Source organism: Zeus faber, assembly GCF_960531495.2.
Source record: "Zeus faber genome assembly, chromosome: 5".
Taxonomy (NCBI): domain Eukaryota; kingdom Metazoa; phylum Chordata; class Actinopteri; order Zeiformes; family Zeidae; genus Zeus; species Zeus faber.
In genome coordinates, this window is record NC_137192.1 from 18,044,060 (window position 1) to 18,116,148 (window position 72,089).

At 43.8% G+C, this 72,089-nt stretch overlaps 4 protein-coding genes across 4 annotated transcripts in view; 1 reads left to right on the forward strand and 3 right to left on the reverse strand.

Annotated features, from left to right (window-relative positions):
- Positions 1-1,232: 1,232 nt before the first annotated feature.
- Positions 1,233-5,475, reverse strand: sp7 (Sp7 transcription factor). The gene is made up of 2 exons (XM_080000225.1): positions 5,382-5,475; positions 1,233-3,853 (listed from the first exon to the last, which is right to left on the reverse strand). The coding sequence occupies exons 1-2, from the start codon at positions 5,415-5,417 to the stop codon at positions 2,507-2,509; spliced, it is 1,383 nt and encodes a 460-aa protein (XP_079856351.1). The 5' UTR covers positions 5,418-5,475; the 3' UTR covers positions 1,233-2,506.
- A 21,264-nt stretch (positions 5,476-26,739) lies between these two features.
- Positions 26,740-41,062, forward strand: igsf8 (immunoglobulin superfamily, member 8). The gene is made up of 8 exons (XM_080000547.1): positions 26,740-26,875; positions 27,075-27,237; positions 30,075-30,455; positions 31,767-32,231; positions 34,793-34,974; positions 35,625-35,877; positions 36,295-36,753; positions 38,660-41,062. Exons 2-8 carry the CDS (start codon positions 27,192-27,194, stop codon positions 38,785-38,787), a joined length of 1,914 nt encoding a protein of 637 aa, XP_079856673.1. The 5' UTR covers positions 26,740-26,875; positions 27,075-27,191; the 3' UTR covers positions 38,788-41,062.
- Positions 41,063-44,108: 3,046 nt separating this feature from the next.
- On the reverse strand, positions 44,109-58,274 carry soat2 (sterol O-acyltransferase 2; the record flags this gene model as incomplete). Its single annotated transcript, XM_080001019.1, has 15 exons — positions 44,109-44,165; positions 45,243-45,388; positions 45,974-46,109; positions 46,358-46,456; positions 47,923-48,020; positions 48,613-48,742; positions 49,098-49,143; positions 49,251-49,335; positions 49,712-49,787; positions 51,287-51,569; positions 53,874-53,981; positions 54,705-54,758; positions 55,323-55,459; positions 57,876-57,955; positions 58,196-58,274. 15 exons carry the CDS (start codon positions 58,272-58,274, stop codon positions 44,109-44,111), a joined length of 1,614 nt encoding a protein of 537 aa, XP_079857145.1.
- Positions 58,275-66,168: 7,894 nt separating this feature from the next.
- The window catches only part of kif5ab (kinesin family member 5A, b), a gene marked incomplete at both ends in the record, with an annotated part of 65,687 nt that continues 59,766 nt past the window's right edge, over positions 66,169-72,089 (reverse strand). Inside the window, 5 exons of the mRNA XM_080001020.1 lie at positions 66,169-66,268; positions 67,130-67,157; positions 69,854-69,915; positions 70,288-70,522; positions 71,088-71,304. Coding sequence (XP_079857146.1) covers positions 66,169-66,268; positions 67,130-67,157; positions 69,854-69,915; positions 70,288-70,522; positions 71,088-71,304 — 642 coding nt within the window. The remainder of the gene's footprint in view (positions 66,269-67,129; positions 67,158-69,853; positions 69,916-70,287; positions 70,523-71,087; positions 71,305-72,089) is intronic.

Below are 72,089 nucleotides of genomic sequence, written 5' to 3' on the forward strand. Positions count from 1 at the left end.
TTGTGGACTCAACCGCATGCCCACTTCAGACCACCATAAACATGTTGGGCCCTGATGACAGAGTCGGCCCCGGGACGTTTTATATAAATTGACCTCAACTACAGCTCATTAGAAGCCTTAAATTGGAACCATGCAGCCCGGGAAGTGTAAATGTTTCAGCAGGAGAGTCGGTAGCTACAGGGATGCACCGGCAGCGCAGGTCTCTCAGATAACTCTTGTCTCTACCTCTCCAAATGTGCTGTATTCTTATGTTTTTAGTCGGTATTCATTTCCTTTTTTCTTTTTTTCATGTTACAACATGATGAGTTTCCATGTCAACCAACATGTTTTTCAAGACATTTGGAGCTTTGACCTCTGAGGTTATCGCTGCACTATATAGTTATCAGACGATGCTTTTCCTGCAAAATCTTGCTTTTCATCTCCCTTGACTATGATATTGGATATTTCTAGTTCTATACTTTGACAATATAAAACCAATCCATTGCCCCCCCCCCCACTCATACAGTACTACATTGTTTTTTATTGAAAGGGCAGTCCGCCCACCTGAGTACTTTGATCAGTGTTTGCAAAAGTGAACTGTCGGCCAACTGGGCAGAAAACAGTCAAACTGCAAAGCACCTGTTGTGATTTCAACTCCAAAAAAATCGAACACAGGCGCATGGCTTTGAGCCGGCGCAAGGGAAGCCCCGTAGACAATGCCTGTGTTAAAATGTGAAGCACGCCCTGCGTTTCCTGCGCATTGGGACCTCCACATCATGTCTTCCGCGGTGGCCGTAATTGGGGACCTTTGTTTGACCACCTCCCTCAATAAACAATACAACCATGGCTCCTCTCTCCTAATCCCTCCTTTTCTCCTCCACTGACTGCTGGCACATTGCAAGCAGTAATTACCCCTCTCAAGCTGGAGAGCGGAGTAATTGTCTGCAGTGTAACTACAGTGGCTTCTCTGAAAGGGGGTCATTGTGTGGAGCCCAGGGTCCACCTCAGTGGATAGCTTTGTTTGTGCTGTAGAAGATAATGAAAGTATTTGGTTGGCCATAAGAGGTGAAAATATAGTGAGGTATGAAAAGAGAGAAAGAGTTAAAGGGGAAGGGATGGATTGTTTGGAAACGCACTTAGCTGTAAATCAACAAATGGTTTCTCAGGGCAAAAATTGCTCCATTGTACGCCGGACATTATTTTCTTTCAAGCCACCTTGAATATAAAACAGCACCAAGTGAAGAAGCCTCAGTTCAATTTTCTTTACTTTAAAAAGCACCAAAACAGCCACGACTGCACAGCATGACATTTAAAAGACTTACATCTTTGCTAAGTACATGCCTTATTGTTATTTACAGTATCTTATATACTCATGTCACATCCAAAAACCAAAAAGATCTAATATTCAGTTTGAATACAAATGAAACCAACATCAACAGGTGTCACCACATGTGATCTTTAAACCAAAGCGACACAGGCACTGCTTCTTTAAGGAAAGAAACTTCAAAAAATATATAGAAAATGCATAGAAAAATAACACCTGATAACACACTAAACATATCTATTGGTGGAAATGCATAGTTTGTAAAAATGAGGAAAAATTCTTAAAAATTTCCTTTACAATTACAAGGTTATACAGAAACAGTTTAAACACACCTACGTTCAGGATCTATAAATAAATCTTCAAAAACCAGCACCGACTTCTCATTAAAAGCAATAAATAGAACAAAAGTCTTAATTTAATGAAATATTTTTGGCCAGCTTTAACTTATTTTGCAATTCCCAGGTATTATATTTCTTGATGATGCACGATAAACTTCCATGTGTATAATTTAAGACATAAATTAGATTATTTTATGTAAATATGAAATTAAATTAGACAGTATGAAGCAAACAGGCATAAAAGAGAGATACATGTTTTTTTTTTTTTTTTACATCAAAATGTCTTTGGCAAGTAAGTCTTTCAGCTGATTGTTTCAAGAATAAGGAATATGTATCAAAATAAGGCTGTTTTTATTTCCTCTAGGCATGCAATGCTCTAACAATTCATTCACCACTCGCACCGTCATTTGCATTCTGAACCTTTTTTAATAACCCTGCAAATTATATTTCCCCAGTGGTTTCTCTTTTATAAAATTCCCGAAAACTGTGGCCCAATACATGTGCAAGGGCTAATTTGACTATTTTGTGTGTGTGTGTGTGTGCGTGTGTGTGTGTGTGTGTGTGTGTGGGTGTGTGTGTGTGCGTGCGTGCGTGAGCGTGCATGTATTTGTACACATATCTGAGTTTTCATGTGTGTGGTCCACAGAAACTGAGGTGTTTGCTACCTGTAACATGCTCAGTCGGCGATGTTTATTTTATTTAAAGTCGTTCCAAGCAACGTCCATCTTTCTCTCTACTGTAGCATGTGTGATTCCCTCAAAGCACAGGGGTTTTGTGTTACTTTTACAGGGTGAATTTATCACAGACACAAAAAAAATAAACCCACCGCGACTCAAAATGGCAATTCATGGAGTGATTCAGAAAGTCAGATCTCCAAGAGTCCGTTGCTGTTTTCCACCCCATTCGGAGTGCCAGTCTTCTCATCTCCATTGGTTATCGAATCAGGGGCAGAATTTGTGGGCACGGCACTGTTGTTAAGGTCTGTGGTCTCCTCGTTCCTGGGATCTGTGTCTCCCTCGCCAGCCACACCTTTACCCTGCAGAGCGGACTCTGCGTGGGTCTTCTGGTGTTTGGAGAGGTGGTCGCTGCGTGTGAAACGCTTGTTGCACAACAGGCAGGTGAACTTCTTCTCCCGCGTGTGTGTGCGCACGTGCCTCTCCAGTTCATCTGAACGGGTGAAACGCTTCCCACAGAACAGCCAGTTGCAGACGAAAGGCCTCTCGCCGGTGTGCCAGCGCAGGTGGGCTTTGAGGTGCGAGGCCTTGCCGTAGACCTTTCCGCAGCCTGGGATGTGGCAGCTGTGCACCGGCTTCTTCCTCAGGGAGGCGGCTGAGGCCCCGAGCCTCTCCAGCTCCTGGCAGTTGGGACAGTCACAGGAAGACCTGGTTGGTGTTCCTCCTCCGCTGTATCCGCCTGATCCCCTGGCAGGCTTCAAGCCCATTTGGCTCTCTATCAGCCCTGCACTGGGAACGGGCTTGGGCTTGTACATGTCCTGGGACAGCATGTGCTGTGAGGGCTGCAGAAGGTGTGAGGAGGATCCCAGGCCCACAGAGGGGTACGGGGCTGGGTTGAGGGGCGTGAAGTCGGTGTTGTAGCTGGGCAGCTGTGGGCTCAGGGAGGCCTGGGGCGCCACCGGCTGCAGAGAGGCCTGGAGACCCCCGTCGGCCTGGGGCTGCGTCGCTGACAGCCAGTTTGAGTTGGGGTGGACATCCCACCAGGAGGATGTGGCATTTGCGGGGGCAGCGGTGATCCCAGGGTGAATACCGGCCTTGTACCAAGAGCCGTAGGGGTGCGTCATATCCAGAGAGGTATAGACGCTGGTGAGACAGTCGGCCGTGGCATGGGCCTTTGACACGAGGAGAGACGGATCCTGGGAGACAGAGGTCTGGAAGGAGTGGGAGAATGGATTATACTCTGTGGTGTAGCCTCCTGCAGAAGGAGGGGGGCTTCCTGTCGGGGTGAGGAGCCCCCCTCCTCCTCCTCCGGTCGTGGTGAAGGAGCCAGTGTAGGAGTCCGTCAGGCCGCTGCCGTCTGCGGTGCGCCCGTTCTTAGCTGACTGGAGTTCAGAGGTCATCGCGTAGGGTTTCTTCACTGGAGTATTGCCACCAGGTTTACCGGGTGTAGCTGAATCCCTAATGGGGCTAGTGCTTCCAAATTTGTTACAGGTAGCAGTCAACATAGCCAGTGGACTGGAGCCATAGCGTGCTTCTTCCTAGGAAATAGGAGAGGATACATAGAAGATGAGACTGTTTGTCTACAGGAAATGGTTGCTTGCTGCTGCTTCTGTCAGTGTCAAGTCTAATAAAAAACTTATGGCGACTGCCACCGCTGATTTTTCCCGCTCCACATTCTCTAATTGGTTGGGGAATCTTAAACAGGACGTGTGTATTATCTTTCCATTTTGCTTCTTCTGCTGTTGTGTAATATAAACTACAGTCTAAAAGCTATTTTAGTTTAGAGGAAGTTTTCTTTAGAGCTATCGGACAGTCCTCCTACACCTACGTTGTTTGCAGGTATTGCACATAGAGACTCTGCACCGCAGTATTTATTGTGTCTCTGTTGACGCATAAAGCCCTTGCTGAGCATGTTTTGTTCCTAGTGATCACCATGGTATTAGAGATGATGTAGCATTCGAAGTTTATACCCACAATGGCACATTGTGTGACAGCGTATTTAACATGGTGCTGGTTTTTCCCCCTTGTCTGGTTTTTACAGATTCACCAGGACTTCTGTCAGTCACACGTGGGTCACATTATTACTTTTGTTGCTTCTGGTGAACATCAATTACACCATTCTTTTTATTCAAAAGCCCGGTAGTTTCCTTTTTCCCCAGTGTGAAAGATATCTCACAATTCCTTTTACCCCCAGAATATTAATACGCCATCTAGTGATCTTTGTCATTATTCGATATTTTGATGGACATCTTGTTCGGCTACTATTTATTGTTATTCCTGTTAATGCGTCCGGGGTGACCGTGATCTGTTATTCTGCTGTTGTCTACTTGTCTATTTAAGGAAAATAATAATGCTAAATAAAAAAAGAGTTTCCTAAGGTTAGGTTGTTGATTTGCACACACGTTTTTGTAATTGTACTGGTGCCATGATAAATAATCAACAGCACATCCCATTTGAACTAAACTACGCAATGTGAAGGTAACCAATGATAAAGTCTAATTAAACAGTATAGCTTTGGTCCAGTCAGACTCACGATAGCTCACGATTTCTTTTCATTTGTTTTTTTCTACCTTTTCTATCTATCATTTAACAGCATTAAGTATTGCTCTAGGTAATAGCCTTACGTTTGTCCATGTCACAAGTTTGCATTCAGAAATGTATACACTCCACACACTCTACTCTTGAATCTAAATATTATTTTACCCAACATAGTAACACCAGGAAGCTTGTGCACGGGTAGAAATATATACAGGCCTATGTTTGTTCGTTGTTTTGCAACCCGCATTCATTCAGGGACATCCCGTAGAGAACACATTCTTTTTTTTTTACAAAGGTGCCCTGAGCACAACACAACTCAAAGAAAATCAGACAAAAGAAAAGTTCACAAAATACATAGTGTACGATATGTTTTGGCACTAAGAAGCTGGATCAAATAGTCCTGTGAAGTAACGAAGCAAGTCACTGGTTTGATAGAAAACACACATTCATCTGAGGGGGGATTTAATAGGATAGATTTAAAAACATTACTATGTTCATAGAAGTATGAAGAAAAAAAAGATTACTTACAATTATATTCCCTACCTCCAGAATAGATGCGGCCATCCCTGAGAAACAAAACCCTGTGGAAGCTGAGGGGAGTGGGAGAGGCGCTGGTCGTGGTCCCGGGACAGTGTGGAGGAACTTGGGCAGGAGCATGGGGAAGTGTTTTGAGAGACATGGAACCCGCCCCCTAATTATAGGGTTTGGGCTCTTTGAAGATTTGCTAAGAAGCAATAAAAGCTGAGAGAGGGAGGAAAATGGAAGGAGATTGGTGGATAAGGGAGGACATCCCCCTTCCCAAATTGAGGGAGTCGAAAGATTTTTCTGAGACAAAAAAAAAAAGAAAAAAAAAATGCATGAATGGGTTGCTCATCAATCACCATGCAGACATTATTTTAATGTCATTAATTCCATTTGCGTCTTCCCGCTGGGATTATCTGCAGACATTAAGGACATTTAACATCACTCGCATACATCAAGATACTATAAGTAGTATAGTGTATATGTGGTTCTCAATATATATTCCCAACCTCCTCCAGGGGTCCTTCAAGAGGTTCCAAGGGGGCCCCAGCAAAAAGATTAATAGTTCGACTTCAACATGATTAAATTGAGAAGAAGTTAGCACCATTAAATAATGTGCAATAATGACTGTTTTCATCCTAGTTTCACTGTTATCTCCCTTATATAGTGTCGAGAGTTATGAAAGTTTGGACTAAGTTTGGACCCCGCAATATAAGGTCTGTGGTCTAATGCGTATCAAATTGCGGGTCCTTGATAGGAAAAACGGCTGGGAATCAACAACTTATATTACTGATATATTTCAGCATTGTCCTAAAAGTACCATAACAAACTTGGACGTGAAACATCAAGGGCTCTCATCTCTGTTCTACTCCTCGGGGGAGAAAAGGAAACAAAAGGACATTTACTCTCCACACAAATCACAAAATTAAGCTGACCAAGTCTGTGGTTTTCATTTGAGATTTTATTATTCTGGTTTCAGACCTCGTTCTGGTTTCAATATTCCTAAATGCAGTTAACTGCCTTTGTAGACATTAACTGATAGTTAAAAGGACGAGCGGCGGAGCGAAGTTAGGAATTAAGGGATAAAGTCATTCAATAAAATAAAGAAGAGATTATCACTGCACATAAAATGAATAGAACAGCATACAAACAAGGAAAGACTCTCAATATTTATTTATTCAGTGAACCATTGCCAAAAGAAAAATGAAAAGCCAAAAGAAAGAAGGAAAACAAACTAGAATCAAAGCAGATGGCAATTTGAAACAAACAAAAATACATGTATACATGTGTAAAAGTAAATGCATACACAAATACATTTATACATGTGTAAAAATAAATGTATACATAAATACATGTCATGCTTTAAATTCCTCTTTGCTAATATTCCAAAAACATACTTAAAATACCTTGGTCGTTATGTTGTTGTGCATTTTGTTTCATAAAATCCTGAAAAAAGTATTTTAGAAAAATAATATTATGGCTTCTCATCCCAATACATTCGTTTTTCCTATGCAGCCTGATCAGGAGTCAGCAGTCCTCAAAATACCTTTTTTTTTTTTTTTTTCCCCCTAAAATAACAAATCAAATTTAAATCATGGCCGAAGGAAAGCACTTTTACGCTGATTTTACAGCAATGAACTTCCTCAGCAAACATTCTCTTAAGAACAATTCCGTGATATATCTGAAAGAGTTGCAATTCGATAAATCTCCACGTAACCTGTTTATTCACTATAATAATAAAGCGCGTCAACCCACCTCCAATATTTTTTAAAGTTAATTCGATTAATAATTTGTTCCTCTAGTGTCAGAGAATGTCTCTTCTCTAATTTTAGTTACAGAATTGAAAGAAGACTCTGTAACTTTGAGTCTGCAGAGCGACGGATTCTCAGCGCCTCTCGTGGGCGTCTCTCCTTCTGAAGGACAGCACAGAAGATTAAAATTGTTGTCAAAAATAAACATATAATTTCTGTCCTTATTTTCTCCTCAATTACAGGGCACGGTCAGAGTTGGGCTTGTCGTTCGGGAGAGTCGGGCCCTCACATGAACACGGCGGCTATATTTGGCAGTCTGCTCTCCGAGTGACCTTCATGGCTTTATTTTCTTATTCCGAGGGGGTGAAAGTCGAAGCAAAGCAGCAGTGACATGGATGTAGTTTACACTCTTCTACACTGCTGCTGGATTAAATATTATTATTAATATGAAATATTGTTACTGATTGATTAAAGCCGTACTCATAAAAGTCACCTCCGAAAATCTGCAACGACAGCTTGTTTAGGGCTTGTTTAGGGCTTGAAAGCACAGCACGACATACAATCCATATCTGTCTATCTGTCTGTCTGTCTGTCTGTCTGTCTGTCTGTCTTTGTGTTTCATTCAAGACCTTCTATCTTCCATTCCCTATAAAAAGAGAAAACATAAAGAAAGAGAAAGAACAGGCCTGCAATGGAAGGAGGGAGAACAGCAGTGGAGGAGAAAGAGGGAAGTCATACGAGTGCTCAATATCCATCCATCCATCCACCCTTCCACCCTTCCATCCACCCACCCACCCACCCACCCATCCATCCATCCATCCATCCGGACACATGTGTATGTATCATACGTGGCATGCTTTTGACACATTCTGAGGCATTTCCTTCCCCTCTCATTTGGCACATGGCCGCTCATGGGCGTAAGCCTTTAAGTTAAGTCTTCCTTTTCTTCTTAAGGTTCATTAATGCTCGTGTTTTACATTAAAGTGAAATGAGAGGGGAGCTAAACGCCCTCATGCCAGTGTTAAGTGTTACTAAGTAGTCCGTATGGGCCACTTTTCCTCATTTTATAAGAGTTTTGGTGATCTAGAACTTTGGCGTGCTCCCATTTACAGTTCTCTTCAAAAGAGAGTGGGTGAGATCTATAATTAGAGATTGTGTTAAGTGCTTAAGGGCCGCCTCTAAAAAGGCTTTCTCTGCTCTATTTACTATTTTCTGCACTTTTGGGTTTAGATTTTCGGGTACGTACAGTAGGCGTTGGGGCGATGGGTGGGCACAATTAACTCCCTGAGCTGATTACAGGTTTTATATCTTGACGTTAGCCGTCCATATCAACAGTAACAATAAATATTTCAAGGTTTAGATGTTTGGCACAGTAAATAAATGGAACCAATTAGAAGCAACATATCTCGCAAATATCGTGCTTCTATTTAAACAGTGAGGAAAAACAACCTCAACAACAGCACTTATCTTACGGTTCCTCCCTACTGGGCCTCAGGTCTCTCTGTTTTACCGAAGCAGCTTCACTGGATTTTTGGAAGAGGAAGGGGTCATGGACTTTTAAGAAGAGGCTATGACGCCCATCTTTAACCTGATAGAGCGTAGATAGACGGGCTTTCCATCTTTCAACGGTAACTGTCATACAGAGCAGGTTTTTGTTGTCTTGTGCTGCAAAAAAAATGACCATATCAATTTAAAAAATCTCATGATAATGAATTAATGCTGCGACCCTGTGACCAGTATAATGATCATCAGTTCCTCCTGAATGTCCTCCTGGATTAATAAGGTGTCGTCCTATCCGGTCTGAAGAGTGCCTGCTCTGGTGCACAGTAGGTAATACACAGTGTATTATTCTCAGTGGACTGATAATGCAGAGGCATGGCATCAGCGCAGCAGACATTCCCAAATTCGGCCTTCAAAGCCGGTTACATCGGGCCATATGTTACGCGCTTCATTTTATATGCATCTTTCATTCGGAGGGTGAATGGCTCTCTGTTTTCTACATTGGTTTTAAATTGCTCTCTCGCCATCATTAGACCGCTGCTGCAGCCAAGTCGATGTGTATAATGGTGGATCAATGGAATATCTCTCCATAATGCATTTCCCTTCACATTCTTCTGGGCTGCAACCCTCAAAAAATTAACAATGTTAATAATACTGCGACAGAGGGGGAAAATTGAAATGATTAGATGTGTTTTGCTCCGCCGCTGATGGAAATGTGGTGAGAGGGAATCAGGGTCAGGGATAGACATGCCTTGCAGCATGACTCCGTGCTATTTTTCCAGGCTGTGTGGTCAAAGATTCAGAAAGCTTGTCAACGGAAAATGAGGGAGTGAGAAAAGTGGGGGAGAAGAGGGAGAGGCGGAGGGGGGGGGGGGGGGGGGGGCGGTGGGGGAGAAAGGGGGAGACAGAGCGGTGGCCTCGTACGGTGCGACACTAGGCGTCAAGGTAACGCCCGTCGCTGCAGATACCAGGGCTATCGGGGCAACGCGGCTCACTTAGATGTTTCTGAGTCGGGCGTAATGAGCGGCGGCGTGCTTTTAATAAAGTGACCTGCATGACTCGCGTGGGTCTGTCTTTACTTTGGGGCATGTCGGTGGTTTTGAGTAATCCAACCGCCAGCAGGCTGCATTTCAAACAGGGGGGGACAGAACACAGTCAGTCACCAGACATGATGCTAATCACACAGAGCAATGAGAAGAAAGTCATCTTTTCCTTAAATGCTGATTTTTTTCCCCTTCACTTCTGAAAATACACGGCGCGTCACCTTTTTTTATTTTATTTATTTATTTTTTTAACTACTACACAACAAAATGCTTCGCAAACTGCGTGCTACACAACGCGTAGAATGAGTTACGGCGTTTAGGGTTAGGGTCCATGTTTTATCTTCGCTTATTGTTCCTGTAGGCCAAGCGAAACGTGAGTCTGGCTACCTGTCATCAAGCTCCGCTCAGTGCTCAGTCTTGTTTATTTTCTTCCCGTTGTGACATTTCAAGTAGCCAGAAGCACAGCTTTAGACACAAAGATTTCCCACTCGTCTTTTTTTTTTTTTTTTATAAATCCGCACGGTATCGATCAGACAGGGTAGGGTTACTTTGACGACATTGCACGTTGCAAAACATTTTACATTTATGTTTTTTTATATATACAGGTTAGTAAATGTACGAGCATTACTCTCAGAAGTTTGTCCGCCCCCAAACAAAAACTGGTCTCCCCCGCCTTCTTGATGTATACAAGATGACAACCGGCCTGTAATCTGCCCGTCTGCCAGGGGAGCTGCGGCCACCTAATGGTCCGTGCAGGCGTCATGTGTGTAATTGCTCTGGAAGACGGAATGCCAATTTCATTGGACATTTTTTTATACATATTTTGTGAAATATGGCTGCCCTAATAGAAATGGCATCAAATATATTGATCATACAATGCAGACCCCTGTGGAAAAGTGTCAAAAAACAGTTCTGTTTCTTTTTTTTTTAATTATCAATTTGCATCACAGGTTTTAATTAAAGAAAATGGAGGATTTGCATCTGGAAAACAGCTCATATCAATTTGCATTTATAGTGCTATGTCTATCACTGAAAAAGAGAGTAAGTTAAATACATCAATAAGGCGATAACAAGTTTTGGAGGTGAATAGACCTTTGAACGTTGTTGACTGAATGGTTTCAGATTTCAGGTTATAGCATATCAGCTTGAAGTATAAAAATAAATGACAAACACCACATGCTGCACATAGGTCTTACTTGTATTTTGTAAACATGGTATACTATACAGTATATGATACTGTGCGCTATAAGTGAAAAAAGACACAGAAAATAGGACAATTTAAAAACACCTCATGCTCCGTAGTGATTTGATGTGTCTGTGTGTGTGTGTGTGTGTGTGTGTGTGTCTGCGTGCGTGCGTGTGTGTGCGCATTCATTCATGTAGACAGTCTGGGTTTTGAATACTTTTACACACACTTGCTAATAAAGCGCAGCAACATTTGAAATCATTATCGCTTATATCCCTTTGAACAATTAGCAGCCGCGTCGCGTTGGTAACTTCAGGGACAGCGAACCGGATTGTACACATTTAGCTCGTGCCCCCAGACCCCCACAGCTGGTGCTGAGGTTTGGGTGGGAGTTCATTACTCCCCCAGCCGAGCCCTGCCAAAAGGAGTGGAGGGCGGAGGGCTTTTTTTTTTTTTTTTTTTTTTTTTTTTTAAAGGAGTAAATTGAGGTTTTCTTTTTTTGGTTACTTTATTTGCTATGGTCAAATCCGACTCCATGCGCTGTGTGATCTGTTCCATGTGTTCCGCATGCCACCAACAGCCATCACAGGTCCCTTCACACTCTGAAAAAACTTCCGCTCGGGTTTGATTTAATGAACTCCCCCTCTAAGCATCACAGACCTGAATTATTTGACTATGTTTTTTTTCCGCTATTGTAAAATAAATGAATTGTGTTTCATTAAGTGTGATATTTCCATGGCCTGTAAAACTTTATAAGCGTGACATTGCTAGGAGTGCCTTGTTAGGTTTTTGCTATCGGCATCAGGGAGCGAGGAAACTATCTCTGCCAAAGCACTCCTGATGCTCGCTGCATTTATTGGTTAAATTGCGGATGTACTTGAGTAGAAAGAAACAGAAATCCTGCTCTTTTTTACGCAAAGCCGCAGATGTCTTGATTACTCATTAGAATAAAAGTGTTTATTTTTATATGTCTCACTCGGGGTTTTTACATAGTGTATCTGAGAGACAGAAAGAAAAATTCAAATTGCAAGGGCCTGCGCCACGGCTAGAACTGTGGTTCCGTCTGTCTGTATAGGATTTTTTTTTTTTTTTTTTTTCCCCTTAGACAAATTCCACTTCGGCTCGGCTCTGCGGTCTCCCACTCACAGGACAAAGCCTCCATCTCCCCAGCTCCTTTACTCCTGACAGAGGACCGTTCAAAGCTTTGCATCTGATGTCTTAGTGCCATAATGATGTGGTTTGGGGATTGGGACTATCGTTTATTTATGGAGAGCTTATGGCTTTGCAGGAGGGATAATATCTTCAAGCAGGTCAAAAGTGAGCGTTCACCTCTTCCCCCCCCCCCCCCCCTTCCATACATTGACCAGCAGTATCGCATACTGAGTGATTGTGTGGAAGAAGAGTGAATTCGAATTTGACTTGAATTTGACTGGAATCGACCGACGTAGGAGCCGGAGATAGCGATCAAGAAGGGAGAACCCATCAGATCAAGAAGAGTTTGAGAGGGAGAAAGAGAGAGATAATGCTCGATATCGATTGGGTAATGCAATAGTGCAGCAAGAAGAAATGGGGGAAAAAGACTCTTAAGTGCTCAAAGCGAGACTGAGTGACACAGATGGGTGGGTGGGGCGTGCTGTTCAGAAATAGAATGACATTATAGGTAGATAAAATAAGCACGTTGTACCTTAGGTTACTTTATTACTTTCAACCTAAAACCTCTAAAACAAAACAAAAAAGACCAAGCCGCACCATATGTGGAAAAGAGGAAACTAAAGTTTTTCTCTCCTCTGGACCACCCAATGCTTCACCCACACCCTCAGTCGCCCAAAAGTCAGCGAGACTGTATCAATGAAACTACCAAGCTTGACTTCTTGCACAGGATGTTGGAGCCAGTCTCCACACTAACACTTCATCTATTCTTTTATGATTGGATAGAGGTTCATACGGTTCACCGCAAGTTCATAATAAGTTACACTGCGACAAATGCACAAATCTACTGCAAAGCAACACGACATTTCTGAGATAAACCCTTTATCTGAAAAGGACTGAGTTTGTCAGAATGTGAATATAGAAATTCTCACAAAGCCAGTGGTGCTTTGACTGAAAATAAAGAGGAAAAACCTTCCACAGCATGTGGAAGCCACAGCATGTGGTCTACTCTGTTGCTGCTCTAAAAATGGCAGGCGGGCGGCCTCGGGAGAAGCCCAGAACAGCCTCCACCGTAATGGCCGTGTGGGTGTGGCCCCTCGTAGATGGCTTTTGAGGGGGCCCCTCCCGGACGCCCGCACCCCTTGCCAGCGCCCAAGGGCTCCAGCCTGCCTGACCAGAGACACCGCGGTGCGGCCCACGCTGAACCCAGGCCGAGCCCAGGCTAGAACGGGTTCAACACTTGCTCCGTGACAGGTTCCTGTGCTCCTGCCCCCTGCTGGGGTCATGCAGGACTGAGAGAAGGAGTGAACAGGCCCGTTTTGCAGGGTTCCCTTTGGCTTTTGTTAGAAAATCCTTTCTACACATACTGTACAATGAAAGTACAACTCGATTCCATAACGATTTGGCCCAATCGGGGAAAAAACTTTTTTGGAAATACGATCGTTTACAACAGCAAAATCCAAGACTAACATGGGATTCCTGTAGGTCAGACAGTAAATACACTCATTTGTTTTGGCGCCTGTTTCAGGCTTACGCCACCAAATGAAAGAAAGGAAGAAAAGATGACACTAAATGGGCCACTATTCTGCTGTTTTTAATGTGGTGAAGACAAGGCTTTAATCCTCGAAGGGATCTTTTACAGGTCAAACAAACACAGTTCACTTCCTTGGATGCAGCCTGTGGAACAGTGGCCTATCATTGAAAGGAGTATACCGTACAACGCTTTCCATCTCCCCCTATAATACAGTGCAGACACAAATGAAGGTTTTAAAGAACATACTGTTTACATTTCTCAGTGTAAATAATCTGAGCTCACCTCAAAATGCTTTTGGGAATTGCATCCCTTTATGATTTATAACTTTTGTATCACACCACTAATACTTTCAGAGTGTGTGTAGTACATCGTTGCCGGGCTGTCACAGTTCTGCGTGTACAAAGGGTGTATGACAACTTCTCATGTGACACTGATATGGCAGGAGTGTTTGATAGTAAGTGATAGGATGGAGCCGGCCCGTCACCTGGTTCAAATCAGCTGATGGCGTTGGGTGGGGTGGGTGAGGGGGCGCTTGGTAGGTTGGCTTTTTATTGCCGCTCCCCTCTGGTTTTCAACCGATCTGCCTGTTTGTGGAAGTGTGACTGGTGGTCGGCTCCCCGGCTGGCAAGGCTGTGGCGTTTAATTTCTCTTTGTTGTGGCAGGTTGGAGGCGTGGGAGGGGGGCTGTGGTCGCCAGTGCACAATGGTGCTTTGGTTTGCCAATACCCAGAGACACACACACACTATAACATGTGGAAACACACACACCCATAGTGAGAAATGCGGAAACACACAAAACTGGACAAACTCAGCTCGTCCGTAATAACGCACGCAATTGATGAAGGCCGTGAAATGTTCTCTGCTTCTTTCCATCCCATCAAGGATTGTCCTTCCTCAGGGGACCAGGAGCCATAGGCAGCTTACAGCGCCTGGTGACCAACTTCAGCATCCATCCCTGGTGAGATTATGTTTTCAGTGTTTTTTAGTTTTTTTTTTACAATGTTATATGGGAGATAACCCACCGGAGTGGTTTGCCAGGTGGGAATAGAAGCCTGGACGTTGCGGCAGCAGCGCAATGTGCCACCGAGCCACCGAGCAGTGGGCCGCCACCCACGTAGCGGCGCCCAGGGAGCAGTTGGGGGTTAAGTGTCCTGCCCAAGGACAGGCCAGAACGCTACCAGCCAGGAAGCGAACCGGCAATCTTCCGATCACTAAACAATCCGCTCTACCTCCTGAGCCACTGCCCCCCCACGTGCACACGTAGAAACATGCGCACAGACGCACACACACACACCCATAGCAACTGATGGGAACACACACAAACATAAACACACACGTCATCAAGGAGAAGAACGTTCAGACGCCGTGTTCGTGTTCTTGCAGCTTCGCAGGAAACAGATTTTACAGCTATAAAGCGAGACATGTACAAAATGACTGAGTGGTGTGACGATCTGGCTTTAGAACGAAAATAACAATGTTCCACGCCAGCCAGGGGAGAATAAATAGAAGCCGCTAGGTTTGTATATTCTCACTGTTCTATGATTAAGCGAGCATGTAATTATCACATTTGCAGCGAAGAGCTGGTAAATCATGGCGCATAAAGACTGTGATAATGTGTATCCTGCCTTCTCCTCCGTGTGTGTGCGTGCGTGCGTGCGTGCGTGCGTGCGTGCGTGTGTGTGTGCGTGTGTGTGTGTGTGTGTGTGCCTGTGTGTGTGTGTGTGTGTGTGCCTGTGTGTGCGTGTGTGTGTGTGTGCCTGTGTGTGTGTGTGCGTGAAAAGGACTCAATTGAGTGGAAAAGTAAACATGAAAAGCAAACGTGAAAGAGATGGATGGACGATTCGAGTTCCCTGGTTTATCGGTGATTTATTGTTGTTCCCTCGCAGATCTTTTATTTACTTTATACAGAATCGCGCTCAGACGATAAAGCTAATGTTAAAGAGAGGAGACGCTTCAAACTACTCTTTTTTTTTTTTGTACTTCCCGACTCTTCTCTCCGCTGCGATGCGTTTCTCGAAACCCACATTTTCTTTGCCTTGTTTACTTTGTCGGCGGCCCCTGCACGTGTGTTTATCCAAAACTTGAATATTCTTTTTTTCTGTTTCACCCGTCACAGTGGGTTTTTTGTTTTTTTTTGCTCCTTTGCGGCCAGTTTTGTGTATTCTAGTGTAATTTACTCCTACAATTGGAAGAAGGATATGCGCTTCTTTGCCGTAACCCCGTCTCGCGTCCGTCCCCCCGTCCCCCCCCCGCTCCCCACCCCCTGCATCTCTCCTGGGAGGCTCTTTTCCATTGATGCGCTGACTCTAAAGTGTTCCTTCTGCCTCCATTGTTGACCACATCAACTTGGCCGGTGGCTGCTGACTCATTATGCGCGCATACACAGAACAAAGCGCAAACGCAGTCACCGCCGAGACGCCGCGCGCGTTTACGCATGCGGCGCGGCCTCCGAAGCGGCTCCCTCCGACTCGCCGCTCTCCGCCGTGACTTCTCTTTTCGCCCGCAACCTCCTCCTCCTCCTCTCTCTGAAACTCTCTCTTTTCCTCTCTTTCCCTTTAGACGCGGCTAAGTTATGCGCACACTCGCACGCGCACGCACGCGGAGAAACGGCGTGGATGCGCAAAGAACGAGCAGAACTCTATACCACTGTAATTTTTGGAAATGAAAATGGAAACTGGCACCAATTAGGGAAACCAATAAAGTAGCCTCAGTGCTCGACGTCTGCCAAGTGGTCGGGGGGATTCAACACAGAGTATAAGATTACGACCATGTCTTAGGTTATCATCCAGATAACATCATAGCTGTTAAGCTGCCAGTGGTGTTATGTCTTCGCTATTACTCCACTCCCAGCCTCTGCGGAATGCGGACCACGTAAATGATGCGTTCTGGTCTTCCCATGCGTTTGCTCTATAAAAATGCAAATGAATTTTTGAGGGAACAAGGTAATGGCTTTTAGCTTTCCCCTGGGCGTCGGCGTCTTGTTATCTCAGACAGGACTCTATTTCTGGATAAGACAGACTAATTCACATGGCCCAAAAGCCTTTCATTAAGGCGAGTCAATGTTTACATCCTCTGGCAGCACAGATAATACCTTAAAAGTGGAGCGGCAAAGAGGGAGCTGTTTTGATTTAGTTAAACACTTACTAATTACACCCCTCACGGCTGCAGCGATTAATTGGTTCCTGCAGAAGACTAACACTGGAGGAAGGAGAGGAAAGGAGCTGCGCGGCGTGCTGAGTCGAACGGTGCCTCTGCCAGAGTAATGGGGTAATGATGTTGTGGGTCTCGGCTGCTGATGTGGTGGCGAAAAGATGTAAAGAGCGAATGTGCAGGATGGGGACAAAGGAAGAGGGGACAGAAAAGGAGAAAGACAGAGGGGGAGAGAGAGAGGGAGAGAGAGAGAGAGAGAGAGAGAGAGAGAGAGTGCAACAGAGAGAGAGAGGGAGAGAGAGAGAGAGAGCGAGAGAGAGAGAGAGTTAAATGGAGAGAGATAGAAAAAGTAAAATAATAATCAGGAGGACTTGGAGGGCAAAAAAGAGAGGGAGAAAAAGACAAAGAGAGAGACAGAAAGAACGAATGAAAGAAAGTGTGCGAGCACAGAAAGCACAAATCTTCAGGGGAACCACTAAATGCTGCCACATTCATCCAAGCACTGTGACGCCATGTGCCACACGCCAGTCACACGGTCTGCCAAACACACACACACACACATACACACACATACAAACAGACACACACACACACACACACACACACACACACACAGACACACACTGCTTTCCTGTGTCTTTCTCACGTGTGCATACACAAACAGACACAAAACAACACATACCAGACACACACACACACACACACACACACACGCGCACACACACACACAAATATATACAGAGATGGCGTCCTGCACACAGGAAAACATACAGAGACGCCTAAACATCCACAGCTTGACTGGGGCTGCGTGATGCGGATCAATCTCACAAACGCCTGCGTGCTCGCTTCTTCCTTCGCTCTGACTCATGCGTCCCCTCAAATGTTTTCATATTTTAAAAACAATTTCGTGCTGGGCAGCAGTTTTTGTTTTTTTTATATATTAAATTTTTTTTGTCGTGAGTAAAACACGGCCCAAGTGGGTTCTCTGAAGAGTGACCTAAAACTGCGAGGGAGTTTGTGCGCTCGTCTTCTCCTCCTCCTCCTCCTCCTCCTCCTCCTCCTCCTCCTCCTCCTCCGTCTGCTCCGTCACCTCTTGCCGCTTCTCCACTGAACTTATCCTCCTGCCCACAGTGTCTCCACTTCTGTTCTTTTGCTTCAGCCCCCCCCCCCACATGCGTACCCTCCTGCTACCCTCTCTCCATCTTTTCTCTCCTCTCTCCTTTCCACCTCTTTGGGTTTTCGGGTCCTCTCCCCGTCTCCCCCGCTCCTCTCTGGGAGTCATGTGGGACTGATTGAGCTGGAGGATCCAGCCCTCATCAAAGGCCAAGTGTGGTTGAGTGCAGGCAAGCCACTGGGGCTACAATCTTGCGCTGGTTAATGAGCCCCCAATCCCCCTTTCCTCCTCGTCCGCCTCCTCCCTCTCTTACTCCATCGAAACCCCTCCGCCGCCCCAATCCCGGACCGCGCCCCACTCACCGCCCCCCCCCCCCCCCGCCCCCAACAACAAACCCCCTACGACACGCCGAGCCTCCCCGATGCAGTCGTTCCTCAACTTCTGTTACGCTTTCCTTCCTCCTTCCCCTACTATGCATTTCAGCACTCTCATATAACTTCCCTCCTTCTTCGTGACGCCCTCTCTTCTCCACCGCCGTTCTCCTTCCTTCCCTTGCAGCCCCGTTCTTTCCTGTTCTTTTTTCTTTCCTTCCTTTTTTTAAATGGCAGCTTGAACAATAGGTGTGTAGCCTGGTGTCTTGAAACACATGGGTAGATAGATAGATAGATAGATAGATACTTGAATGGATGGATGGATGATAGATGGATGGATAGATAGATGATAGATAGATAGATGGATGGATGGATAGATGGATGGATAGATAGATGATAGATAGATAGATGGATGATAGATAGATGGATGGATGGATAGATGGTAGATAGATAGATAGATGGATGGATGGATGGATGGATGGATAGATAGATATATGATAGATAGATGGATGGATGGATGGATAGATGGATGGATGGATAGATAGATGATAGATAGATAGATAGATGGATGGATAGATGGATGGATGGATGGATGGATGGATGGATGGATAGATAGATAGATGATAAATAGATGGATGGATGGATGGATAGATAGATGATAGATAGATGGATAGATAGCTCTTTATTTCTGAACAAGCAACCTATTAACAACCTATAAAGAAGAGCTACTGCGTTGTTTACGTAGTTAATTGTTGATCATCAAATAAAGCAAAACCATAAATGTTTATCGTCGTGCCGACTGCAACTACATTGAACAATGCACAAGATGAAAATAGTGGAAACTATCCCCTAAAAGTTTCTCCTCAGACACGCGTCCTACATTTTAGCATCTTAGCAGAATTCTCTGCTCTGCTCCCAGTATGGCTCCATCCCCCCCACCATCCCAGCCCCTCCGCGCTCCGTCAGCCGCAGTCCCTCCACAGGCTCGGTTCCAAACCCAGGCTGGCGTCTGTCTCTCTATGCGTTGGATCTCCCCCGCCTCCCTCCCCTCCACCCTCCCCCACCACCACCACCGCACTGATGATACATATACTCGCTGTAGACTCAATCACTGCACGCATTCAGGGCACACTCCAGTCACACAATCGCTCATGCAGGCGCACACATACACACACAAACGCGCACACACACGTTGCACAAGCGACCGCTCTTCGCACACATGTGACATGCTTTACAATGTAACACATGCACACAAATACCCACAAGCACACACATGTAGATCATTATGCTTAAACGCACACACAGATAATGTGTCAATCATTACTTTAGTTTCAAAACCCCACATACGATGCACGTGGATCACTCACGTGACTGGGCGCTAAAATCCTCTTCATGGATATTTGTCAAATCAGGTCTGGTCAATTATCGATTAATAAGATATTTGCTTTCTGTCGATCATTGTTGGATGATAAAGTTACCATTCTTTGGAATGATCATTTATTTCACTTTGTTTACATAGACACATATACGTATACACCTATATGCACCGATCAGCCACAACATTAAAACCACCACTAATAACCACTTATATTGTGTAGCTCCCCCTTGCGCCGCCAAAACAGCCCTGACCCGTGGAGGCGTGGACTCCACAAGACCTCTGAAGGTGTCCTGTGGTATCTGGCACCAAGACGTTAGCAGCGGATCATTTATGGATCAGGCTTGTTGTTCCGGCACGTCCCACAGCCCTAACCCCGGCCATCCACATGATGTAGAAGAAAACATAATTCTTAAGACCAGGCCACCTTCTACCATTGCTCCATGGTCCAGTTCACTCACATGCCCATTGGAGGCGCTTTTCGACGGTGGACAGGGGTCAGCATGGGCACTCTGACCGGTCTGTGGCTGCGCAGCTCCATACGCAGCAAGTGATGCAGTGAGTGACACCTTTCTATCATAGCAGCATTAACTTTTTCAATTTAGCTTAACTAAATTTAGCAATTTGTGCTACAGTAGCACTTCTGTGGGACTGGACCAGACGGGCTAGACGTCGCTCCCCACGCGCATCGATGGGTGTCCATGACCCTGTCGCTGGTTCACCAGTTGTCCTTCCTTTTGGTAGGTACTAACCACTTCATACCGGGAACACCCCACAAGACCTGCCGTTTTGGAGATGCTCAATTTGGTCCTTGTCAAAGTGGCTCAGATCCTTACGCTTGCCCATCCTTTCTGCTTCCAACACATCGACTTCAAGAACTGACTGTTCACTTGCTGCCTAATATATCCCACCCCTTGACAGGTGCTATTGGAACGAGATGTGGCAAAATAAAATTTGTTTAGTTTTACAATTGAAACAATTCTTTTACGATTCTTTTCTTTTACTTTAAAGAACAAAAACAAAATGTAAGAAGGCAAATTGTATTGTGAAATAAAACACAATTCAAAATGGAGACACACACATTGCATATTTTCACAACATTTTCACACTAATGTTCTTTGAGAATTTGGTTTACACCACTACAACCTATAGAACAGCCCTCAAAAACAATTTTAGATTCAGAGTCACGTTTATATCCTTTTATATTAGTATAGTAAATAGAATGTATATATTATGGTAATATAACATATAGTTGTAGTATAGTTACATTCTTGATTGAAATAGATTTCAATACACATTGTATATATAGTATATAGGGTAGGCTTAGCACGTAAATGAAAAATAAAATCACCAACATTTTTTATTTTTTTTATTGTTAATCTCTGTCTTCGGACTCATTACAGCAGTCACATTATTTAGTGAAGTTTGCCAAATTGTGTCCGTAATGCCGACAGTTTAACCATGGTGCCACAAAACACTGCTCATGCATCATCACTTCAGCCTCAGCCTCACACCATCTCGGGCCCTCGCCCCTTGCCTTTGTTGTGTGCGGCTGTCTGAATGTTTGGTGGGATTAGAGGCTGATGTGGAGGGGAAAGACCAGCAGTCGGACCATTCCATGTGTTTCCAATTCTGCCCTGCAGACCTCTCCTCACTCCCCCCCCCCCCCCACCCCCACCCCCACCCCATCCTCTCCTCCTCCCCTCATCCCTTCTCCTATTTTATCTCCCTCTCTCGTGTCCTGTCTTTGGCCTCTTCGTTCAAATTCCCCCTCCTTGAAGTAGTTTTATTCCTCCTTGTGTTTCCTCTCCGTCGCCTTGTCCACCTAATTGCCCCTCCGACGTTCTATTTGTCCGTCTGTCGCTCGTTCTGTCTGTGGTGCGGTGGCCGGCTAAAGCTATCCTGCAGTCCAGACCAATTACACCATGGGAGACCACTTCTGACGGCCTGAACTGCTTGGCATCCAAAGTCTGACCAGGCCCTGACACAGGCACACACACGGACACACACACACACGCGCACCCACGCACGTGTGCACACACGCGCACACACACACACACACACGCACACGCGCACACACGCACACAGACACACACAGACACACACACTTTTTCTCTCTCTCTCTCTCTCTCTCTCTCTCTCTCTCTCTCTCCCTCTCTCTCACACACACAAACACGTGCACAAGACCATATACTTTTCTCGCAAAGACACCAACACACCTACATGCACAACTACACGAACACACAAACACAAAGGCAGATTAAGTGATGCTCGACATACAGGTGTGCACTATTGCTTCGCGCATTCAATTCAAAGCGCGGGCAGTCCCCGGGTTACAAACGCCCGTACTCACGTGCCGACCTCCGTAAAGCCTATTGTTTGAAAAAAATCGGGCTACACAGAATGGTTGGTACGAATGAACGGTCGGACTATTTTGCGCGATGCTCAGAACACCGCATGTTTTCAGTGGTTCGTGGGCCGGAGGGAGAACAATGGCACGCCGCCGTCGCTCTCTCTCTCTCTCTCTCTCTCGCTTTAAATACTGTACTGTACTGTACTGTGGTTAAATGTATTATTATTGTAATTATTATCATTACTGTATTATTATATTTGGGATGTTTTAGGTAAAATATATACAATATTTAACAAGACACACATTTTTTCTAATTGACACTAGATGTGAACCGCAGGTAACTGTTCCATCTTACATACAAATTAGACTTAAAGACTTAAAAACGGAACTCGCTCGTAACCTGGGGACTGCCTGTATTGAAAAACATTCTCATATATGTTTATAATATATTTGGTTGTGGTGGTATGTATATAACATATATATTCATAAACGTTTTTAACATATTCTGATACATTACAAGGAACATACAACGTTGCAGGCATAGGTTATACCTGCAACGCTGTATATTATTGGGGGGGGTGTACAACCCCCTTATGGGTTGTATTATGGATCACAAATATTATCTGTTCTATTCTGTTCTATTCCATTCAATCCAGTTCTATTCAATCCGATGCTATTATATTCTACTCTGTTCTGTTTTATATGATTGAAACATACTACATAGCGTTAAAAGCATTATGATCGGTAAAGGTGATAACGCTCCAGATACTGTCCAGTTCAAACTCTATATTTATTCGAACATATTACATGTGTCATGTGCATGACATGACATCTGGTTTTGTTCTTTCAGAGACTCAGATATATGATATGTGTGGTACATAAATTCTCAAAAGTTCCCTTTTTCTTTTCTTTCTTTTTTTCACATTGGTTTTAGAGAAAAAAAAGAAACAGAACCTCCCCCCCACTGTTCCAAGATGTTAACCGAGCCGCCTCACACGTATCCAACCCGAAACAGTGACCAATAGAAGTCAAATGATATGGTCAAATGCTTAGCTAAACACGGTCGACGCATAAGGCAATAGAACGAGGGAAACCTACAAAACCAAAAGCCCACCGAGCGAAACTTATGAACATCCTGTCGGCAATAAACTCACTATATGTGTTTAAAGTCCCTGTTCCCTTGCTGTGTTTTGTCTAGCACTGGTCCTTTTACCAGCACTGGCGCAGGACGTTCCTTGTGGCCCAGCGACCAAAGCTGCATACCAGAAAAATCCATCCACCGCCGAGGGTACGAGAAGCCTCAATGGAACCTATATGGAGCCTATACTGTACGAGTGTGTATGTGAGTCAAGAATAGATGAGCGTTACAATGTATAATATAATATAATATAATATAATATAATATAATGAAGACAGATAGAGCGATCGTATAACCCAGGAGAGAGGCCGGGTTAGTGGACCCCGTCCGTCCGTCGCGTACTGGAATACAGCATTTGGTTTTAAAGTAGGGAATCCGTCTGTATCCATCCCACACACCGAGCGGAGGTCTCCCTTCAACGGCCCCGGTGAGGTCCCTTTGATGAGGGGGGCGCGTGGCGTGACTATAGCGCAAAGTAATGACAGACAGTCGTTCCCTTGAATGGCAAGACAGAGTTTAGTCTATAGCGGCCTCGGAAAGAAACAGAGTGGGAGTGAGCGGTCACTGAAAACGGACGGCACGAAAACGGAGTGAGGAAGTAACGTTTGCTGCGCGGCTCCTGCCCTGTAGGAATATGAATAGGAAAGTAACGACTCAAGAACAACACATTGAATTCGAACCCTTATAGTCAATAATCGCATTATATGTGAACCCGTGCGGCACCCCTTATAGCATCGTACGTCAGTGGCGCGAACACAACACGTACTCCGCTCGGCACAAACTATGTGCGGATCAATTCTCCGATTGAGAGTTCTTTACTTCTCCCTGGAACTGTCCCACAACTGTCTGAGTCCATTAAATGTTATGATACATGGAAGTCATAAGGCCGGGGAAGTTTACTCTGCATGACTGCCATCGCCCGGCGCTGGTGTAAACTCCTGCTGAAGTCGGCATATCCTGCTCGCCGCCTTGTTAACCCAGAATACCCTAATGACTTCCCCTCGCTCTGCCGAGCCACATTGTGAAGTCATCAGGGCCTCTATGTTTCCATGTCGGGGAAAGGAGGGATGGGGAGAGCGAGGGGCGAGAGGGAGAGAGAGAGAAAGAGAGAAGAGGGAAAAGAGGAGAGGAGGAGAGAGCGCAGGGGAGATGGGAGGGGAGAGCCGAGGGAATGGAAAGGAAGAGGCATTACGGGAGAAAAGGGGCGAGGGGGCGAGGGGAGAAGGACAGGGGAGAGGAGGAGAGCAGATGAGGGGGCATAGGAAAAAAAAAACGAGAGGAGAAAAGGGGAAGGAGGAGAGAGAGGAGGGGGGCACAACTTGACACCCAGAGTGAAATATGTGTTGATGGTATAAGTCCTCCTGAGTGGGGTTGAGGCGTCACGGCACTGAGCATCCTCCAATACTCATGGCTATACAGCAATTAACTGTAATTTATGACTTTTCTTTGCCACACATCATTTCTACTCATTTTCTAACTCCTTTTTTTTTTCTTTCCTTTTTTTATTGCTTAAAGTGAAAATCCATAAGATCGTCTACGTTTGGGTGGAATATGCTGCGAGTCCTCGCAGTACCAGAATGATTTGCAGTGTGACTCGTTTTTTGGGGTTTTTTTTTCTCGATCGTTTGAGGTGGTCGGGGATATTTTCTCATCCCGGGGTGCGGTTCTGTTTTGTGAACGAACATCCCTATCAGAGTTTGCCGACCACGGCCAGCGACCTTGCTCCGCCGAATTCAGCGTTCAGTTGTGCGAGGCCGATCTTTTCATTCTCGCCGGTGAAGGCGGACCCCGCCGTCAACAGTGTCAACAGCATGTGGGGGAGCACGTGCGTAGCACAAATAAATTCCAATGGCTGTTTCGCACAAAGTGGCGGCTAAAAAATGTAGTAAAGATCAGATTTTCTTTTAACAAAATAATCGTGTGGATTACCACTTTAATTAAATAACCTAACCTGATTGGTGAAATAACCGAATAATGAGTGAGATGAAGATGGCGGTGTTACATTGTGGGCCGAAGAAAAACTAGCTTTGTTTTATTATTGTTTTATATTACTCTCAGCCATCTCCTTGTAGTGATCCTGTAACTTACAAAATTGCGTCATCATAAACAATATGAATGTTTTATGAATTTAGAATTGTTAAATTATTTGCATATGCTTTATATATAAAAAAAAAAAAATCTATTGATATTGTTTTCCAGATATGGGCTGGTTTGTGATTACAAGGTGTCCACTATCTGTCGCTGCTCTCAACTCTATTCGACTCTACTTGACTTTGTGTCGCCATCCTGTGGTTCTATATAACGCTACACTGAGAAGTAATACCATTGAAAGCTGGTCGACTGTTTCTTGCTGAAATACAAAACTGTAAATGTAAACACAATTCAAAGAGAAAATATTGAGCTATATTTATCCATTCTATCTAAAGAATCGGTTCTCCAAACCAGTTACCAGTCACACTAGCAGTGGTAGTAGTACAGCAGTGGTAGTACAGTAGTAGTAGCACAGCAGTAGTCATAGTGGCAGTTGACTGCGTATTGGTAGTACAGTCGTAGTAGTGTGGTAGTACAGTAGTAATAGCACAGTAGTCGTCATAGAAGAAGTAGTAGTAGTACAGTAGTAGTAGAGTAGTTGTAGTACAGTAGTAGTAGTATTAGTACAGTAGTAGTAGTAGCACAGTAGTATTCTTAGTAGTAGTAGTGCAGTAGTAGTAGTTGTAGTACAGCAGTAGTACAGTAGTAGTAGTAGTACTAAAGTAGTAGTAGTAGTAGTGGTAGTAGTACAGTAGTAGTAGTAATTAAGAAGTAGTAGTACAGTATTGGTAACAGTAGTAGTAGTAGTAGTAGTGCAGTAATATTATTATTATTATTATTATTATTATTATTGTTATTATTATTATTTTTATTATTATTATTATTATTATTATTATTACTTGTAGTAGTAGTAGTAGTAGTCGTAGTACAGTAGTGTTCGTAGTATTCATAGTAGTAGTAGTAGTAGTAGTAGTAGTACAGTAATAGTAGTAGTAGTCGTAGTACAGTAGTGTTCGTAGTATTCATAGTAGTAGTAGTAGTAGTAGTAGTACAGTAATAGTAGTAGTAGTCGTAGTAGCCAGAGACATTTGCGTTGGCCTGTCTTTTGGCGCCGCTCCGCGGTTGACGAGGAATTCTTTTTTTTTTTCCGACACTGAAATAGTATAAACCAGCAGCGAATAACAGTACACAAATGAGAACCTTTTGCATAATAATAATAATAATAATAATAATAATAATAATAATAATAATGATGATAATATTATTATTATTATTATTAATATTATTATTATTCAAAAAGGAAAAGAAGAAAAGCAGGTTAATGTTTTTACAGGCTGTTTCAAAGATATATGTATATTATTTTAACAATGTATTTATTGTTATTGTTATTTATATTGGGAGATTTTAGGAGTGAATTCAATTCAATTCAATTCAATTATAAAAATGAATAATAATCACCGCAATCGTCTCCTTTTTTCCCTCTTTTTTTTTTCATTGCGCGTCTTTTGTCATTGGTTTAAATCGCCACATGGGCTCGGTTCGACCAATGGCTCCGCTGGACTTGCCTCTCTTTCCCGCCCACTTTTTGTATGCAAGCTCCTCCCTGTTTTATGACGCCGCCCCCCGCCTCCCCACACACACACACACACACACACACACACACACACACACACACACCACCCACCCCCTGCGCGGTGATATCTGCGGTTGGAAACTAAAACGTGCCAGGAATAAAAAAATAAAAAAATAAAAAAGAAGATGGATTCATCAATGTGTTGACAAAGATGCGAGCGACGTCCTGGACAGGTAACAATGGCTTCCATGATTCCAGCGCTCCGGGCGTACATGAATGAACGCACCACCGTAACGCTCTACACTCCCGCCGTCTCCCACTACTTCTACTATGATCCTTCGGGCGCTCGTTCTTTCTTCTTTCTTTTAAATTTTTTTTTTTTTTTTTTATATCTTTCATCTCTGTTTTTGTTTTTTTTTCATTGTTGCGCAGGCACGACGATGCGCTCCGTCGCGGGGTAAAGGGGAAGAGAAAGAGAAGAGGAGAGGAACAGACACCGAGGGAGGAACATCCGAGTCGACGTTATAATCCATCTGGGCACCGCGCAGGATGATGGCTTCGTTGCAAGCTGCGGTTTTATTTCTTCTACAATGGAGTGAGTACTATACTATTTTATTTATATATATATATATATATATATATACACACATACACACACACACACACACACACACAGCATATAGACACGGTTTATTTACATACATAGTCTCCTCCACTACCTGTTTGCCCAGAGCACAAAACGACCGTCCCACTTCATAACCTGCACGTTTCCCACGCTCGGACGACCGATCGAACGCGGCGTCGTCCTCCTCCGCCTCCGCCGCGCATCCATCCAAACAAACGAACGAGGTGCCGAGCGGGGACCCGCTTCCACGCCCCTGGTTTCACGCGACGTCGCTGGCCGTTGTCCCCCCCCCCCCCACCACCACCACCACCACCACCACCACCACCACCTCCGCTCTCCGTGTTCACGTGGGCGACCCAGACAGGGTTTAATTTCTATTGACGCCCGCCGAGGCCGAACTAATGTGAACATTATTATTAGACGGAGAACACTGCGTTGGGGGTGGAATAGAATAATACACCCTCCGCCCGGCCACAACGCGAGTCCGGTCCCACGCCGTCGTGCCCCACACACACACGCACACACACACACACACACTCTTCATCAGCACAAGCAACCATGTTAATTAGGGCTTGATCCGCTTAAGCCTCCCCCCGGTTTCCCCCTGGGTCACTATCTACAGTGTGGGCGTGTTATGATCAAGTCGGGCCTCGGTCCTGCGCCAGTTCCCCTCCCGTTTACTGAGGCAGGGAGTGCCCAAAATGCACCCGACCAGTAGGACTTGTTGTACAGGTTGGGCTGGAGTTAAGGATGTGTAGCTTTATTGGCCGAAGAGCCTCCGCAGAGCATTATTTGGTGGGCTCTGGATGAAGGGTGGGGCGGGGTGACCTGAAAGGTCCAACTCCTGTTCAAAGAACGCCACTGAGCATTCCCTCAATTTTGATGGAATATTTTTCTAATTTGATTAAACCGCTTGGAACTTCCCCCTTAAAGCCAGGGAGCCACTCAAGCGTCCCATCTAGTGATTTCTTTCTAAACACATGATACGCGTTAGAAAGTAATTGCTGAAAACGTGAAAAGACTCAACGATGTAGTCCCGAATTGTGGAGTTGGACCGTTAAACTGCTTCTAAACTGCTTTTTGGGCGTGGCTAATTCAGGGCTTGATGGAGTGGAGCATGCCCCCTAACGCCATATAAACACAAGGTTGGAATCGGAGCGTCTGTGGTGAAATTAGCTAAGCTAAGCTAACTGCTGGGAGTTTGGGATAAAATGCTGTTTTGGGAATCGACAACAGGAGTGAAAGGGGTCTCCAGGGAGACCGCGGACACACGCCGCGGACGCCCGGAACAATCGAGAGCCGTCCCTGCGGTTTCGACCGCGGGGGTTCAGTTTCGTTAGCATTAGCTGCATGCTAGCAGGCCGCAGATCCCCGACCCGGCCCGTGTGGAGGAGCCCAGCAGGGGGCAGCGGAGAGCGGGGAGCCCCGCAGCCAGACAGCAGCGCTTTGCGGTGAACAGCTAGAGACGCAGGACTGGGTTCAGCAAAACATTCGCACATGGAAGGTACTCCAGTGTAAATGTTGAACACGGTTAACGTGATTGGGCGTGGTTTCAGAGCCTCCAGCGGACACGCCCCCCCAGCGTCTCAGAGCAGGGGGAACTGCCTTTTTTTTCAGCAACCAAATTTTATATACTTGCCGATTTTTTTTTAAATCATTACAATCTGGCAGGGTGGTTCATAAGACATTTTTTCGGCGGAGTGACAAACTCAGAACACACTTATTTTTGCTTTACAGGGGCTTTAGCTATCTGAGAGCACTGGGAGGAGACATCGTAATGTGCGATTTTGCCTTGTGTGTGGGGAACACTGCTTATTTTACGATGGGAACTAGTTCTGTGAAGCGCAGCTGAGCCGGGGAACGTCAGGAACAATTAAAATGAGCAATGCTTCCCTGTGTGTGTCAGTCAGCTCCAAATTTCACAATATTTAAGGGAAGTGCCAACACGTGAAAAATTGGTAATCAAGGGACAGGTTTCGGTGCCCGTGCTTGCAAAAGAGGAATTTGTTCTCGGGGTAGGGCTTTATTTTTCTCATGGCTGTCTGAGAACTATTTTAAGGACGTTTTTTTTTTTTTGTTTTTTTTACTCATCGCCGTGTTGCACAACTCAGACGTCTGGAGGTTTTCAGGACTCGCTCTCTTGACCGGGATTTTGTCTCCTAAAGAAGGTCGTCATTGAACTGTAACACGGAGAATTCAAAACTGAAGCGCGAGGGGGCCCGCAAACAGAAATAATCGCTCCGTCTGTGTTTTGTGGGACATCATGTGAAAGTATTCAGGCAGAACACGGAGCCCATTTTGCTCCCACAGCTCTGTTAATCTATTGATTCCTTGTTAGCCAGGCTATCAGCTCCGGGGTATTGATCGGAAAAGCTATGCAGTAAAACCATGAATGCCACCGATATGACCCTTTTGTTTCCGCTACAATAAAAGGACCTAAAAGTGCAAAAACCCTTAACAAGCTTACCAAGTGAAGTAAATACACATTAACATTACATTGCTCAAATATGTAATGTGGCTTTATTCCATGGAATGATACTTGTTACTGTTCTCTCGTGTTCCTGAATACTGTGTTTTTTGTGAAATGTAATGGGTGTGCTTTTCTCTTGGTTGGTATCATAGTCAATGCAGATACTGACACTGAATTAACATGATATTATCAGGCCAATTCATATAATTGTCTTTTACATCGGAAAAATTCCAATTCCATTTGATGACACCAACTCCATTTGAGGACATAACTATTCATATCTATCAAATTTTTGTGTTTCTAATAAGTCAGCCTTTCTTTCCTTCCTCCCCCTCAGTGCTGCATTGCGCTGCGGGCCGTGACGTTTCCCTCCCGGCCGGGCCCCTGTACCGCGTGGCGGGGTTCCCGCTCTCCCTCCCCTGTGCCGTGTCGGGTTTTGAGGGCCCGCGGACCCAGGACTTTGAGTGGTTCCTGTACAGGGAGGACGCCGGCGGGAGGCAGATCGGAATCGTGTCCACCCGGGACCAGGGCTTCCCCTACGGCCCCTTCCAGGGCCGGGTGCGGAGCGGCGAGGTGAGGGTAGAGAGGGACTCCGGGGACAAGGCCCGGCTGGTGATGCAGAGGCTGCGGCCCGACGACCAGGGCAAGTACGAGTGCTACACGCCCAGCACCGACACCACCTACCAGGGGAACTACAGCTCCCTGGTTGCCGTCAAAGGTAAGACGGGGGTTGGAACTTTTCCACTTAGAATTGTAACCAGAGAATAGTCAAATCAGGTCAATGAACCTATTTGAGGTCATTGTTGCTGTGGCATATATTAAATGTGGGAACTAATTGAGATATCATGCCATGCCATTATTATTAAATTTTTTGCATGAACATTCCAAAAATACTAGGGCAGGGCCGTATACTGTAGCATATAGCATTTACGTATTTTTCAATAAGCAATATTTTTCTTGATTTAAGTTATCTAGGAAACAAACTATGAAGCTACAGTCACTTTAAAATGATGGTTTAATGTGAATATCCTCCACACCCGAAGCCTAACGTTTTATTTAAAAAGCAACTTCGCTCAATGTGAAAGACAGTAGCAGAAATTTGCTGTCAGTTTCCTACTACAAGGAAATGTCGTTCAAGTTTAAGAAAAGTGTTAGTTTAGAAACAGTTTAGAAACAAGTTGCAATTATGGTCTTAATGGCTTTGTCTGCCTGTGCCGGGGCCCGTGACACATTTGTCAGGCGTTGATTTTATGCAGAAAGCTACATGGAAGTAATTTGTCCTCCGTGCCATTAGCCATCTCAACGCAGCAAAGTACACAGATACTGAGTTAGTAAAATGTGCTGTAATTGTGCAGTGATGTATACCCTCTGTTTTTTAATGTGAGGGAGTATGCCGTTCACTTTTTAATGTGTCGGGACCGCAGACTAACTTCCGAACTTGTTACCATAATTGAGTTGCATCCGCATTTTTCTTTGGGTATTTGAGTCACTGTGTTCTGGTTGGCACAACACTGACGACAATCGTTCCTCTGCTGTAATCTCTGTTATTCATCTGGACTTTGTTCTTGACTTTTCTCTCTCGCTCTCCTTTCTTGGTTTCTCTTTCCCTCAACCTTCACACAGGCACGTTATCTTTATGCTTTTTTGTTGATTACACACAAAGTTGAGAGATTGCGGATTCCATCGACCATATATTTTTTTTAAGTCATTGGTCTGATATTCTGGCCGGTGAGGTATGTTTGGCGTCCCAGCCGCACACTAATCCAGTCTTTTCTCCAGCTCCGAATCTAAAGCCAATGTCCTTTGTAACGGCTTGGACTTATTTTCAGCTGCCCCCATTTCATGATTTGCACTGATGTTCTAAACATAGAACAAACAAAGCAGCACACGGGCACCATAAATTAATTTTTGAAATATTTCCCGTACCATCTGGCTCCTGTAAGACGAGCTATAATGTTGTCTCTCTCTCTCTCTCTCTCTCTCTCTCTCTCTCTCTCTCTCTCTTTGTATGTCTTTTCTACCCTCTCAGTGATCCCGGACACGCTCCAGATCAGCTACTCCCGCTCTCTCATCGGCCAGCCGTTGCCAGAAGGGGCGGAGCTGACGCTGACGTGCTCGGCCAGCGTCCAGTCCACGGAGCACACCCATCTGTCCATCACATTTGGGAAGCGTGGTGGCGAAGGTTTGGGGAGCGGCGTGGGCGGAGAGGTCAGCACCGTCAGGGAAATCATCTCCATCGACAGGGCCCTCGGGGTCACGGCCGGCAGCGGCGGCTCCTACAAGAAGCGCTACGACGACGGGGAAATCACGCTGGAGAAGAGGGCGGGAGACGCCGGGCGAGACACGTACGTGATGAGGTTCGGCGCTGTGCGGCCCGAGGATTCTGGGTCATATTTCTGTGAGGCCTCCCAGTGGATCCTGGACCCCGACGGGGCTTGGCAGAAGATCGCACAGAGGACCTTGGACATCGGCAACTTGACCGTCGAGCGACTGGGTGAGTGCAAAGGGACCCTGCAGACAAATCTGGGTCTTTCGGGCTCCACTCATGCTGTTCTTGCGAGAACAAAAATATTATTATTCAAAATTAATCACAACAGCAGCCAGAACCCAGCAAGCTCTGGCATCTTAAACTGTCTTAAACATCTTAGTTGGTCGGGATTCAAGTTCTTGATTGTCTTTCCGCTGTTGGCAAGGCGGAGGGACCAATCTTGCAGAGCTATTTCAGCTATTATTGGCCGTTGTTCAAAAATCCCAACGCGAGCTTTATCTGGCTGCACCAACCGCTGCTGGGCCGTCTGCGTGAAGGAATATCTGAGTGGCGGCCTGGTTCACTAATGGGCCGACGAGCCAATTTGCTGAGGGTGAAGGGTCAGTAGCTGCATGGCGGAAGCGCTACGGCTTAGTGCCTATAGCTTGGTGAATGGCGAGGTAAGCGGTTGAACAACTAATTAAGCGGTTGAACAACTAATTGTGTGGTGGGCTGACTTACGAGATGGATTCGTTGGCTGCCCAGAAACCTGGCACATTTGACTGGCGAGACCGTCCGGGAGTTCCCTCCATGTTCCTCGGTTGAATATTAATTTTGCCTCAGTGGGCGGACGGATGGCTCGCTGCAGCCCGACAGGCGGCTTGGCTCGCTGCTCGGCTCAGTTTAAGTTCTAAGGAGCTTGTGGAGATCGGAAAGCTTAGATGATCTTTACCTTGGCCTCTTATAGACTGTGGAGGCGATTTTCTTTTTTTCGTGGGGACTTTCCTTCGGGTCGACACAAGCCAATCCTTTCAGAACAACACCACTGTGTCTGGCAGCTGTTTTTGTCTTGGATTCCCAGATGGAACCAACACCACTTGCAACAACACCAGCTAAACTGAAAGATTTTGCAGATGACAAACAAATAAACAGCGTTAGAATGATGTTTTATAGAGTGAAGACATGTTAAATAATCCAACTATAGTTTATTAAGACTGTGTGGCAGTTAAATTCAATGATATCAGACTCAAATTCTAAGTTTTTAAGTTAAAACGCCCTCTAATATTCCAGAGAATATACACAGTTAGTGAATATATTTCCGTTCGTTTAGATTGCAAAGCTGCGCATCACAACGCAACAATATCAAAATGTAATGACAACCAGATACCACTGAAAGACGATAAATGGCAATATTAAGTTATCGTTAAACCTGTTATGTTAAATGACATTATTTTTCGTATATGATCAATTCTAAAACAGATTTTTGTCACTGTGCAATTTAAACACGTGAATTAAATGCTGGGTCTTAGAACACTGTGTTTAAATTTTAAGGTGATCCAGCGATGTTTTAGTATGAGAATGTTTCAGAGCAGGCGCTAGCATTGTTTTTCCTGCAATAGTCTGACGTCGCCGCTGTTGTTCATATAGGTGGTATGAATAAAGCGTCCATCGTCCATCAGATGTTTGTGCAGAGCATTTAAGTTAAGTGAATGCTTTCCGTAATTATTCTGTTGATTCGAGTGTTCAACAGAACCAATGTCTGTCCCCTGACGTTGTCACCGCTGACGTGGATGGCAGCTGCCGTCATATTGCTTCTAATCCACTCGATTGAATGAGCACAGAGAGCCTCGAGGGTTTGCATTGGATCCTGAACCGAGACAAGTTTATCCCTTCAGTCGTTTCCGCTGCTGTGCCAGGTGGCACACAGTCAGTTCCACCCTCACTAGTTAATTAATAAACACACTCCTATCATCCACTGCTCAAAAAGCACTTTGTTTTCTTGGTCCTTAGGTGGTTATTTATTATTTAGCACATATGAATAGTTTATCAGAACAGTATTATTTTCTCATTATGTCCATTTGTGAGTCTCTTTCCGTCCCCTGGTAGAATTTGTGGTTTGAAAAAACCTATATCTGTAGGTGTCCCGTATTTAGTGTGTGTATCTTTAGTGTATCTGTTTTTATAGTACTTCACTAATGTATCCGGAGTCTTCATCCACCAATGTGCAGTGTTGGCATACAGTTTTGTATCACCTGTCGGAACTGCCACCAATTCCATTAAATGGTGATTTAAACCACAAGGGTTATTAGTGTCACTCTGTCAAAATGATGCTGATATTTCAAGGAGATGAACCAAGAATTGGGTTCTGTCCTCTTTACATTTGCTCATAATCTCTAATACCCGTCTTTCTCTCGCTCTCTCCCTCGCTCTCGCTCTCTCTTGCTGTCGCTGTTGCTCTCTCTCTCTCTCTCTCTCTCGCCCCCTCTCTCTCTCTCTCTTTCTCTCTCTCTCTCTCTCCCTCTCTCGCCCTCTCTCTTTCGCTCTCTCTCCCTCTCTCTCCCCTCTCTTGCTTTCGCTCTCTCTCTTCCTCGCTCTCACTGTCACTCTCTTGCTCTCCTGCTCTCTCTCCCTCCCTCTCTTGCTCTCTCTCCCTTACTCTCTCCCTCACTCTCCCCCTCCCTCACCCCTTCTCTCTCCCCTTCTCTCTCCTTTCTCTCTCTCTCTCCCTCACTCCCTCCCTCTCTCGTTCTCTCTCTCTTGCTCTCGCCCCCCCCTCTCTTCTTCCCTCCCTCTCTCTCTCTCTCTAGCGGGGTCTCTGAGCGTCACCTCGACTCCCTCTGGAAAAGTGACCCTGCAGGCCGGCTCTCCACTCGGTCTGACCTGCGAGGTGTCAGGGCTGCCGTCCGGGGGTCGTTCCGGCCTCCTGGTCCAGTGGATGAAGAGGGGCTCGGTCACCGGCGACGCAGCCTCCACTGCAGGAGGAGTCGAGGTGAAGTGCTTCTGCTTGTTTGTTTATTGTTGGCGGTCAGTTTATATCTGGAATATAGACTGATCAGAACATAGGAACAGAACTTCCTCTGTAATACTTGTTATATTACACGGCTCTGTGGAATAATGGATTCTCATTGGTCAATGGCGGCAATCAGCAGTCAGTTATTTCTGAATAATGGCCGCTAATTTCATAATATTATTTTGTTATGAAATCTTTTCAAATCAATATTCCATCTCAATTCATTATTTTCTTTAGTAAGCGGCTGTGTAATAAGCGGGGGAATGTGCAGCCAGCCGGTCATGATCACAATCACAAACCACTGACAGGAGATCAGGACCCTGATGCAAACATAATGCAGACTTTACACAATAGCTGAATGCAACTTTTGTATTTAATTTAATATATAATTTATTTATTTTTGCTTGCTTAAAAACACAATTTAAGTGTTTGTGTCCGTATAATAGTTACCTAATATTATGTAACATGTATAATATTAAAAGTTGTAATGTTTTTTGGTGAATTGAGTTAAAAGCGTATAATTTTTTTTTTTTTTTTACACTTTGCTTTATTCTTAATTCATATCCAAAATAAATAATATACAAAAAAAACAATATCAATAATCCTACTAAATTCTATTTGCTTCTCAGGTGGAGGTGGCCCGCATGAGCCCAGACGGCACTGTCAGCTGGGGAGACGACCTGAGTCGAGGGGGTGGGGGTTCCATGGAGAAGGTGGCGGAGGGGAGGTATTCCCTAAAGCTGTTCTCCGCCCGGCCCTCCGACTCTGGGGTTTACCGGTGCGCCGTGAGCGTCTACGCCGGGCACAGGAACCCCGGACCCTCCGTCGCCGCCACGTTCACGCAGAGGTCCGAGGGCGTCTCGGTCAACCTCAAAACCAAAGGTAAGGAGACGTGCGTCATATCTACTTGTTACGCGCATCATCAGATTGAGTTGGTTTTCTGCAATGGAATTCTTCATTTCTATATGACCTGAGGTTAATGTAATTTAAACAATTTAAATCCATTGGTTTAAAGCAAAGATCAAAGGACAAATTAATTATTCTTATTTTTCATAAATTAAGTACTTCTTCAGCCGATGTTAGTCATTGGATTGCGAGAAAATGGAATGAGCCAATGCCCTTACCATGTTAGGCCACCTTAATTTGTGATAATGCCAAAAAAAAAATATGGCAAATAGTGTCTGATCAGCGATGCATTATAGTGTCCTGTGGTTCTTAGACTGCTAGATATCCATCTAAAACTGGAAAAACAGGGATGCACAAGAAATGACTGTATAAATGCCGTTTCACCCTCTACAGAGGTGCTGGTGTCAGCTGTGGCGGCGCTTCCTCGCGGCCCCCTGCTGAAGAGAGGCAGCACCATCACCCTTCTCTGCAACGTCACCGTGACGACCACAGGCCCCGCCCAGCTCCAGGTGCAGTGGCTGCGGCGGCCGATCCCCAAGCCGCTGCTCGTCAAAGGAAGAGGGGATCCGGGAACTTCCGAACAACCTCCTCCACCCCCCGAGGACGATCCTCAGCCGGTGGCCGCCCTCACCTACGAGGGCGTGGTGCAGATCTACACCAACGGCAGCGAGGTGAGCGTGGACCGCTTGTCCGCCGGCGGCTACAGGCTGAGGGTCCACGCGGCCTCGGAGGAGGACCAGGGCCTGTATGTGTGCCAGGCGGAGGTTTGGGGGCAGGATCCCCACGGAGGCTGGTACAATACGGGAGCCAAGGCTGAGGCGCCGGTAGTGACGGTGTACCTGTACGCGCGAGGTGAGTGTTTCTATTCAAGAGTTACGGGGACCGACGATAATGGCCGGGGCAACCAGATTTGGGTCAGCCATCTTGCGCACACTGGTTGTCAACCACATTCCATATGTAAAAGATAAATAGATACATAAGTGCAGGAATCCTCTGCACATTTATAAACTTCCGCCAAGGAAAATGAGTTATCCTGGTGCATTAATTTACTATATACGTATATGATCATTATCCCTCAGTTATATATAAAAGAAAAATAAATAAAATACGTGACAATTTTGTCAGTCTTGGCAAAACAACACCTTGTCAACAGCTTGTCAACTTGGCAACCACTTTTAAAAGTTAGTGTGGGTTGTGGGTGGCAGGCGATCATAGAAATGATCACACCATGCGGCAGCATGGCGTGTATAGTCTTTTTACCTAATCTGAACAATTAAGTTTGAATTATACATACGTTACCTGCATGTGGGGGAAAAGAGGCGTGTCATGGTTCAAGTGTGATTGGGAATAAAACAGTAGAGGAGACAGTAACTTAAACAACAATATAAAACTGTAAAAAAAGTGTTTGGAGCCGTTCAAAAGCGCTGGGGGGCGGCAGGGAGCGGGGCCCGGGGCCCAGCTTGGGTGCTGGAGTGACTCGGTGCCCGGCGGCGAGCGTGGGGGTTCTCGGCTGCGCTCCCCACGGAGTGATCCCCACATTTCAAACGTTTCACGGCCTGCCATGCGGGGAAAATAAGTCATTTACTTCTGATTCTGATGTTGGGTTTCTAAATGCGATATGAAATGATGGAATGATATACATATTCCTGTGTCAAGTCAAGTCACACCTTATTTATAAAGCACATTATTTATGCGCCAGCGTCCGAAACTTCAACGCGCGTTGCATCGCGCCGGTAAATTGAACCCGGGTGCCCTGTTTATGCCGGAGCCGATCGGAGGTGGAGCGATTAAAAGCTGTGTCTTCTGCACGGTCGATTGACCCAGGACGGAAACCCGGGTGTAACCTTTCCCACTGATGACAAATGACGGATGATAGCCGGTGTTACCGGGTTTTTGATGCAGTGGCAAAGGGGTATCATAGTTATGTATAATTTAAAAAACCAATGAGCTGGTTTCCGCAGGCACAGACACCCCCCCCCCCCCCCCCCCCCGACACCGGCGAACATCCAGGGAATGGATATTGACATATTGGTACAAGTACCTGGGTGTTCACCTGAACAATAAACTGGACTAATCACATACATGCACTTTATAAGAAGGGTCAGAGCAGACTCTATCTGCTTAGAAGGCTTAGGTGCTTTGGAGTGCAGGGGGCTCTCCTGAGGACCTTCTTCAACTCCGTGGTGGCATCAGCCATCTTTTATGGAGTGGTCTGCTGGGGCAACAGTGTCACCGCAGATGACAGGAAGAGACTTGACAAACTGCTCAAGAAGGCCAGCTCTGTCCGGGGGGGCCAGCTGGTGGTACAAAGGAGGATGATGGCTAAGCTGTCATCCATGATGGCGAACGAATTCCACCCCATGCATGAGACTCTGATGGGACTTGAGAGCTCCTTCAGCGATAGGCTGCTTCACCCAAAGTGTGGGAAGAAGCGCTATCGCAGGTCCTTCCTGCGGCTGTCAGACTGTATAACCAACAGTGCAGCCAGTAGACCACACACACACGCACACACACAACTGTGAAAAAATCCAAGTGCAATTTTTTTCTATTTAGGAAAGTGCAATCCCTGATGTGCAATGTGTCAAGATATAAACGATGAAAATGTCCCCGTGTGGGACTAATAAAGGCTTATCTTATCTTAAAAGTTGTGTTTTAAAATGTGGATTTACCTTATTATTTTCACACCCAAAAAACAATTCATCACATATTATTTTTCCAGTTCTCTTTCTCACTTTACCCGCTCTCCCTTCTTCCTCAGCTGCCGACCTGCTTCTCATCCCTCTGATCATCGGCGTTTCCTCTGCGCTGTTCGTGGGCATCGTCATCATCGCCGCGGTGACCTGCTGCTTCATGAAGCGGCTGGCCCGGCAGCGCGCTCAGAAGTAGACGCCGTGAAGCCTCGAGAGTCAGAGCGTTCTGAACTACGGGGGCGTGAGCGGTGTGTCATGGAACGCGTCGCATGAGAGGACACAAAGCAAAGACTTTAGGAACCGGATCTGTGGGACGAGGCGCTTCGACCCGGTGCTCGGATCGATCCCAGGGATGCTGCAGAGGTGAATGGGGACCGATCCCGTGGAAAGTGAAAAGAGGCTGTGTAATGTTCAGGAAAACTCACCGCAAAAAGCCATATGGTGTTGTTGTCTGGTCACATTTTAAAGCACTACAGTGGGTTTTTCGGTTCCAAATAAATGTTGTCTCTCTAGTTTTTGCAACACGGATGGATATTTTCCGAGGAGCAAAACAAGCTCGCGCTCATAATTTACGAGAACAAAAGATTATTTAAGTTTTTTCATACATTAATGCTAATGCTGCAACTGTGAGTGTTCACAGTTGAACTGGTGTTATATTTTATTACCGTTCCAACCTTGTTTGTGCATGTTTAATGAGCGCACACTGCCACGGACACGGGAGCTAAGGCTCCAGCTTCCAGAAAAGCTCTCGGGTGACCATAGGAACAATGGCGACGCTGCGCCGCATGTAAACACAGTCTGAGAGTCCGACTAAATAACAAAGGTGCTGACTAGAGATGTTAAGTTACTTTATGATCCCAACGGGGGGGGATAATAAATAAATAAAAAATAGGAATCCCTCTTCTGTTCTGTCCGGCAAGGTGTTGGGGTTAATTCTCTGTGTGTACGTGTTATAGTTGACGTGGAGAAATGTAAGATAAATTCATTACGCGCTGAGCTTAAAGTATGTAAATACTCCCTGGAGCTCAGCCGTCTTGTTTAACTTGTGTAAAGAAAGACCCTACTTAAGATGCCATATTCGTCTGTGGGAGAACACTTTAGTCTGTTCTTCTCTTTTGAAGCACTTGGGCCAAAATTGGACCGGATCCAAAACCCTTTGTCCACTGTCTTTCTTTTTCTTTTTTTCTTCTTTTTTTTCCCCCTCTAAACTTGATTTTCTTGGTCGTTGTGAAGTCACTCTGTACCCTGCTCATGCTGGTACCGCGCATGATTTTAAACTCATGGGTCCTTTTGCTTTTTTTTTTTTTTTAAGTGGGTGAGATGAACAAGGAGCACTGTGAATCAAAGTTCCTAAGACGTAACTGAGCAGGGAAACCTTTGTTTAAAGTGCGCTGTCCCCGGCCCCGCAGTCACGCCACGGCCACGGAGCGGTGGTGGGAGTGGTTTTCATCAGCAGCGCCACGTTCATAACGTTGTTTAAGCTCGGCGACTTTCAGTGCCAAGGCTCGGGTTACTGCTTGCTCTCCTGCAGGAATGAGTTTTTATTAAGGAATATTCCACGTCTGACAACTCTAAATAAATACCCCACCCCCTCTCCCTCCGTCTCCTTTCCCGAGATAAATGTTTTTGGATATGTTGGTCACGCAAGCAGCTCTGCATAGTGTACCGCGGTTAAGAAGAGAGTACGAGAGGAGGAAAAAAAAGACTTCACACTCTCGCTCTTTATACACTTTCTGGGTCGGTCTGTCTCTCTATCTCTCCCGTCGGTTGGGTTGCTCTGTGAGAGTCCTTTCCAATTCTCCCTAACCTCCGTAACCTGCGCTATCCAAAGCCTGATTATCGATATTGTTCATGACATTAGGGAATAAAATCACAGCTCCGCCCGCCTGCAGAGCCACTTTGTTCGAAATCAACCGGTCAAAGCTGATTTGTTTCTTCTACACATCTGACCCACTACCATGTGATCTGACATACACACACACACACACACACACACACACACATACATACATACATACATACATACACACACACACACACCCACACACAACGGCAAAGGCAGCTCAGTGCTGACATTTTGAAAATGGAAGTAAGAGAGAATCTGTGTTTGTGTGTGTTTGCTGATCTCTAATCCCTGTTTGCTGTGCCCTTCCCCCTCCTCCACTCTACCACAGTGTCCGTGTGGCTTGCGTTTGGTTCATTTAAATCTCTGTCCCTGTGACAATAGTTTGCCACCGCCACCCAAAGCCACGTTTTATTTTGTTTTGCACCATATCACAAGAACACAACATGTACATAGTACGTGTCTGTTCATCTATTAACCACTAATGAAGGTGTTATGCTCTGTATAGATTGTTGACTTCTGTTTAAGTACTTCTATTGTTTGCAATATGACGCCATTAAAACACACACGCATGTGAAGGTTATGTTCAGTTTGTTACTCATGGTGCTTTGGCAAAGCTTACCTTCAGTTACCCAATAAATCACTCAGATTTCTACTGTCCGTTGTGTTGTTTTTCTAAATCATCCTTTCAAAATCATTCGTTGCATAAACTATTTTTAATATTGTCAGTAATCAAAAAGAAGAGGGTATCTCACATCATTCAGTGACATTGTGAAGTTGGAGATGCATATAAATACGTCTGAAAACTAAACGTTTATTTGACTGGAATTTGTTGTAGAGTGGTGCCATCGTGCACCACATTACAATCAATATTTGCTTGCATTGCACATTAAATCAATTTCGGGGAAAGTCCATTAAAAATGTGAAAATGCCATCTGGCTCAGCTGGAGGAACTGATGAGAACAGACTGAAGTCAAAGATATCCACAGCGGAGGAGGAATTGTGTCGTAAGGAGCAACAGTGGAGACGCATGAGAAGATGTGTACTGCGCAGGATGAAGCTGAAAGTGTGGCTTGTCTCTCTCTCAAACTGCTGGTCGTGACCTGACACCAAAGGGGTCTGACAAGAAGCGGATAGAAGTTGTTGAGGAACAACTGGGTGGTGGTGGTGGGGGGGGGGACGACATCAAGGAAGTTCTTCTTAGTCCATAAACCAAAAAAAAGATTCCAATGACCGCTGTCTTTATCGGAACGCCATTTTTAAATGTCACTGAGTAAACACTCAGGCGAATATTTTATCTCGCTGTTGAACAGAGTTGAGCTGAACGCGAGATCGCTCCGGGCAAAGAATATAAATGATGCACTTGTCACGGAGCATTTGCATTCAGCTTTGCAAAAGCCTGACGCTTATCAGTCGAAAGTTCCGGGACAACGGTGCAGGAGGCTCCCGTCAAACTCATCCGCACATGCATTACAAAGACGCCGTTAGATCACATTTAAGGCAAAGAAGATTCACAAACGTAAACTTATACTTGAATCCACCGGCCTTTGACAGCTTCCAGTTTACATGACCGTGATCCCTGTCCACATTGTAATTGTTTCAATGTTAAACAAGATTTCTTTGGATTTTTTTGTTGTCATCCTCCCTTAATTCTTTATATCTTCAAATGTAGTTGGATTTGAGAAGCGTGTAAGTTCGCATTTTGAATACAAACCTGTTCCTCGATAATCAAATCGAGTAAATGAAGCCCGCAATGCAGCAAAAAGAGTCAAGAAGAGTACAAACATAATATAATGCGGCAGAGTATACCACCTTTATTGTTTCCAAGCAGAAGTTTCCGCGGTCGAAAGCTGAGTATCAACACATCACCTGTACAAGATATATACAATACTGTGTCCAGGTTAGTCAACTTTCAAATTTCATTTATTCTGATGAGACTGTTATGTTATGCGTGGGCCATTTTACCAAGCGGACATGAAACACAATTATCTACTGTAATCAGGAGTATGTTTGTTCTATTCTGACCTTTTAATATATATAAACATCAACATATCAACATGATCATAGTTTGATCCATTTTCACTCGCTATTTGTTCATTTATGGACGGTGGGCGACAGCAAGTTTATACAAGACAAATTTTTTTTAATGTAAAAACCTGCCTAGGCCTGTTAGATCGACTCTTCCGACGCGCAGTGTCGTAACCGTAGCAACAGCAACAAACACAACACGTGCGACAAAACAGAAAAAGAACAGTGTCGGTATTATTGTCTTGAACTGATCACCACTCGCGGCTGGCGGTACCAGTCAGCTGCACCCACTTGGGCCTTCCACAGCCTTTGCTCCAAGGGGGAGGACGAGAAACTTCCCTCGGACCGTCCGCAGCGGCACCTTGTTTTGCCCTGTTTTCTTTGATGAATGCAGGTTTTTATTTTACATTACATTCGGGGGATTGTTCGTTTGCATTTCAAAGTAGCAGTATCCATAGGCTTGGATGTGAATTCCAAGTGAGATGAGATTAGTCCACTATGCCCACTGTGTTAAAGCCCAGCACTTCTATACAGTGAGTGAGATATCAGTATATCCGTCTGACACTACACTCACACTGTACTCACTATGAATGTAGTGTCTACTGCCTCGTTTGAAAAAAAAAAAAAAAAAAAAAAAGACTGGGCGTGCCGGGCTGATCAGGGGAGCCTGTTATCGCAGCTTACTGAGCATTACATCACCAATGCGAACGCTGTACTACCAACAGTAATCCTCCTCCTGTATGACCTCATGGGGGCATTGCAAGCGGAAAAACGCAGGCTCTGTGGCAGGCTGATAAGACTCTGCCCTGCGTGTGTTTGGCTTGGAAATCACCAGCCCCCCAGCATCCATTCAGCATCTACTGGAGCTGGATGTGAACAGAGGAAGGGTGAATGCACACCGCCCTCTACCGACCAGGTAACCTTATTGCAGCGAAATAATCAAATATACCGTATAGTAATTGACATTTTGGCCATGCCTTATAAGGGTCTATGGATCCAATGGGTGTCTGATCCTCTACCGAGCGTAAATAAAAGCTGGTTTCGCAAAATCTTCCATTCCAAAAGCAACTTTAACCGCACTGTGTTCTTTAACACAAATGCAATGATGCAATTATAATCAAAAAAGAATTGTAACCTTTAATATTTTCATTACCAGAATAAGCGGAAGGCATGATGGGATGCTCAGCGAAAGAAGAGATATTCACGAAGAATATTTACTCTACAGTGTAATAAATCTGCTACTTGGTAATAGCTGGCGTGACGATATTTTAGCAGTTCATATGAATTGTAGCCTTTGACATTTTCCTTTTTATTATTGCTAAAACATTTCCATTTAGGCAAAAAAAAAAGGTGTCGTGCAGTGGGGAGTGGGGAATTAAAAAACAATGAATATTATTATCAAACTGGTTTTGTGTTTTGATACAGTGCCGTTATATCCTGTGTTTCCTTCTTTCCTTCCCTCCCTTCCTACCTGCCTTCCTTCGCACAAATGCTCTTCCAACGAAAAAGAAACGTTGCAGGGTTATATTCGGAGTGTAAAGTGAATATTTCATATCCCCACAGCTTCCATCAGTTCCACTTAGCGACACATTATTTGTGTACCAGTCCACAGCGCCTCTGTCCCTCCAGCTCTCACATCAGTTACTTCATTTCTGGAAGCTGCAGGACCACGACCGAGGCGTGACCAGCTCCCAGAAACCCTCCTGTTGGGGAAGAGATCAGAGTTCGTACAAAATTAAAACAGCTCTCACGGCATTTCCGTTGATCCATTTTTATGAATTCATGTCTAAAATTCTGTGTGTGGTGCGTGCGCGCGTGCGCGCGTGCTTGCGTGCGCGTGCGTGTGTGTGCCAGGTCTACTTTTAGAAAACCTCTATTTGTGCTAAACCATTGTGTGTGAATGATGCGCGGGCCTTGGAGACCACCCGGGGCTGCGCACAGATACAGTTACAGAAGTGGAGTAAGTACGTGAGCAAATCTCTGCCCATCTGTCGGAAAAAGCCACGCTCCACACATCTGGGGCTTTGTCGGATGCTTGGACGGCGGCAGGGGAGGGGGTCGATTCACAACCTAATCCACCACGGATCTGCAAACTTCCAACGTTGGACATGTGTGACTGCTACATTTGGATCCAGTGCTCGTGTGCACTGTGTGTGTGTGTGTGTGTGTGTGTGTGCGTGTGCGCATGTGCGTGTGTGTCTGACTGTGCGCGCCTGCTTGACGTATGACTGTGGGTGAATGACTGGAGGGGATGAGGGAGACGAGAAAAGCTGGGATAATGAAACAGCGAAAGACTGCAAGGAGGTTTACTCTATGTCCAACAATAACATTCATCTGTTTATCGCTGTGCGACGTCCAGACACTGATTGAATGTCAGGCGGAGAAGCCAGCCCTGCCAGTCGAGCATAAAACACCGCGGAAGACATCGCCCCCGATCGGCTCCATTAACAGTGAAACATAAAAAGGCTCCATATCCGAAACAGGACTTTAGATTTAGACTTCAGATTTTTCACCGCCAAAGATGTGTCTAAAATCTTTATTATGAATTTTAGACACATCTTTAGCTGTGGAAAAACGATTCTGTATGTGGGGAAAACTGGTTTTGTATCAGCCATTCGGTGAGGCCCATTCCTCCTGCACTATGATTGAGGCATCATGGCACCGCCCCAGGATTTGCTTTGCTACTGCTCGACCTTCACTTGTCATTGGAGTCTCAGGGATTAATAAAGTACTGTCTTATCTTATCTTGTCTTATCTTGTCTTGTCTTCAAAGTACCTACCCCGGTTCGTGGGCAGTGGATCTGGGCGTACCACTCCTGGCAGTACAGGCAGACCTGGACCCCCTGACCGATGAACAGACACATCCACATGATGATGTTGCACACGGGGCTCTGCCGCTTGTCGTTCATGGTGAAGTTGAACATCACTGAGTTTGGGAAATAGGAATACATTTTTTTTTTTTTAAACATAATTAATGTAGTTGTTGTACATGAAAGAGAGGTCTGTCTTTCAGGTCAAAAGAAAAAGGGGATTTTGCACTGCAAAATAAGGAAATCTCAACAAGCCAGTAGATATTGGAAAATAAACCTAGAATTGGCCTTGAATTGTGTGTATCACATTATTCAGCTATTTGTGACAAAATGTGTGACCATCTTACGTAGATAAAGGCTAATTCTAGGGATTCTAGTGTACAGTACTTTAAATATTATAAAAGCATTACTCTCAAAACAAGCGCTGACTGTCCCCATCTAACCCTGAAGAGCATAAAGCAAGGTTCTGGTGTGGATGGTTTAAAGGCACAGTCCAGAATATCAGCATTTTTTATGAATTTAATACATTTCCCATGAAACTCTGGACAGATTCAGCTCAGTCAGTGGAAGAATGTGTAAATGATTAGGGAATGGTGACGAGGGCAGCCTCTTCCCCCGCATTACTTAATAATGCAATCAAATGCACACGCGGCATTTTTAGCACACCACACATCGGAGAACGTCTCCAGGATGTCTCTCACCGCCAAAGACAGCGAAGAGGCAGAACATGACCGGATAGAAGAAGCCAAAGCCCATGGTGAAGGCGTACTCGTGGACCACGGCCGAGACGATGAACACGGAGAGCATGGCGGCCTTGCGGAATTTCCTCTTGGACAGCTGCAGGGATCAGAGCGAGAGAGGAAGAGGTCAGCGCCGGGGCCAAGGACCAGGCCGGCTCAGCGGGAAATATGTGTCACTGGGATTACGGGACAAGTGTCGACTAGTACACATTTCTTTATTTCAAATCCCGTTTCTGTCTCTTGTCTCGCTTGCTTCTCTCCCTTTCTCCTTTTTTTTTTTTGAAAGAGACTAGAAATTCATTGATTGACGGAGTTTTGATGCTCGTACTTGCACGCTTGGCTTACCCAGAGGAAGTCTCTGTATCCGTAGTAGTACAGCCAGTCATGAACCACTACGTTCCAGGTACGGTAATAGTTGGCAAAGGATGTGGAGTTCCACCAGTCCTAAAACATCAACAGAGAAGATGGTAAGTTGTCGAGGACGAAAGTCTCAACGAATGAACATTATGACCAACGGGAAAACAAGAAAATTAGGTTTTTTTTCCCCCCAGAACCCTAATTGATTCATTTACAGCCAGCAGTGATGATAAAAAGAACAGACTTTTTTTTTTTATCCTCACCAGTAAAATATATGAGATTGACTAATAACAAATATTGCAGAAAAAAAATGAACTGCTGTTGTTAATTATCACTGGCCACAGAGAGAGTTTGCCTCAGACTGGCTTTAATTTATTGCCAGGTCCACATTAATCCACTGGGTTTCAAGGGAGGAGGTTCAGGAATCCTGCTGCTAGGGGCGCCAGCGACCATTACTGGCCATGGTAGTTTAGTAGACCACTCGAAGCTGAAGAAATTTTGATTATTTTAGACACCTGACACACCATTTCCTGCAAGCTAGAGCACCCAGAGGGGGGAGAATCAACCGGGTAGTCCCTCTCAATGGACAGCAGCATAAGATCTGAGAGCCTTCTATCTTAAGGGCACCTTAGATGTGACTACACAATGTTTTCTCTCTCATCGAGACACTCTAGAGGGCACTTTAGAACATTTTCTCCATCGCAGGGGCTCTCGCTTGTTTTGTCGCAAATCAAAAACATGTATGAAATCAACATTAACCGATCATCTTCAGGTGATGTTCTGGATTGCAATAGTTGTTCCGGCGGCTACTGGGGCACAGATGGAGTCGAACCAGCCGCCCATCCGACATCATGCCGAACCCCGGCGCTTTTAATCACGTTCTCGGGGCGCCGCCTTTCAAAAGCTCATTCGACATCGAAACCCTGAGCTCCAGCAAGCCTGAAGTTCTCAGCTTCCAGCAGCTTATCTCTTTGAGCCAGCGCTGAACCTGTGACGGCAGCACTAGGAAGGCAGCGTCTGAACCGTCAGGCCACCTTCGTGCTCAGCCCGGGTCTCGGGACGCGTTTAAACGCGCACTCGTGTTGCCAGCTTTGAAAATCTCCCCTGGCATCGAACCCCGAAGTCCCCGATAATGTTTTTGCCACTCTAGAGGGCACCTTTTAGTGTTTCCTCTAATGTAACGGCAACCTAGAGGGCACTTTACACCGTTTTCCCTACCGTAGGTTAAAATTGTGTCTGCGGGCTTATTGTTTCTGTTTTGTTGTGGTTTATGTGGAATGGTACTGTATGACAATGTATAATGCATGGTTATCATCAATTTGAGTGTTACTAAGTGCACTCCAAAATGAAAGAGCATATGTGATATGGAGTCGCAACCACTTCTCTCTAACCACTTGGCTTCCCTGTTGACCCAGTCTTACATAATCCAATCCCACAGTTGGAAACGGTCTCTTCATTCCATGCACGGGAAGGAGGCCCGATGGAATGACAAGGGGGTTGCGTGACACCAAAGGGCTGGAGTGCGCACGCTTTGTTTCGACTACTTCACACACCTTGTAGAACATCCTATCGGCGAAGCGCATCAGCTCTCCAAAGAGGTTGAGCCAGCAGTGGAGGAAGGAGAAGAAAGCCAGCAGGAGAAGCATTATACCTGCGGAGTAGGGAGAGACGGATTCATGGAGGGAAAGAAACGACACGTTGTGGAACTAACATCCGAAGCACCATTATGAGACGTATTCCCCCGCTTAGTCGTGGCTTTGTTATACCTAATGTGTATGTCCTGTGATTGTGCGGTGGTTATACTTGCTTCTCTCGAAGGGACAGGAAACCAAAAGTAAATTTAACTGAACGATATTGTGGACGATATTAGTTCCAAATCAACTCCCGATCAGTCTCACTCTGTGCTGTTACATCCGCAACAAGTGGATTTGATAACGTTTATCCCATTCTAAATGGGGGAGGGGGAGGAGGGAGGGAGGGGTTTCGGGCAAGTAGGAGGTGTGTGTGTGTGTGTGTGTGTGTGTGTGTGGGTGTGTGTGCGTGTGTGTGTGTGTGTATCACATATATGTATATACAGTATATATATATATATACACACACACACACACACACACACTATATATATATATATACTGTATATACCTGTATATTGGTGCCATAACATTTCAATGCATACATGTATGACCATATGTATCTGTCTGTGACAAATAACCTCTTGAACTTGAACTTGATATGCACAATACCTGGTAGCGTTGAATGGAACAAAGCTAAAACCAGTTTCCGCGTACTGAAAGGCTCGTTGGTCTCATTCCTGAAGGCCGGCACGCAGAGACGCACCAGGATGAAATAGCCATAAAACATGCAGCCAAAGATCTGCAGGAAACACGACACATTATACACATATACACACATCGCAAAGCAGAGGGTTTAAAAGGTTGGAGTACCCAGTGCGCTCTTATATTTCTTACGGATATTCAATTAATAACTGTTCTTTCTGTTTCTGTACTTGAATTGCATTTCACATTCCAACCAGGAGGGGGTGATCAAGCACGTTGATGGTTTAACATATAAATGGAGCCGCTATACATACTGAATATATATATATATATAAATCATGCTGTATATATATATATATATATATATATATATATATATATATATATATATATATATATATACACACAGTGAGATCTAGATTTAGATTGAAGTAATGAATGATTCAACCTACCATTGCCACGGTAACAGCAACATAATTCCATCTGATGTGAGGATTCCTGTGCAAGAAGGAAGAATTGATGTTACGCTTTTGCAGAGAGTCAAACCTTATCTCATGCTCTCTGATCGTATCCTCTCTTGTTTCATGTTGCGGTGTGCGTCCCACCTTGGGTACGCCTCTCTGTAGATGAGCGTGGGACAGAAGAGGAAGTACAGGTAGCTGGACAAGGTGGGAAACCTCTGGCTCTCTCCTGCCGAGGCAGAACCGACACAGAGAGTCCTTAAATGACACCGGCGCCATCGATGCCTTTCTGTCCCGACTTTCGGGGGGGAAAAGAGGCTTCCCCTCCATATTGACTGAAAGGTTACAAAACATTACGCCTCTATGCGGTCAGGTCTATTTTACCTGCTAAAAGCAGCCATTTAACGCGTCACTTCAGGCTCTGTTTTGGCATTTTACAGACATACCTACATTTACCGTTAGCGTTTTCTTTCCCAGGAGTCATTAGCGGGAAGCCCCTGCCGTGCGTTTGTGTTTAAGAGCCTTTTCCTCCAAATAGGTCAGCGGTGTCACAGTGACTAATGGTACAGCCCGAGGAGGGATTGCATTTTGCTCTGTTACACTACCTTCCTTCGGCTTGCCCCCTATAATAACAGGAACCTGCTCTCTCATGAAGGAGTAGCTTTTCATCAGGAAACGAATCTGATAAATGAGAAACAAGAGGCACAGTGGTTGTTAGCTCCGTGTTGGGCCACGGTGAATTTATTACAATTTTATTTTCATTTGAATTTCTTAAATCACTTTCTATTCTGAAAATCACCCCATCAATGACCTCAATTCATTTTCTTCCTAAATAGATTGAATAGATAGAATACATTACAAATGTTTCAAACTATACTATACTATATGCTGTTACACTATACTACACTACACTATATTATACTATATTATACTGCATTATCTTATCCCCTGGCACCGCTATATGGCAGCCCACTGCTCCTAGATACGCCAGTTACTAGGATGGTAAAATGCAGAGAAATGCATTTCGTTGCCTCAGTACGTGTACTCTGTGGAATGATAATTAGTTGAATCTAATCTAATCGAATCTATACCGTATTATACTACACTATACTATACTATACTACACTAAACTATATTATACTACACTATACTACACTATACATATTATAATTCACTATATTATACTACACTATATTATAGTATACTACATTATACTATATTATATTACACTATACTATGCTGGTACACTATACTATACTATACATTTCTATATTATGCTACACTATACTATACTGTACTGTACTACACAATACTAGGCTGTTATACTATACAATACTACACTATACTATACTATGCTATACTATATTATACTATACTATACTATACTATACCATACCATACTATATTATACATGACTGGTTTTCCCAAAAGCATCTCAGCATGAGGATTACCGTAGCACAGCAAATGGGGCTCAAAGGGATTTTAGCTCTAAGATGATTTTGGGGAACCAAGCCCAGTGTAGTAAAGAGGATGAATGGGCGTTACACCAAAGGTCCTCTGCATTCAGTCATTGGCTGTGATCAGATCAGCTGTCCTAATTTTGGGAGATTTTCCAGTTGGGAGGCTAATATCTCCGGCATTGTGAGTCAGCTCACCTCACATTCCTGCCACTGCCAACGCCGCGGAAATGCTGCAATTTTAATTCAGGTGGATTAGCAGCCAGGCTAGTGTTATTTTAGGCTACAGGGTGCAGAGGGAACCGACATAAGGACGCGGTGTCTCGAGAACTGGCAGGAAGGCAGGTGAAAGCTGCTCCATGGTGTGCTTTTCTCACAGTTTATTTACAACCAATATTATTTGCATCACAAGGCACAGGTTTTTATGTTTCTTATGCTTGAACACTCTTATTCACTAATCTGTTTTTTTTTCTGTGTCCCTATTATTGTACCTGAATGGCTATTAGTAAGGGATAATGTACATTATCACAAAATAACCCCCTACAGGGTGACCAGGACCCCGATTGATTTATAGTATCTTGTTGTTCATGTCTTTATATTTTATTATATTGTATTGGTATGGTGAGGTCTCGGGGCCTACTGTGCACACATACATACGTACAAACAAACACACGCACGCACACACACACACACACACACACACACACACACACATACACTCACCTGCTCCAGTGTTACGATAAAGCGTGAGGCTGGCGGCAGCTGGTAGTGCGTGACCACGTAAATGGGGAACGCACCCAGCATGCAGGCCTGCAAGGCGGCGAGGACCAGGCCCGCACCCACAGACAGAGCCAGCTTGGAGGAGAGATGGTGGTAGGATGCCGCCCAGACGGCCAGGGAGTAGTAGGGAACAAGCAGCGTGTAAACAAACATGGATGTCCAGGCCCAGGTGACGATCCCCAGCTTCCCAAAGGCATAAAATAGCAGGTCGAACTCCAGCACCAACCTGAGAACATTATTATTATATTTTTAAAATCAATCTTTTATTAATTTTTTTCTCCACCCTTGTTATGTCATCCAGTTTTTGTTATTTGTTCTCTTGCCAAGAGTGTATTTTGCTACTTCTTTTTTTTTTTTTTTTTTTTTTTCGAGCAGGATTTTTCTGAGGGGTACTAAATACCCCTTAGAATAATCAGGGTGCTGATCATCCATGGGGGCACTGAGCCAAGAAGAGGAAATAAAAACGGAAAAAATAAAACAAAAACATTATGGAAGAAAAGTTGTATATATTTTTAGAATACAAAATATTAAGATGTTGGGTGCCCCTAGATGTCAATGAAGTTAAATAAAGTTTTTGGCTACCCCAAATGCCGCTTGACAATGGGGCCGATAGCGTAGCGGGGCTGAGTTGTCCAGATGTAAACAACAACCAGGGGATGGCCGTGACCCTTTTATAGAACCTTTCTCTTTATCTTGCTGTTTCTTCACACCAGCGACAAATGAACATCTCCGCATCCGCGTCTCCATCGAATTTGGGCGGTGAGGATTTTTGTGCGCACTGCGGGGCCTAAGGGGGGGCGCACCTTCTACAGATCTCGCCTACACGGCTCCAAAAAGGCTAGGGCTGCCCCTGGGGTACTTTGCACTGTATATTGATTGTCATTAGTGGATAGAAAGGGCTGTTATAAGGCAGCCGATGGGTTCGGAAACGTGAATATTTTCTCACTCTCATCTCACTGCTTTTTGCTTTCAGTTCAATCTTTTTGGTGGGTGAAGGAGGTGTAATGTGTACCTTTTTGCCAAGTCAAATAAAACACGGACGGAATCAAGCACCGTAAACCACCGTGTAAAAAAAAAGGGTCCAAAGCCAAATCATTACTGTGCAATGGGAGAAACTCCCGGAGGAATTGATGGCTCTATCTTTCCGCGGCATGGGAAGCCTGAGAGGCAAAGGCTGCGGGAGGGGGGAGGGATTCAATAAAGTTCAGTTTGAGGGAAGAAGATAAGGAATGAGAACGGAGGGTAATTGAGTTTATGGGGGAAGCTGGTCCGGGGGTCATGCAGTTTACAACATATCGGTGCCAAACACAAACAAACACATCCAAACTCAAACCAATGAACCAAAACTGTAAACTAACATTATACGGAGGAGGCTGAACAGACATGATGAAAAGTCATTACAAATAAAAACTTCTCTCTGAAGTACCGTATGCCAAGAGCTAAATCTCCCTCTAAGTCTGGCTGCCATGAGACAGGGGCGTGAGAACCCCAGAAACAAGGTAAGCTCTGCGGATTTTCCGCGATTTACCTGGTTTGTGGTGGGTTGACCCCAAATTGCCCGAAAACAGTTAATTGTTTAAATATTGATACTCAATAAATATTTGATAAATCCCACTTTATGTGCTTTGCTGAATACCGAATTCAGATTCGGATCCACCCCGCACACACACACACACACTCACAGCCTCACAGACAGGGATGTGATTATACAAAAATACCATGAACCCTCATATCTATGGCAGACATGGGGTGATATCAATTAAAGATATATGGCCACGGACATAGGGGGTTATAGCACCATACCCGTGTACAATCAATCAAGTTTTAGCGCTTTAACTAGTCAGCACACACATTTTGACATTACACCTGACCATATTCCTGAAACCTTAACAAAAAATGATCTGCTGATCACAATGACGATCATAGTCATTAAAATGTCTTCCTTCAAAGGTCCTCTATTTTTCTCTATGTTGCATTTGTTCATTCCATTTGCTTCCATTGCTTTGACAAATACACTTTAACAATATCATTTCTCTATCGTGGCCTGAAGGGAGCAGATGACTGTACCTCAAACAAAGTCACATTTATTGAAGAGAACTGTCATATAGGACCGCGTCATGGTTTGGAATCGCTTACCAATATTAGCCCAATGCAGGGGAAGTCATATTTCAAAAATAAACTGAAATGCTACGTTAAGAACCTTGTCCTATCCTGAGTTTTTGGGGTAACTCTGGTCTCTTCTATGTCTCCACCGGCTAAGCGCGTTTAACAGTTTTAATGTCTTTCTTTTTTCCATTTATTGTGTTGTTTTGTTTGTTTTCTCACGTGTGTCAGTTCTTTTTACGTTATTGTGTGTGATAATGTAATGTTGGATCCCAGGACGACTCTGTGAGCTATCATCAGTAAAGGGTCAGGGGTCATTAAAAATGTGTAAACTTTTAAGTTAACGGGCTAAAACTCGATTTTCACTTTTCATTTTTAGACAGGAAAATGGTCCATATTCAACCACTTTAGAGGTATCATTACCCACCTGCCCTGGTCGATGTAGTCAATGGCCAACGTGCAGAGGCAGAAGAGCAGCAGCACAGCTATGAACATGTGGTAGATGGTCTGGATGTGGTTAATCTCAAACAGTTCACTGTTTGGAAAGGGAAACAGGAGTTTTACATTGATAACACACGCTTACTACACAGTGTACAGGATGTGTGCATTTGTACAGTATTATTATCATATATTTATGATATATACATATTTATTTATTCAAATATTATTTTTTATATCCCTCAAGATAAGAGAGATATTTAGAGATTAATAATAGCCTCAATCATGCATCCTGTGTGTAATCTCTAATAGTTATGATTATATATTATATATAATACTGAAATAATGTTTGAAAATAATAAGTTGAGGAATTATTGTGATCCTTCAAAGTCTAAAATGATGACCCACAACTGTAATGAGTATGATATTTAGCTATTGTTATGAAATTATTTTTCTTGTTTGTCTTTTTATTAGTAATAATACATTATTACAATAATATACACCAATGTATAATGTTTATGAAAGATGCTATACAAATAAAAGTGTTAATTATTATTATTATTATTATTATTATTATTATTATTATTATTATTATAATTGTTATTACTATCATCATCATCACCATCATCATCATCATCATCATCATTATTATTATTATTATTATTATTATTATTATTATTATTATTATTACTATCATCATCATCACCATCATCATCATCATCATCATTATTATTTTTATTATAATTATTATTATTATTATTATTATTTGCATTGACTTTTAAAATAAAAATGTTTGTTACAGGAGGTGACTAGTACTTACTCTAATAGAGAAGCCCTGTCCATGAACACTTTTCCATCTTCCATCCTGTGGCTTCTAAAATGAAGAATGGAGACAGAAGGTGTGTAAAGCAAGCAAGCAAGCACGCCTGCACGCACACATGCACACATGCACACATGCACACACACACACACACACACGCACACACACACACACACACACGTACACATGTATTTTTTTATAGCACTGTATGAAAAGATAAAAATATGTTGTTTGTTGGCAGGTGTAATCCCTGCTGGCGCCGGATTACTTGTTTCGGCATATACGGCTACCCGCCCAAACTGATTTAGCTGTTATCAGAACTTGCCAGGGTCAGGTCTGCAGACTATCAACCAGTAGGCTACTGACTTTTTGGGGTTGATTCATCCTTGGCATTTTGAATAAATAATAAAAAATAAAAAAAAGACAGAACTGAATTCAAGTGTGCGGGTGAATTTGAGAGAGGTCCCTCACTGTCCTTATATTGTCGCATTTCGAGACCGGGCGTGATTTGAAGAACCTACCTACACACGCTGTTCAGTTTTGGGTTTGATACGGATTAAGCGCTCACGACAGGGCTGAACAAACACAACTGAATTTAGTGCCCGTTGCTTCTTTTACCTGGACGCTTGGTTCTTTGTGCTCTTTCCATTGGCCATGTTTGTTTGGGCAATCGGCTGCATGGACTCAGTCAGGGCTTTGTCCAGGAGGTCACTGAGCTGGACCTGGATCTGCTCCAAAAGCTTCATCTTCACTCTCTACAGCAGCAGGAAGCAAAACAATTGTATTGGTTTGTCCCATGTTGCTCACTCTTTCAACCATCTTTCAGTGACTTGTTTATGGTTTCCTCCTTGCGTTTCACCCGCTGCAGGGGTATTTCATCAAACTGAATGTCAATAAGGAAGTGTTAATAAGTGTCCTGACCGTTTATAGGTGACATGAATTCAAATATCTGCGTTACCTGTACATGTTTCTCCAACTGTCTGGCATCTTCTGCCTGTACTTCATTTCGGCTCCCGCCTGTAGTCAACATACATTACTGGTCGTGATTCCAGTCGCTATGCAAAGTACACCACAGACCAGCCGTCCCCAAGTTGAAATTAGCTCAGAATCAGTGGCTACTTAAGCAATTTAAAAGTATTAAATGAATTGATAAAAAAACCTCTAATATCAACATTTATATTCAAGGTTTACAGTAGAGCACCAGGATATACCAAACCCTTAATTAAAAAAATAGAATAATTCCAACAAAAACATTATGAACTCATCGTAATAAACCTGGCCTGCTCTGGTCGCAGCTTACAGAAGATATAGAGTATATTATTAATGTACATTGAAACAAGTAATTCGACCATACATGTATTATGGAATGTATATTTTATTATTTTATATTCAACATTATATTCTTTCATATTTTATATGATTTTTATATCATTTTATTTATACATTATTTTGAATCGTTTTTTGACGCAGACACAACAATACGTTTCCAATAGTTTTAACTTATCTCTTTCTAAAGCTGACAAGGTGGGAGATCCTGCCACAAAAAGCTCTGCTTCAATAAATCCAAACTAAGCTCCCTTCTAATAAGCTACGACCTACACACGTCTTTTCTTTTAGTGTACCAACATCTTTGTATTTTTTTTACATTACAGCAATATCTTTTTCACTCTACCGTGACTGGAGATTTCGTGGCCCCGGAGGGCCGTGGTGCTTCTGCGCCACAGTCCATCGGGTTGTTCAGCTGTTGCCATGGTTTCCGTCCGGGTCTGGGATGGAAGGGCTTGGACCCCCAAGTCTGTGAAAGAATCCGTCACATGTAAGAGTCGTAAATTGTAGACAGTGAACAAATTAAGCGAGGGCCGCCTTCATTTTTACCGTGGGTTTTGGAAGACAACAGTCTCTTTACCCAACAGAAAACACCAGATGCTTTACAAATTCCTTTTATTTATTTATTTTTTCATTTTCCTCTAAATTTTCTTGCCGCTGCTTGTTTCCGGATTTTTTGTTTTGACTGTGATACGACAGAATTCAATCTGAATTGGGACCCAAATGGTTTCTGAAACAGCAATAAAGACGCAATAGCTTTTGATGACCCTACATCCCGAGGCAAGAACTACACATTGTGGCCTCAACCGAAGAAACTGTGGCCTCAACCTGCCCAGCGGTCGGAACTCTGAAATTGGGAGAAATGTTTGCAGAATGTTTGACCTGTGGTAGCCCACAGCCCTGCGAGTCACCGCAGGTTCTTCCTATACATTGTCAACAGATGATAAGGGCGGTCGACCAGGATGTTGACACCCGGTAGGCAAGGTATACGTGAGAGAGGGAGAGAGAGAGACAGACAGATAGAGACAGACAGATGGAGAGAGCGGGCGGGCGGTGCAGGGAATGTCGAGTGGACGATGGCCCCCCACGGGGCCCCCGGCGGTGGTGGTGACCAGGGTGAGTACGCTTCCTTATCTCTGCCGTTCCACGAGTCCTCAGAGTTAATCAGGAGATTTGAATGCGGCGGAGGAGCTTTGCAGAGATATGCAGATTGGTAAATATGATTGAGTTTAATGCGACGGGGAGTGAGAAAACGTTGTTTTTAAGCTGACCGGCAGACCACTCTGACAGTGCAACTACATTCAGGAACACTCTCCCGGGAAGGTTGGGTCAATGTTTCATTCAATGTTCTGGCTTCAGTATATGTGTTTTTTCCTCATTTTATTTGCCAATATAACATAGAAACATGTGCCTAGAATCACGTTTTGTATATTCTGTATATTTTTGTATATTTGGCTATTCATCTTTTTTTTTTTACTTTGTATATTGAATATTTTTTTTATATCTGGCTATTTTTCAGACTCTTATGCTTTTATTATTATTATTTTTTTTACATTGTTATGCTTTGTTGAGTTTAATTTTTCTATATTTGGGTATTGTTCTTCAGACTGATATGATGAATTAATTTATTAATTCTGTACACAATACATCATGCTTTACCATGACACATTTCTCGTATATGAAAATGTACTTTATAATAAATAAATAGATTATGATTCTGATTGCATTTAGGGGATCGCAATTTTTTTTCCTGTACTCCATTCTGAACAAATTGAATGCAGAATACATTGAATAATTGAGAGCCCAATTCAAATTAAAATCAAATTAAAGGGTTCGATACCACACTGTGACTTCGAGGCACCAAGTCACGGTGTGGATAGAAAACTGGAGACCCTCCTTTCCTTCCTCGTAATGGGGCTGCACAGCTGGATTTTCGGAGACCGTGCCACAGAAAGTTCTGCTTCAATAAATCCAAACTGAGCGACTGCTTTTATTAAAACTCTCCCTTTACAAATTTGGAGAAAATTAGCATGGACCAAAAAAGCAAAAGCTTTCATCGGGAAGGGATTTCCAATGGCATCACAAGGAGGAGCCTATACATTCCTTTAGTGCATCGATTTTGTTTATATATTTTTTATGTTAAATCAATATCTTTTTCACAGTACCGTGACTGGAGATTTCGTTGCCCTGCGGGGCCGTGACGCTTCTCCGCCACAGTCCATCGGGGTGTTCAACGGTCGCCATGGTTTCCGTCCAGGGTCAGCGATGGAATGGTTTGGTCCCCTAAGTCTGCGAGAGAACCCGTCACATTGAAGAGTCGCAAAACTAGACAGCGAACACATGAAGGAAGAGCCGCCTCTGGAAAGAGTTTTCCTGCCTTGAAATGGGGCTCGACAGCTTGATGTGAGGAATCACTTCGGACCGGCTCTCTTCTTAATTTGTCACACGAAGCATTCGAGAATGTGTTTGGCTTTACTGACTTTGTTTTGCTGGGGAAACATTATAATCCACACTGCAGACATATACAGTAGGCCTGCTTCTAAAGCCAAATGGCCTGCAAGAACCTTTCATTTTGCCCGCCTGTCATGCATCCTCCCTGATCCCCAAGTATTTATTAACGTTTTCATCTTTTATTTTCATCTGGTCTTTTCCTCATGCCGTGTCACTGACCTCCAGGTCATGTCCGATCCGCCCACTCCCTTCCCGTCACCTGGTTTCCCCTACCTGCAGCGCATTCCCTCATTAGTCCCTCAGTATAAATAACAGTCCACTTACCTTTGTTCTCTACCAGATTGTCTCTTGCATTGTGCTGAGCTTTCCCGCACTACTACCTGATTCCCAGTAACTTCCGGCTAATGGACGCAGGATATCCACATTTCTCTGCCTGGACCCTGATTCTCTGCCTGTTTCCCTGGACGCTGATTCTCTGCCTAATTTCCTGCCTGATTCCCCGGACCCTGATTCTCTGCCTGATTCCCCGCCGGATACGTTGGCCTTCTCTGACTGGTCCCCTGGTTTTGACCCCTGCCTGTTTTTTGGGGCTTTTTTTTGGAATAAACCTTGTGGACTTTGACTTCTTACCTGATTGTTTTTGTGTCGTGCTTATGGGCTCACATCAGTCAGTGAGAGTAACACCGCCAGATGTTATTTAAATGTGCAAAACAAATGCAAAGTTTACTATATCATGAGTAAATGAGTAAAGAGTAAAAACTGAAAAAGGAACATATTGCACCACGTACAATAAAGTTACACGAAGCAAAGAATCCGTGTTATTCTGTAGGTGATGGATGATGAGCTAGGGAGCTTGATGTCATTGTCCTGACGTTTTGTAATCGATATTATGTGCTTCATAGCTTGTGATTTAATCAATTTGATAAGTGAAGCCGATAAATAATGTCCTGACCATTTAAGCTTGAGTTTGTATTTACATAAAATCAATGGAAGTCACTGCTGTGCAAAGGAGTTTGAGTTGGGTCCCATGATTAGATCAGCTCCAGGCTGTTCCAGAATCAAAAGATCTGAGCGTTCTGCTTTAGAGAGGACAAAACATGGAGGTGTCTCCCATTGCATCTTGAAGTCCAACTTTTCACTTCAGTGCAACAAAAAGCTCAACTTGCCAAACTTCCCTTTTTTTGTCTGAGTTTAGTGGAGCACATTGCAAGTCATATGCATCAAAAAGGAAAAGTGTACCACGGAGCGGGCCGCTGTCCGCTGTGTCCGGAAGGTTGTACTCACAGAGTCCCGTGGTCTCGGCAGCAGGATGGTCCAAGAGGAAAAGTCAGTCATCCAGGATGTGCATCGCTCTGCTCCCCGCTGCGAGGCTGAAACTGGAATAAGTTTCCCTGAGCGAGTGTCACACTCTTTGTGACACGCACAGACACCTCGAATGAGAACGAGTGACCTTCGCCCCACTGCCCCGTGTCCCTTGAAAACCCCCCTTCACCCACTAAAACTAAATTGAGTGCATGAGGTCATAGAGCAGACCAGTTTTGGGCAATGTTTGGGGCCATGTCTAAATAGTTGAGTAGTTATTAATGACAAACACATTTCATTATAATTATTGATTTTGTCATCTATGTATGATAGACCTGAACAAAAGTCCCTCTTGCATTTTTGTATTTTCAACTGAAACCAGGGGTTGTTTTGCTGTGTGTGTGAGGAATCGAATGATTCAAATTTGGATTTTGAGAGGTTACACTGTACGTCAACTAGCATCACCTATAAATTGCACAAAATATTTGATCGGCGTCATTGGTTCCAGTTGCTTCTATTTGTTAAACTAGTATATTGTTTAGGTTTTCTCAACCTAAAATGCATTCTTAATTTCTCAATTTTAAGTTGAGGAAAGCTCAAAACGTAGGTTTTGAGTATCACAATTGGAAAAAGGTGAAGCAGCCTATTTTCTTCAGTGTGGGGATAGTGATTGTGAAAATGGCCGTGTGATTACCTTGGACGGACAAACCGCTCGACAGCGGTTACGTCAGCTTTGGGGCCACCTCCGAACCTCCACGCACTGTGCTTCTCTGCTAATCGATCTGTTTTGGTTGAATGTCACTCACCCGTGATTCCTCTCGGATGCCATTGATTTCTCTTTGTAGACACTGGGACAGCATACAAGGACAAAAATCCACGCTTCTCAGGTGACGCGGTTGCCGTTGATCTCGTCGTTTTTGACTAAATTGCCGGTGAATGTCTTTCATTGTCCTCGTACTTCATTAGCGTGTGAGTGTGTGGAAGAATTTGTCAACGATATAAAAAGTTCTGAATTCCATTCTGGGGCTCTCAAGTCGCTGCCCGGGGTGAGGGAGAAATGACATGCCGTCGCAGTGAATGATATGTACACAGGATCACCTTTATTGAAAGATTTTCAACAACGGCATTTTGTTTTTCAGCGGCTACAGAGGCATGTACTGCATGCACTAGATCACACGCCATAAACAAACAAACATACAAATGTACAAACAAACAAACAAAATAGAAATAATTTGCCACCGGGCCGTCATCTATTATTTCAGCTCTACTGACGGATATTTTCTGGCCTTCTTTTGGCCACGGTGTCACATCGTGAAAGACAGATAGACCAAGGTTTAGACTCCCAGGTTGTTGTTGTCATTTTTTTTTTCTTTTCTCCAAAATGTTTCACTCGAGACGATTCGACGGACGTCCTTCGGTGCAGCTTTCCCCATGAACCTCACGGCTTCCGTCGTCCCGTCAGCGCACTCGCCACGTTTGGACGATATGCAGTTATATTCTGAGGAGGAATTTTGACTTCCCCGGCAGCAAGTCTATTATTTTCGATTTTAGATTCTACAACGTTCCACTCAGGACAAAGGTTTTGTTTGAGAGATGAGAATACAAAAAGAGAGAGAGAGAGAGAGGGAAACATGAAGAAAACAATGTGTAAAAGTGCTTCATGCATCGCTAATCCGGCTCCGACAACGTAATATAAAGGGAATGTTTTGATTGTTAAAGGGATTCTTTCAAAGAGTGTCTGTCCCCGAAAACCGCTGGCAACTGAGGCAACTTGTTGTGTTCAAAAAAGTTAAAAAAATAAATAAAGCGGGAAGCCACTGCATAGTGTGATAAACATCATAAAGCCTTAATACGCAGCCTTTGAAATGTTCTGTCCGCTTTTAAAAAACAAAAGGCTGAATTTAGATGCAGATCAATGTGTTTCGATAATTATTTTTTTCCTCGGGCCTCACAAGGTGCCTGGAAAAGGCCTTGGTAAATACTTTGAAGGTTGAGTGAGCAATTGTTTCCTGCATTATAAAGTGGCTCCCCTCTTTTTATTTTATTTTGGGACTTTGTTGCCATTATGGGAATGCTATTATCATGTGTAGCAACTCCTGTTATTCCCCAGATTACACACACGCACGCACGCACACACAGACATAATCACACAACACACAGATTGTTTCGATTCCCAGTCCCCCCACCTTTGCCTCATCCTGAGTGGCTGATCAGGAGGTGAGTTAGGGGTTTTTCGGGTGGAGCATCGGGACAATGGAGTGACTAAACATCAGTCTCATCAGTCAGTCGTAAAAAACACCACTTCACTGATAAAACTCCTTTTATGCAATATGTCTGCCGCACAAACACCTCATATATCTCATCACATGACCCGATTTCCCATTTACCTTATCGGTTTGCGCTTGTATTATTTTCCTTGTGTGTGTGTGTGTGTGTGTGTGTGTGTGTGTGTGTGTGTGTGTGTGTGTCTGGGGGATAACACAGAGCTGCTCTGATATTAAGTGTTGATAAACTCAAGTAACCCGAGGACTGAAGTCGTCAACACCACATACAAAGCAAGAGCCTCCCGAGCAAGAGCCTCTTTACTTGAATCCCAGACACAAACCGCCGACGACGCTTTGGTTACAATCCAAGATGGATGGTGAAAGTAGGATTCGCTTTCTTTGCACATGCACCTATTTTCGCTTCAACGACACACACACACACACACACTGATGTTCTTCAAATGAAATCAATAAATGAATAAATAAATAAATAAACAAACAAACCGATAAATAAAATAATAAAATAAATAAATAAACATTTGCATATCAGAAAATACTTCATATTACTTAATAGTACATTTTACAAATCAAAATAAATATTAATACAGTACATTCAATAACAGCCTACTCGAACAAATGGATAGCGACAAATAATAAATAATAAATAGCACAAATCTCCTCTCAACGTACACACACCCATTATAAAAATAGTTGATAAATAACTCCTGTTTTTTTCTTGTTTTTTTCATTATTATCTCACTTCGCCACTCATGCACAATCAGTTCCTGACAGGAAATGTTCAAATGTTCCATTTAACAGCTCTGAAATGTCTCCAACCACCACGAACACTTTAGTAACAGTTTTTTTTTTTTTTTTGCTGATTCACGTCTTTTTTTATTTTTTATTTTTTATTTTATTTCAGCTTCAGAACAGATAGTTTTGCTTTTCAACGCCCCTGGTATTTTTAACCCGTGAGCCTTGGAAAATGTGCCTCGTGGCAGTTCACTGGAGAGCAAATGACAAACTGTGGCGGTCAGGGTTTTTAACCAGCACCCCTGATTAATGTTTGCTCAGTAGTTGCTCTCTGCAAACTGATGAAAAATACCACAACTATGAGCATGTACGTAAGGTGTGGTCTTAAAATGACCACAAACAATCATCGAGAAATGCCACGTAATTAAATAAAGTTTGTTTCCGTTTAATGGCATTTTAATGACTATGGGAATTTGTTTGGGAATTTCTGTGGATTTTCCCAAATACAAAACTACAGTGACTTCATCTTTAAGGGCTACATGTATGTACATCTCCTTTGTTTTGAACTTCATTCTTCTGAATTTAAAAGGTCTAAAGGTGAGCGAGATCTAAAATTAAGGCATGGCAATGAACATAAGTTCTGGTTGTGTGTGTGTGTGTGTGTGTGTGTGTGTGTGTGTGTGTGTGTCTTGACGGACGTCGATGATACAGTATGCATGTGTGTATTTAGGGGGTGCATGTGTGTCTTTGTAGGGTGGGATTGCATTTTTCATTGGTTATATTGCATCATTGAAAGATCATTTAACAGATTTTAATGCTGCGTTGTGTTAAAAAAAAAAAAAGATGAGCGTTTCCCTTCCAGAACTAGAAAGAAAAAAATATATAAAACTGAACATTTATGTTCATCTCAATTTTAAAAACAAGAGGGTTTAAAGCAGAAAAAAAAAGTCTTATTTTGGCCCATACTATTATTATTTATCTCACTATAAAATCACTGCAGATGAAATAGAAAATGAAAATCAGCTTTAGCTCCCTTTTACAGCGCTTTCAACTGTATAGCCCGATCCCGAAAACTTTGAAACTCATTGAGGGAAATAGCACAACTCAGTGATCAATGTACAGTACTGCATCTTCCCTTTCTCCAACCTTCCCAGTTGTACATTGGTACATTGGTTTGAGCAATATGCCCTGGAAAGCTGTCGGACCTAACCTACCTTTCATTGGTCTCCCCAATATCCACGCGCGCGCACTCACACACACGCACGCACGCACGCACACACACACACACACACACACACACACACACACACACACACACACACACACACACACACACACAGACACACACACATTTATAATTACCATTTAGATCTCAGATATAGGGGACTGGCGAGGAGCAAGCAGAGATACTGAGCAGAGAGGGGTGCAGTACAAATATTTTTTTACAAGTGGGTTTCGGGAAGGTATTAGGACCGCTTCATGAAGACAGAGATTGACCGCATGCAGATTTTACAAGGGAAGCCTCAGAAGATGCACCTGCTGCATGCTCTTCCACCTGGAAGAGAGAGAGGGAGAGACAGAGAGAGAGAGAGAGAGAGAGAGAGAGAGAGAGAGAGAGTTAGAGGTCCGTTCCCCTAGTGAGAGGCAAACAGAATTAGAAAGTGAGAGAAAGAGACACGTTGAGTGGACGAGACAGAGAGAGAGAGAGAGAGAGAGAGAGAGAGAGAGAGAGAGAGAGCAGAGCGAGGGAGAGAAAGAGAAGCGAAGGAAACTTTGGGCCGGATTTTATGCAAAACAGTGCTGTGGAAAGTTGTAAAATGGTATTGTTGGGTTTGTATTAAACACCGGTTTTGTTCTAATTAAAGTCTGAAATGTGACCTTCTCTAGTGGCTGCATGCCTGTTTTCTTATTAGTTTTTTAAATTGCTTTATTTGTTGTCTAGGTTATGATTTACAGCCAAGTGCCACTGTACTGTGCCACACTGTTTCGCCTAATTACCCCTTTGCCTTGCCTCTATTTTAAAATATATTTTATACACTTTAATATTTAATCCAGGAGATTTATTTTTATAGATGGTTCTTCATGTTCCTCTTATGGTTCTTTTGGATATTCACAGGTTCTTCTTTATTATTTGAATTATTGGACCGTGGGTGATAAAACGGCCCTCTAAAAATCCTTGCTCTGTAAAGATCTTTGCGGAGCCAAGCATGGCATCGCTCCGAAGAAAGATTTTAAGAAGGGCTGGGTGGATTGATACCGAAATATCAATACTTCCAATCCTGGCGCATTTGGTATATTCTTACGTTGACCAAGGTATGACTTGGTATTGGATCGGAAAGGAAATCAGAAGTATCACCCATCCCCAATTTTCAGTTCCTGTTGGCACCTTTATTGTTCTGCGTGAAACATAAAACATGTGCGGAAGAAATTCTTCTGCAGTGATCGGTGAGGTTAATCTGCCCGTTACAAGAAAACAAAAACTGAGAACATTCAAGATATTTATTCTGCAGAATAAAGAGAAAGGTTCAAGTACTGCTCCAAAGCAGTGTTCTGACCAGTCCGCTGTTATTTCTGATGAAAGTGGGCTTTGTACAAAAACAGAGGGTGTGGCTTGGGTCAGAAGTAATTTACAAGTCCGTGCCCCCCAATTGTTTCCCTGGGTGCTGGGCTTGTAAATTTGACCTGGCAGACGCGTATTACAATCCCTCCCCTGTGGTTATTCTTCATCTCCATATGAGGTAAACAGGACAAAATGTGATCTGGTTCTTCCATGTTAGAATTGACATTGCAGAGAGAAAGAACATTTCTCTGTACATAAACTCTGGGTGGTTCCTGGGGATACAGAGACAATGTTTTAACCCCCCCCCCCCCCTGCAGGTAGAGGCCTTTGTCCTCATTCAAACTAGTTTATCGTATTTATTTTTCTCTCACACATGATAAATGAGGATGATTGTGCATCTCTTACTGGCTCTATTTTCTAGTTGTGCCGAAAAGGTTTGGCGGAGAACTATGCAACCATTCCAGTTCTGATCCCAGTCTGATCATTTCCCGGGCGAAAATAATTCATTTTCATTTCATGGTGTTAAAAAGAATGGAAGCGCTCCTGCTAAAACATACGCTCTATTTTAAGAACCAGGAAAGGAGCGCGTCGGGGGATTTGGCCGCCTGAGGGTTTAATTGGTTGAAAAATGGATTGCTTATGACACAGTGACTTTCATATTAGAATCTGCGCAGGATACCCATGCATCATCCTTCCCCTTTTTGTTTGTTTTCCCTTCAATTTTTTTCGGCGCCCCAAAAAGAAAAGAAGAGAAAATATACCATTTGCCTTCCAAAGAATACAACCTTTCCTCACCTGCTGCGGCTCATTAGCTGGCCGAGGCCTCTGGCTGCCGGCCGTACATCTTCGCTGCGTCCTGGTTGTCGCAGGCCTCCATTCTGGACACAGAGTTCACACTCAGGCACACGCTACGCAACATCCCGGCACACACCGCACCGCCACCACCGCCACCACCACGTTCAGCAGCACCACCGCCACGTTCAGCAGCACCACCAGGGAAGCAGCACCACCAGGGAAGCAGCACCACCAGGGAAGCAGCAGCAGCAGCAGCAGCAGCAGCAGCGGCAGCAGCAGCAGCAGCGGCAGCGGGGACAGCCAGGGTTCAGTGAGGAACGTCAGTGAAGGGAAAAAGTGAAAAAGCAGTGAGAGCCATTGGATTACAGTTACTTCATCCAACCAAACGGGGAAGCAGGGTTAAGGTAAATGCATTCACTTTGCATCGTGTCACATTACCATGCAGCAGTGGGAGATATTACTGACTGTTAAATATTGTTATAGGTGTTAAGTTTGGCGTCGACGCCCGAGCAGGAGCCTCATGCTTCCACTTCCACCCGATTTTCTTATAATTTGGCAGTTTTACACACGCTGCAGAACTGAGAATCGAGATTCTCTAGTCAACGCTCTTAAATGATAATACACTCCTCCCTGTTACCAGGCGCTGAAATGCAAGTGTTCCATTTGCAGAGGTAAAGCGGCGAAGTATGACAAACAAGGACAGAGCTCACCAACGTAAATCCGAGCATTAACAAGCAGTAAATAACTTCTAAATCCAGGGAATCCAGGGTTCACCTCCAACAGTTGCAAAGGAAGATTAATTGTTTTCTTTGTTTTTCTGTTAGCATCTAGAGGTTCAACAGCAGATCGTATGACCCAGTGCTCCTTCATAAATTGCAATGTATAATAATAAAACATTTCTCTTTTTTTTTTTTCGACATGCGGTCCTGCGTGATCAGCAAGGCGTTGGTGTGTGAGTGCCGTGCTGGCCTTACCTGTTGTCATTGATATCTGTGGTGTTTCCTGTGGACACATAGAGGTGCATCAGCAGGCAAGCGAGTGCAGAGTGGGGAGGAGTGGCGTGCTAATTCGGCGACCGGTGGGTTTGTCACAGTGCGGCGGGTCAGAGCGGAGGAGCCCGGAGCCGTCGGAAAAAAAACCCAACGGCTCCCGAGCAGCCGCAAGGTGCCGTGCGAGAAGTGCTGAGCGTACAGTTTTTTTTTGTTTTTTTTGTGTGAGTTGAGACCAGCGGAATAACAACAATAACAATTATGAGAACAATAAGCAGAACATTCTGTGATTTTTTTTACCCCCTCTGTGGTTCATAAAATAAACAGAGCTACGTTAAATAATTTAGTTTTACAGTTTTTTCAGATGAAGTATGAATACCAAATAGTTCTTGAACTAATGGGAGAATTATGTATGTCACCATATTACCATTTCTACTACTAATAAAAATATAGTTCTACTACTACTACTACTACTACTACTACTACTACTACTACTACTACTACTACTACTACTGTACTACTACTACTACTACTACAAATTAATAATAAATAATAATAATATACTGTATTGCTGACAGTAGTTTTCTAAACAGGAGATTGGTGAATTTGCTTTTGCATCCAAATCTTGCATCCAAAGTGTCAGTCTCAGTTTTGGCATCTGGGACATCAAAAAAAAAGCCTCTATATGTTGTACCATGTGGGTAGTGAAGAAATGTAGAGAGTCAAAGAGAAGAGAGTGTTTTTGAACTGACTGACACTTTGCTGAGTGTGTGTTCTTTACCATTATTTGATCATTTGGACATTTTTCATGGGATCGTGTGGCTTACAGCTGAGATCCAAGTTTTTCTCTCTGGTTGGGCTGTCAAGGCAGATACATTAATTCCAATGGTGAATTATAAAAAAATAAAATAAAAAAATAAATAAAAAACACGCTCCTGCCAGGCCTTCCCATCAAATGAGCTGAAAACCAGACCCCCTATGATGTGTATTCTCCATCAGCTCACATGTAAATTCTGCCGACTGCGGGCCTTTTTAATATACCTGCGCACTCTCAAACCGATGACTAGCTCTAGGCAGCGGACAGAAATAGCTGGCCATATTGTTCTCCTGTTTAACCCTTCGACGTCGCAGTTATAAAAATGTCCTGTTTATTTTTTCATTAATAACTTCTTGCTCATAGCGCAACCGGAGAAAACCTGGCAGAAATGCAGATTGTAAACTTCTCAAATGAAGCCACATTTACTTACATTTCCACAGATTTACTAGACTCTATTTACTAGATTGACTGGATCTCCTTCTTTCTTACTTAATTATTTTGGGCTGCTGGCAAATATAGTTTCTTGGATTGACAAAACGATTAGTCTGACTTATAGCTGAGTTTAAAAAAATGGAGAAAAAGACCCCCAAACTTCAGAGGGTTAATCAATAGAGAGCCTTTCAGCTTATGACCTGCTGATTCTATTAAATAAATATATTTTTTACTACAACTGGACAAAGAAAAGTCATCATTGCTGTGGGTACCCTGCCTGTCTGGCCTCTGCCTGGGTAAGTAATTGCACAGCAAGCCTCATCTATCTCCTCTAGAGCCTGCTGCACACACACACACACACACACACACACACACACACACACACACACACACACACACACACACACACACACACACACACACACACACGCACGCGCGCGCACACACACACTCAAACCGATAAGGTAAATGGGAAAAGATACCTGTACATTCACATACACTATCTGTCTGTCTGTCCGTATGTATAGTATGTGCTTCGATTATCTCAGCAACCGTTCATCCGATCTACTTCACACTTGCTGGGTGTATTGTTGGGGATCCAAGGGCGTGCAGTGTCGAATTTGGTACGATCTGCACACGCGATCCATGTAATATTAATACATTTTGGATAAACAGCGAACAGCGAGCCAGCAGGGGGCGGGGCTTCAGAGCTCTGCGATTGAGTCACAAAGAGTGTTTTTCCCCGGTGTACGACTTTAACCGGCATTTTTGTCTTCCATGGCGGAACGCGGGGGGACCGAGTCGTCAACGTTTTGTGCCATTATAACATAAGCTAAGATTATCCGCCCAGCAGTAGTGGACTCTTTAACGCATGGATGCTGCATCTAGAGATCATTGACCCTCAGCGAAAGCGCCCTCCTGCCCACACTTCCAGCGGAGCCTCCCTATAACTCAGACGCCAATTACAACCGGAGTCTCGACACAACAGCGCTGACAGTCCATAGAAGCAGTGGACTGTCAGGAAAAGCGTAAGCAGGATTTTTATTGTACTGCTGGGGCAATTACTGTAAATTGGCATTACGGTCAGCAAAACAGCTGGTTCTCAGGGAAGACTTCACGAAATGGCACTCAATAAAAAAAAAAGGCCTGTGATACAGAGGGACACATTTTAAGGCTGTTTTTAGGGGTTGATTGAAAGCAGTTACGATGATATATGAGATTTTAAGGAGCAAATGTACAGTTAAAAACAAAAGCGTTTCACTAAATGTCAACGGTGGAGCTGGCATAAAACTTTAGGCCACAGCAACTAAGCTGTTTTCCCTTGGGTAGTTTTTTTTAGACTTCAACTTGAAATTCAACTTCCTTTTTTTTTTTTTTTTTCAGTATTTTCGTCCGAACCAGATGGAAAATGCAAATGTATGGAAGCTCAATATCATGATGTAATGCGAAAAACAACTCACCATTTTCTGAGTCGAGCATCTCTGCAGCCTTGTCAGTGGGTTTTGTGGGTTCGGACGGAAGCCTTAATAGAGCGGACAGTCATTTACGTAACTGTTAGATGTTATTTTTTAATAGATACACTTATTTGTATATGTGTCTTGTTTTTTATTGTGATTGCAGTTAAGAGTAATTTAGATCTTCACGTGTAATTTAATCAAATGTTATATTCAAGCCATTATCTTTCACAGTCCCTAAATAATGCTCCTAAAAAAATGAACATTGTTATAATCAAGGTCAAGCACTTTAAACGAAATCCTTAATCATGCTTTACTGTGCATCATTAAGGGGGTTGCATAAAACTCCAAATAACTTTCAATTTGTGGACTTTACCTTAGCATGACTTTTATGATGCCATATATTAGATATTATGCACTAGTTTAGTTAAATCACTTACATGTTGTTCTGAGCATCGTTGTCGTAGGTGTCGTTGTTGAGGGAGTCCCCGTGCTTGACGGGGCTGTTCTGGTTGCAGTTTTCCTGGGGAGGCTGGGGGTCCTCGGGCTCTGGCTGAATGCTGGTGTTGTGGCACACAGCGTCGTTGACGGCAACGGGACTCTCGCTGCAGCCGCGTACGAAGAAGGGGTTCATGGGAGAGCACAGCGGGTAGTGGCCTGGGCGGATTGGCTTGGCTGGAGGTGGTGCAGGGGAAATGGGTAAATTAGGTGATTATTGGAGTCATTTGTGAATAAGTTGATTGGGTGATTGACTGTAAAAGTGGTTTGTAGTTTATCATATTATTATTATTATTATTATTATTATTATTATTATTATTATTATTATTATTATTATTATTAGGTCACCCTTTCCATTTTATTATCAGAGAATACCATCAATAGAATAACATACATACACCAATAATAATTCTGCATTCCTATACAACAACATTTGATGACCTACTGTCCATTACGAGATTAAAAGAAGATTCTTACATAATCTCATCAGAGATTATATTGCTTTTATCAAAATATCTCGTGAAGTGGTCACATTTGCTACTGAGAGAAATCACGAAAAGTGGACGTTTAATCAACGTGAAATGTTTAATCTGCATAGTGTGTGTGTTCAAGTTCAAGTTCAAGTTCAAATTCAAGAGATTATTTGTCACATACATACACATACGGTCGTACATATATGCAGTGAAATGTGTGTGTGCATGTGTGTGTGTGTGTGTGTGTGTGTCTGTGTGTGTGTGTGTACCTATCAGTGCGGCGTGGGGCCTGCGGACGGGGTAGCGCGCCCGCATCACATCCTTGATGCGCTCCACCTCCTGCTGGTAGCGATGGCGGTCTTTCATGGCTCCCTCCTTGGCCTCCTTCAGTGCGCCCTCCAGGGCCTTGACCCGCTCAGCCGTAGAGCGAAGGCGCTTCTCCAGCTTGGGAAGCTCGCAGCGAAGATCTGCATTGTCACGTACCAGCTGCAGTGAATGACACACACACACACACACACACACACACACACACGTAAACAATGAGGCTGAGAAATAATTTATCAGTCGTTAAAATTGACTGTTAAAATGATGGCAAGTCTTGCCTCCTTAATTACTGTAGAATCACACCAAATAACTAAGAGTGTCTCTATTTCAAGTCCTCCAACAACACAATTTAACCATTTTACTAGTATTGTGAGCTGTTAACGCTTAATTTAACTTATCCTATGCATAGTATGAGATTGGGTATATTCTGTGTATTTGGCTATTTTTCTTTGGATTGTTTCTTCTGTTTCTCTTCTTTTATATATATATATATATATATATATATATATATATATATATATATATATATATATACACACACACACACACACACATATATATATATATACATACATACACACAAACTATTCTCTCCTGCTGTTAAGCTTTTTGTGCAAGTAATCTGTCCACCAATGTACCAATCCTGACCGTGACAAAAATACCTGTCTGAATAAACTTCATATTCTGGTTGTGATTTTCAGCTTGGTGTTGGAGCATTTTGTCAGGGTAATATTGACGTAGCAACTGTATGATGGATCGCGATGTCAATCACTCTTTTGCAAACAGTGAATTCTAGGGTATTGCATCCGGGTCTGTAACTATATGATGTGCCAGCGATGAACAGATAAAGCAACTGACAGAAACATGAGGATTACATTTCCTACTTGTCATTAAATCAAGATGTTGCCCGTTAACATATATTTTGCAGTTCGGGCAAAGGGCAAAAC

Excerpts from the sequence above, each read along its gene's own strand:
- sp7 (XM_080000225.1), bottom strand. The coding sequence starts at position 5,417 with ATGGCCGCATCTATTCTGGAGGTAGGGAATATAATT. Across the intron at positions 3,854-5,381 it reads TGGAGGTAGGGAATATAATT|GAAGAAGCACGCTATGGCTC; the intron begins GTAAGTAATCTT and ends CCTATTTCCTAG.
- igsf8 (XM_080000547.1), top strand. The coding sequence starts at position 27,192 with ATGATGGCTTCGTTGCAAGCTGCGGTTTTATTTCTTCTACAATGGA. Across the intron at positions 30,456-31,766 it reads CTCCCTGGTTGCCGTCAAAG|TGATCCCGGACACGCTCCAG; the intron begins GTAAGACGGGGG and ends CTACCCTCTCAG. Across the intron at positions 32,232-34,792 it reads CTTGACCGTCGAGCGACTGG|CGGGGTCTCTGAGCGTCACC; the intron begins GTGAGTGCAAAG and ends CTCTCTCTCTAG.